The sequence below is a fragment of the Lagenorhynchus albirostris genome, chromosome 5, assembly GCF_949774975.1.
Source record: "Lagenorhynchus albirostris chromosome 5, mLagAlb1.1, whole genome shotgun sequence".
Lineage (NCBI taxonomy): Eukaryota > Metazoa > Chordata > Mammalia > Artiodactyla > Delphinidae > Lagenorhynchus > Lagenorhynchus albirostris.
Genome location: NC_083099.1, coordinates 71,400,622 through 71,471,743, shown reverse-complemented (window position 1 = coordinate 71,471,743; position 71,122 = coordinate 71,400,622). Strand labels below are relative to the sequence as shown.

At 48.0% G+C, this 71,122-nt stretch overlaps 1 protein-coding gene and 1 long non-coding RNA gene across 2 annotated transcripts; one reads left to right on the top strand and one right to left on the bottom strand.

Moving 5' to 3' along the window:
• Positions 1–33,960: 33,960 nt before the first annotated feature.
• Positions 33,961–36,556, bottom strand: HES1 (hes family bHLH transcription factor 1). The gene is made up of 4 exons (XM_060150313.1): positions 36,195–36,556; positions 35,966–36,061; positions 35,632–35,719; positions 33,961–34,973 (listed from the first exon to the last, which is right to left on the bottom strand). The coding sequence occupies exons 1-4, from the start codon at positions 36,300–36,302 to the stop codon at positions 34,423–34,425; spliced, it is 843 nt and encodes a 280-aa protein (XP_060006296.1). The 5' UTR covers positions 36,303–36,556; the 3' UTR covers positions 33,961–34,422.
• LOC132521093 (uncharacterized) lies at positions 36,022–42,877 on the top strand. The gene is made up of 3 exons (XR_009540727.1): positions 36,022–36,181; positions 41,613–41,690; positions 42,621–42,877. It is a non-coding gene; the product is annotated as an uncharacterized LOC132521093 (long non-coding RNA).
• The last annotated feature ends 28,245 nt before the right edge of the window (positions 42,878–71,122 follow it).

Genomic DNA, 71,122 nt, shown 5'->3' with positions numbered 1-71,122 from the left:
TGCTGCGGAGTTTAGGACTGTTTGTTGGGGTCTTCATTGAAATAGCTGCACGGTATTCCCTGGATGAACTACCACTTAACCAGGCTTCCGTTGTTGGCCGTTAAGATGATTTCTGTGGTGTTTTTATTTGTTGTTGGTTTGTTATTATAAATCAGACTGCAAGAAACATCTCTGCAGTGTTTTGTATATGTAAAATATGTTGCCGAAAGGTATGCATACTTTTTTTTGTTTGTTTGTTTGTTTGTTTTTAGCGGCACTTGGGCCTCTCACTGTTGGGGCCTCTCCCGTTGCGGAGCACAGGCTCCTGACGCGCAGCCTCAGCGGCCATGGCTCACGGGCCCAGCCGCTCCGCGGCATGTGGGATCTTCCTGGACCGGGGCACGAACCCGTGTCCCCTGCATCGGCAGGCGGACTCTCAACCACTGCGCCACCAGGGAAGCCCAGGTATGCATACTTTTACTTTGCTAGGAGCTGCCAAATTATATTACACTTTCAAAAGGACAGACCACCACCGACAGAGTTTGGGAGTGCTGGGTGTGGTGGGGGTGATGAGATATTAAACACATTAAATGACATCTGCCAATCAGCCCAGATGCTGGCCATCAGCGTGAAGTGTTGAAGCAGGGTCTTGGGGGTCCCAAGGGAGAGGATGGGGGGCTGGGTGGGCAGGGCACACAGGGGGTTTGGGTCATTAGCCATTTCCCAGCTGTTATGGAGATGCTTGAGTTCCTGGGTGTCTACCTGTTCCTGCACCATTACAGGAAGATGGTTGAAAATGTCCTAGCTACGTTGTGATGTTGTGGTGTTTGGTGAGATGATAAGCTTTTCGTCATTGTTCTTTTTCAAAATTCTCTTGGCTACTTTCTTACATTGTCCCTCCCAGAGTTTGTGCAAAAAGCTCTGATTTCTAGACGGCCGATTTCATCCTCTGCTGGAGAAGGAATGTCCCATCCTTTCCCGAGGCAGATATTTGACCAGGCCTACCGGCCATTCATTGGGTCATTTTCGGATTTAACTAGTTAGAATCAAAAACAAAATGACAGGGCTTCCCTGGTGGCACAGTGGTTGAGAGTCCACCTGCCGATGCAGGGGACGCGGGTTCGTGCCCCGGTCCGGGAAGATCCCACATGCTGCGGAGCGGCTAGGCCTGTGAGCCATGGCCGGGGAGCCTGTGCGTCTGGAGCCTGTGCTCCGCAATGGTAGAGGCCACAGCAGTGAGAGGCCCGCATACTGCAAAATAAATAAATAAAACGACAGAAAGTGGAATAAAAGTCTCAGAGAATGCAGTCCTAGGGGAAGATGATGAATAGAAGAGAGACCTTTCAGCCTGCTGTGTCCCATTTTATAAACGAGGACCCTTGGATCTGGGGAGGTGAAGTGAGGTAGGGAGGGCCACGCTGAGAGTGGGTGGGGGATGGCGAAATGGCTGTGACCTTCAACCTGGAGCTGCACCCCCCCGCCCACCTGCCCCAGGCTGGATGGCCTCTGGGTCCTGGCAGTTTTGTGGATGGACACAGCCCTCTAGAGCTGCCAGGGCACATCTGTGCTAATGCTGCATGCTCCCTGCCTGCTCACACACCTAGCAGAGATGAGGTCTGAGTCCTTGCTAAATGTACCCAGGCCCTTCTGGAGACATTCTCTAGAAGAAGATCCCCCCCTTACCCTGCTGTATTTTCTTCATGCCTCTATCATCGCCTGGGGTATTATTTATTTATTTCTATTCACCATCTGTCATGCCCTCCCTCCCCAAGAACAGGAGCTCCACGAGGGCAGGGACTTGGTTTTTACCATATCCACATGCCTAGAACAATGCCTGGCACATCGGCTGCTCAGTAAATGTTTGCTGAGCGACTGGACGCTACGAATGACTCTATTAGTTTGGTCTGGCCACTAAAACAGAACACCACCGACTGGGAGGCTAACAAACAAGTTTAGTTCTCACAGTTCTGGAGGCTGGAAGTTTGAGATCAAGGCACCAGCAGATCTGGTGTCTGGTGAGGGCTTGCTTCCTGGTGTCTGGTGAGGGCTTGCTTCCTGGTTGCTAGATGGTTGTTTTCTTACTGTATCCTCACATGGAGGAAGAGGCAAGGGCACACTCCCAGGTCCCTTTTATCAAGGCACTAATCCCATTCATGAGGGCTCCACCCTCATGACCTAATCACCTCCCAAAGGCCCCACCTCCTCATACCATCGCATTGGGCGTTAGGGATTCAACATGTGCATTTTGGAGGGACACAAACATTCAGAACATATCAGGGACTGAGGAAGCTCTCGTAGGTTTGCAGCCTGTTTCTCCAGGGAGACGAGGGAGCTGACACCAGTCAGTGCCACGGCCCTGTTGGAGGTGTGAATCAGGCTGGGCATGTGGAGACAGATAGAGATTGAGGACACAGTCTCAGGTGTCTTGGTACCAGGGCACAAAGACCTCAACCAAATAACCTTAGGGAGTTTAACAATTCTTTTTATCATTCGCTGGATTTCTTTTCAAAACCTTCAAATGCTGAGGAGGAACAAAAATAGGGAGATTGTTTATGATCTTTGGTCTTTTGTTTTTTTTAACCTTGAAGCTGAATGAACAAAAACAATGGAGCTCACCCCAGAAGAATGTTGAAAGCCTTGGTGTTTCACCCAAGTTCATTTGGCTGTTTTGAGGGGAAGGAGGAAATATATCATGGAGTGGTATTGACAGGTGTGGGTTTACTGAGAGTTCGGCCAAGTTCAGAGGATATTTGACATGCATGGCTTGCCACCCTCTTCTCAGGACCAGGAAAAAAAGAACCACAAATATCTCATCACTTCACTGAGCCTTGGTCTCCTCACCTGTAAAATGGGGTAACAAAGACCCACCTTGCAGTGTTTGAGGATCCAACGAGCTAGGGAGTGTGAAGTGCCCTGTAAACCGTCAGATGTTGTACAAGTGCGTTATTGTTTCCATTGCGAAAGGATTGGAATTCTGCATGATAAAGTTGGCATGCACAAATGGCAGGAAAATTTACTGAGATATCCACTTGGACTTTGTTCTTTACTGTATTTTTCCCCCTCTCATTCTAGGTAGATAATTAAGCCTTTGGGTTTCCTTGTTTCAGGACTCTTTGGGCTGTAGGATTGAAACGAGGAGTTCTTCAAGATCATTCTCTCCCCATTTCTGGCCTGACTTTAGAGAGGATTGTGCTAACGGGAGAAGGAGACAGCAGGGGAGGCTGGGAAGAAGAAGGGGAGAGAAGGGGACGGGAGGGAAGAGTGGACTGGATACGTTCTCCCAGACCTAGAAGAGAAGTGGTTTGGGGTTCTGGGCCCTTATTCTCTTCTCGCCCAGGGCCCCAGGGTAGAGGCAGAGCCTCAGTGAGCCCAGGGTCCCCCATCTTCTGCAGAGGCCACAGCCCAGGAGTAGGTGAGCTGACAGCCTGTAGGGACCTTGGACTGTGAAGACGTCAATCACCAGAGGCCCTTACAGCTGCTCCACTTCCAAACCTTGGGCCCCTTCCATGGCCCCCAGGTGGATGGTCCCAATGCCACTTCCAGGATGAGCCCCATTCACTCATGACCGAATGGGTAAATTTCTCCACCTACCTAATGAACTGGATGCTCCTAATCAGAATTCATTTGTCTTTAGAAAAATCATAAGGCATTTCTTTCATGCCCATGTTTGTGGAATAAAACCTATTACCTGCTCCACATAGAGCACAATATCTAATAAATGCCCTTGGACAAAAATGTTACATAAATAGCAACACCTGAAAGAGACATATCCTGAAAGAACCAGTAGAAATCAGGAAATCACTGTCTTATTTTTGCCTCTGGCACTAAAAATCTCTGTAAACTTAAGTCACTTTCTCCATCTGTGTCTCTATTTATTGGTTAAATGAAGGAACTGGACTGAATTCCTGGTCCATGTTACTACAAATTTAGAATGGATTTGGGAAACATGAAATAGTCATGAAACCATATTCTTTTTTTTTTGGCTGTCTTGGGTGTTCATTGCTGCACGTGGGCTTTCTCTAGTTGTGGTGAGCGGGGGCTACTCTTCGTTGCGGTGCAAAGGCTCTAGGCGCGTGGGCTTCAGTAGTGGCAGCACGCGGGCTTCAGTAGTTGTGGCTCATGGGCTCAGTGGTTGTGGGTTGCGGCCTCTAGAGCTCAGGCTCAGTAGTTGTGGCGCACGGGTTTAGTTGCTCCGCGGCATGTGGGATCTTCCTGGACCAGGGCTCGAACCCGTGTCCCCTGCATTGGCAGGCAGATTCTTAACCACTGCGCCACCAGGGAAGTCCCCCATGCAACCATATTCTTAACTAAAGATATAGTTTAGAAACTGCTCCAGTACTGTACTGTAAATTTCCACTTCAAAAATAATTGATTTTTGGAAAAAGAGAGTTTCTGCAATTGCAGAAGACATGCATAAATGTGACATTACCTGCTTAAGCAACACTTGTTCACGCACTTATGGTGTCTCTGTTAGGACTTTGGTCTTCATGGTAATGTGTACTTGGGATTTTCATTTTAAAAAGAAAAGGGCCTTTGAAAAAAACCAATCCTTCCATAACGGGCTCATCTTTCACCAGGGCTGGAACAGTGTAAACATGACCACATGAGGCTCCGTGTTTATGTTTTCTCAATGATTTCCAGATCAAATTTGCTGTGTTTACAAAATGGAGACACTTTTTCTAACCGCTGGCATTGCAAATTCAAACAGGGGCTGGGGGGTGGGGGTGGGGGGTGATGGCCCAGCTGGGCCCTCTCTGCTTCCAGTTATCCTGCGTCTCCGACAATGTGTTCACGGATGCCCCGGCAGGATGCGCCTAGCTCAGCAGCTGCCTGTGGACACTGGCTTTCATACTTAAATTGAATCAGGATGCCAGGTTATTATTACTATTACTACTATGACTATTATTATTATTATTATAAACTTTATGGCTCAGGTCCAGAAGTAGGATCCTGACTACAGAATTATTCTTTTCTCTTTTTTTCCATGCTTGACAATTGCTTTACTTTTCCCCACGCCTCCCTCAGTTCTTACCTCCTCAAGACCTGGTGAATCTCATTTTGAAGTTTCTCTTAATTCCCTTGAATCATGACCAGTGTTAACCTGATGCCCAGAAGCCCCTGGGTGATCATGAGGTTTGCCAGTCATCTGTTGAGGTACCCTTCGTGTTCTGTAAAACTTCAAGCACAAAGTCCTTGCATGCTCTACCTTGAAAAAATACCATATCCCTTTAAAACAACCGTTTCACTTAAATCCCCTTGTACTAGATGTTTAATGCTTATAAGACATGGTACTTGGACCATGGAGCTGGCGCCCTAACTGGCTATCCCAGTGTCCTAGTTGGGGCTCTGTCGGTGGGCAGTGAGGTGCCCTGGTTCCTCTGTCACTGTCTGCTGTTTGTTTTTTCACCGAGGCCACGGGGTGGAGAGCAAAGAGTGGACTTGCCTTCAAGAGCCTGATTCACAGCCCGGAGCTGATCCACCAGCAGCTTGACTTGGGTGGAATCTGACTCTTTGAGGCCCAATTTCCTCTTCTGTCCTCTCGCCTCACAGAGATCAGCTCTGGTTCCATGGAACATGCCGGGCATGAAAGAATGTTGTAACTAAAACACCATGGGAGTAAAGCGTTCCGTGACCATCAGGCTCAAGGTTCTTGGGGAGGTGGCTAGGGATCAGGGATGCATTGCTCTGCACCTGGGAATATTTGTAAAAACAAGTCTAAAAATTTTTAAAAAATCATTAACATCCCTGAAAAATCATTAACATCCCTGAAACTCAGACATAAGTTTTCTTGGACTCCACCATCACTATAGCAAACTCCCTCCCTCCCTGGGCTTCCAGTTGTCCCTCTGTCAGCTGGAGGGATGGCCTTAGTGGTGTCTAAGGAGCCTTTAGCTCCAAAGTGCTGCAGCTCTGTTCCACGGCTCTCAGGCTGCTGTGTAGGGAGATGTGATGGGATTGGAGGGGAGAAAGGGAGAATCTAGTTATACCTCTATTGAAGATTTCTCGGGAAATAAATAAACAAATGAAAACTTTATTACCAGGGAACTCAGATCTAACTCAATTTTAGTGACCATCTTATTAGATGTTTTGATTTCACTCAAAATATGTATTCCTTGACCGCCACCCAAGACCAGACACACCATACATAAGTGTGTGCATGATATAAATGTTCTTATTTCTGCTTTCTTTCTTTCCTTTCTTCCTTTTTCCTTCCTCCCTCCCTCCCTCCCTCTTTCCCCTGCCCCTTCCTTCCTTGTTTAATTGCACGTGCCTTATTGCATTTTTAAATTTTTTGAAAATTGAATAAGTAAAAATAGTACATTTTTAAAAGTGAAAAAATGACATAAAGGAAGTAGACTGTGCGCCTTTGTGTTTTCAGTTCTGGAATCTTGTTCCTGCAACTCACAGCACAGGAAGCTCTGCTGGCTATTAATCAAATAATGCCTTGACCTGGATCTGGAGGTGTTTTTGTAGTGCTGGCTCTGATGTTGATTGCTGTGTGACCTTGGGACAGTCCCTTCCCCTCTCTGGACCACAGCTGCCTCATTCAGAAAATGAAGGAGTTGGACTAGATAGTCTGTAAGGTACCTTCCATACTTAAAGCTCTCCATATAGGTGTCTCTCACTTTATAAAACCCAACATCTGAAACAATTAATAAATAAAATCTACCCTCCCCAAGCACCTTTTTACTTAATACACAGGCCAATAAAGGTAAAACGGCTGGCATTATAAAAAAGAATTTTAAAAAATAGCTGCTTCATTTTAGAAATAATTTGATTTACGTGTAGCGTTTCAAATTCTCTTATACCCGTAACTGATAAAAATTTATCTAGTTGGACATTTCAGAGATGGTTCTTTATCCCTAGCAGCTGACCCTGCCACGTCTATCAGACAAATTCCCAAGAAACATGCCTATAATGTTCAGCGGAAATCTCTAATGGGTGTGATCAAATCAGGTTTAATGTTAGCTTTGGTGAACAGTTACTTTGAAAGCCTATGTTGCTTTCTCATTACCATTTTATTTCTACCATTAGACACATTTAAATGTATAAATCACTACTAACATCTTTCAGAATGAAGGTTAACCCTCTCACCTCAGAGCTGATCCCCATTGCAAGTGAGGACATGGGGCATCATGGAAAGAGGAGGGAGCATCGTGGTGTGACCTTGGGTAAGTTGCTTCCCTCCCTGGGCCTCAGTGCACTCATAGGTAAATGCCGGCTTGGTCTAGGTCACTCTGCAGGGCCCTTTGCCACTGATGTGCAAAGATGTCATAATCTCGGTAGTTGCTGCGCTGTTGTAAGAAATGTATCCGTTAAAGCATTTCTGATGGCTGTCGCCCTCGGTTTATGCTGGGGTAGGGTGGACCAACCGACAGCATCCTTCAGCTTTAGAAGAGAAAAATGGTTCCTCAGACCCAAGAAAACCACCGTAAAGGAGAGAAGTAGGGAGTCAGCAAAGGACTTCATGAACCATCCCCCTCTCCCTCGGCTCCCTCCCCACTTCAAGTGTCTCCTGGTTGAATTGCCTGGAGACCGGGTTTTCCTGTTCAGTCCTCCAAAGCCCAGGGGCAAGTCTGTGAGTAGGTGCTCTCAGGGCCCCTGGGAGCGGGCGAAAAGGCGCAGCCTCCTTTAGATGCTATAGGGAGGGGCGCTCAAACTTTTTAAGACACAGCAGTCTTTTTAAAAAATAAAATGTGAGGTGGAACCCAATATATAAAACAAATAAAAGTGGTGTTTCGTTGGTATAAACCTATTTTCTATGTTCAAATGTATGACATTAATTATCAACTCAACAAGAGGCTGTTTGTCCTGACTCACATAAAATCTTGAAATTGGAGAATGGGGTGCCGTTTGCTGTCTTATGAGCCCCTGCATTGATCAATTTCCGTAATTTATTTTGTTACATCATGTCCGGGTTGCAAATGGGAAATCTTTGTGAGGGTGGCTTTGCCGTCAATTGATACTCCTCAAGTATGTAGAGGGAGCAACTTTTATTCTAAAGTCAGCCCTAAAATGAGTTATAGATTTCCGTTAGTGGTCTCCCATGTGTCAATATAGTATAATTCCACGTACTAATATAGTCTAATTCTTTCTTTCATTAAAAATAGTTCTAACTATATTATAAAAAGTATACATTTGACTGTAATCCTTGTAAAACTTCTGAATTACTTAAGTGGAATGTCTTCCGGCAGCAGACATGGAGAATTCTGGAGGCTTAAGGCACCCCTGCTGGGAGATGTGGGTGACATATGTTCTCTGCCACACAGAGGCAGGGAAAAGGGCCCACGGTGACCCGCAAGGTGTTGGTGTGTAAAGCCATGTTTTAAAGCCAGATTCTCAAGACTCGCTGGATCTAGTTACCTCCCTCTTGTGGATTTTCTGTTCCCTTCGTGGAGTCTTTTATAATGCTCCTGCCTCCCTCAGCAGCCTCCAGACCTCGCCTAGAAAGATGGTTGAGGCTACAGGTTAGAGGAAGTCCAGCCCTCCCCTGAGACCATCATGGAGGCGAGAGTGGTACCACTCCAAGGAGAAGGCGAGTCCTATGTGGAATGAGGCTCCCTGGAGCTGCCTTCCCCAGACCCCCATCTTGCTCCCTAGCTAGTCTCCTTCCAGTGCCAGCTCTGGAGGTTCTGGACTTTACTTTTAGTAATAAAGCCCACATTTCCTTGCCAAGTTGTATATGAGGCACTGGGGGACACGGAGATGAATAGGCTCAGGCCAGGCCCCCAGCAGCTAACAGTCAACAGAAACGTGAGCTCCTGGGCCGTTTCACCCGAAAGAGAAGCTGGGTTCGTGGTGTGCTTCAAATATTATTTTCAACATCGACTCAGCTTGTCTCAAAGATCTAATGGTACTAATTCATTTTTTAAGTCCCAGTAAGATCTATTTAAATGTTCCCATCCTCTGCCCGACCCCACTCCCACCTCTGCAGTGTGAGAAAGCAGCTTCAGGACATCTGCTAATGATTGATGGCCCGGTTCTCTCTTTGTCTTTCTTGGCCTGTAGGTTTAGGTCCCAGATTGTTTCAAAATGGCCAGCACTAGTCAGCATGTGGTATCTCTGAAATCTTAGAGACGACAAGCAGGTCACACGCTCATAACATCATACAACTGAAGGAATTATTTAAAAAAAATAACAGTAGAATTCTCCGATATTTGTTAGTCAAGGCTGAAGACTTTACTTCTTGGGCAGTGAGGAATAGCATCTGGGAAAGCAATTTTGCAGAGGAAAAAAATAATAAGGAAAATAAGGAGTCAGGTCATGCCTAAGCCTGTATACCATTTCTCCTCTTCTGGGGGTCTCCAACAGTGGAAGGGGCTGGGAGGCACACTTTCCGTGTCCTGGCAAAGATATCCACTGCACAGCCCCACTGAAAATCAAACTGTCTCTAGGTGAGGGGATGGGACTTAGCAAGTGATTCTCTCTCTCTGAGCCCACAGACTTCTGGGATGAAGGTGTTAATGGCGGGGAAGATGAGGTCTGTGAACAATTTTCAGCATCTCCAAGAGCTTGTCGGGAATGCCGCATTTGCCTGGATAGGGGTCGTACTGTCCACAGGATGCCCCCTTCCTTTGCTCTTGGCCGTGTGGGTGCACTGGGGACTGCTTCCTGCAACCGGAGGCTCTGCTGGGCCAAACAGAATTGTGATGAATCACCTGGGCTTTGACGGGAAGACAGGTCTGGGGTCACGCCGTGCTCATCCACTTCCTGAGCGGATGACTTTGATGGAGTGCCTTGATCTCTCTGAACCTCAGTGTCCTTGCCTGTGAGGCCGATAGTCGCATCCACCTCACAGCGTTGTCAGGGGTGGTCCGTAGTGTGCCCTTGATTAAAGGCAGCTGTTATTGTTAGTAGCTTTAATTAACGAAAAATGAGAAATCCAATTATGATTTAATGAAAGTAGCACATTGACAGGCAAAAATCTTTCCAAACTTGCAGCTCAGAGGGGTTTGACGCAAGTTTGAGATCCTTTACACCGGGAGACTGTAAGGTTCTTGACTTTCGGTGGGGCAGTGGCATTGACAGGTGTGTGTTTAAAATTTAATTGAGAGACTTTGATTTCTTTCCTTTGGGCTGACTATGCATATCTTCTGGTGTCATAAAACAAGACAGGACCATAGTGCAGGCCACATGCCCCGTGGTGACCTCTCTCTAAGCCACCCCTCTGTCCTCTGGAAAACCATTGATTGAAAAGGGCAGAACAATACCCTCTGTCCCGATGGCTGCAGATCACATTCAATCAGGACAGCATTCTGTTGATTCAAAAGAAACACACACACACAGACACACACAAACACACACACAAACACACGTCCCAGCTGGTGACATCAGTGACCTGAGGACAGTGGGGGAGATTTGAGGACAGTTTACCTGGGAATGAAGGTTTCAATCATACTACCACCCAGTGGTGGGTAGAAGTAACTTAGATCGATGAAGCCTGTTCTAGGATTTGGCTTAATTCTCAATAATCTTACTGCTACTCTTTGTTCTTAGAGGTCTTTCTTGGCAATATGTAGAGACCCATGGTTTTTCTTCTTTAAAAAAAAATATTCTGAACTTAAAGTGCTCTAAGAAATAAAGACTAATTAAAAAAAAGTGTGTGAATTCACTGGCAGTCCAGTGGTTAGGACTCTGCACTTTCAGTACCAAGGGCCGGGATCAGTCCCTGGTCAGGTAACTAACACCTTGCAAGCCCATGGCGCGGCCAAAAAGAAAGTGTGTGTGTGTGTGTGTGTGTGTGTGTGTGTGCGCGCGCACGCGCGTGCGCGTGCACATGCTGTGTTGAAAACAGTATCATGAAACATAAAATTTGGTTCCCAACTTTTCATGTAATGTTACACGACTTGAAGGCTAGAGCTTTCTACCTAATAGTATGATTTCCCTGTCTATTGGGCCCACGTGGAAATTTCCTGCTGAATGCCAACCCTCCTCCCCTCTCTCCCAACACACAGCCCTCCCACCCACTCACTTTGCAGTGGATTCTCTTTGGAAGATCTTTTAGGTTTTCTTTTTCATCACACAAGGACGTTGCCATATGTAACAAGGTCTTTCTTCGTACAGATGAAGACCTCAGCTTTATGACGAATGGCAGAAGTTCATTTTCTTTGCCTAAGACATTTGAAATGTAATAGTTCATTGAAGAGGGAGGGGGGAAACCCATTTAGTTTTTGTCTTGACTAAAATGAAAGGAATGGAGATTAACAATTCAAAACCAGAGCTTGCTAATTAAAATTAACTACAATTACCCAACTTGCCATGCAGCTCACTGGGAATCATTTCTCTTCTGATTGATTATGATGATGAAAACTTATCTTTTACTGGATAAAATGAAGACATCTTGTTCAGAGAGAAAAATTGTTTCTTAAGACTGGCTGTAGAAGTGTTTGTTTTTATAGAATTTTTTAAAAAACACCTAAGTAATACATTAAAAGAAGTTATTCTCCAGACCTGACTTTGTATTAACATGTGTTTAAATATGGGGAGAAATTTCTCACATAATGAATCCAAACGCATTTAGATTTCTACAGTTGGGGACCTTCAGGGTTGCAAATACCTGAATAGGTACACAATTTCCAAATAATCCTGATATTACTGAAGCCATACTCCAAATGCACTGTGCCTGAATCGCATGATTTATTGGATATGGTGATTACCGTGTTCTAGAATTCTCCTCTCCCCAGTGGAGAAGAATTTATTCTTACGCGATTACTGCTACACAGTCATGTCGGTCTGATTCTGTTACTAAGCATGACATCACCTTTTAAGAAGATCCCCCAGAGAAATAAAGTGATTCTAAAAGAAGCAGAGGAGCGAGGGGAAATACAACTATGAGCTTTAATCTCTGGAATAATTCCAACTCTGCAACAGGAGAGAGCAAGTCTACCCCAAGAAAAAAATTCCACTGGCTCAAGTGATGATGAGGACCCTCTCCAATGGGGAAGACATCTGCCCCTGTCGCACCCTGATTTGCCCACCACTGGCCTTAGGACAACCTGTGAGTAAGAGAATGAAAGGTCCTTTTATGTTTTAACCTCACCGCCTCTGAAACTGCCCTTCAGAAACCCTACCTTTCTCGTTCTCTCTTTTCTTGGCAACACTCAAAGTCCTTTGTAAACATCCTCCCGGGAAGTCTCTGTAGATCTGTCTGATAAACTTTGAAAGGGAGAGAGTTTAAACTCCTGTCTGAGAACAGATTGGATGGAGAGCTTAAAAGATTATTCCCTTCAGAGAAGTAGCCGAAATCACCAAGCTTGAAAAGGTGTCAAGGAGAAATAGAAATGACACAGCCCTGGTCTTTCTGTACCGAGCTTTTTTCTCTCCCCAGACCCAGCGTTCTTATGAGCCTTGCTGAGCAGGAGAAAGGCAAGCCCAGGCTCTTGATTCTAAATGCACAAAATTGGGAAAGGCCAAGACAATGAAACATTAAGAGATGTGCTCAAAATTCTTTGGAGCTAACTAACGTATAAACCCTCCAACCAAACGGAAATAGCCCATTGGGTCAGAAATGCAAACTCTTTTCCTTTTTAAAAGAATTTGTTGGCAACTCAAGTCTCATTTTTCAAATTCATCTATTTCCCTTTCTCCCCATCCCTCTTCCATCACAGGGCAACGGAAATGTATTTGTCTATCGAAAAGATGTTGATTTCCTCCCAAAGTTAAGATTCCTAAGGAACCACATTGAAAGAAAGGATAGGGATCCTGATGCGTTTCAGGATCAAGAGGACAGCTCTCTCACTTCCTCTTGTCCTTCTCCGGTCTCTTCCTGTTGGAATGTAGCTACTTGCATCCTATTCACGAATAGTGGAGGTTTCCATCCTGGAAGATATTGTCAGAGGGGAGATGATGGTTATTCCAAAGTGGAGGGGATTCCCACATGGGATGGAGGTGGGACCAGAAGACCCCAAAATCCCCTTTCAGTTCTAAGGCCCTGGGGACCAGTCCTTCAATCCTATCCCAGGGGTCCACTTGTGGTTCAGAAGCATTTGGTGCAAGTCTCAAGAAATCAGACTTAGATATTTACCCCTCCTCCCACCCAGATGATCCAGTAGCCGGTATGGAAGCTTTGTGGGAACAGCAGTCCATTGTAAGTTTGTTGGGCCAGATTGTGGAGGATGCTGGACTCGATGCGGTTAAAACAAAGTAGACAAACAAACGAAAACTCTTCTCTTCTTCTAGTGGTGTCTCTTCAGGGAGACCATGACTCTGAGCTCCTAGGTTTTAGAAGTATGTCTATTTTTGAAAATTAAGCTTTATTGAGGGATTCTCGACATAAAATAAACTCATATTAAAAGTGTACAATTTGGTTCATATCAGTACTATTTACAATAGTCAAGACATGGAAACAACTTAAATGTCCATCAACAGATGAATGGATAAAGAAGATGTGGTACATAAAAAAGAGTGAGATAATGCCATTTACAGCAACAGGAATGGACCTAGAGATTATCACACTAAGTGAAGTAAGTCAGACAGAGAAAGACAAATATCATATGATATCACTTATATGTGGCATCTAAAATGTGACACAAATGAACTTATCTATGAAACAGAAACAGACTCACAGACATAGAAAACAAACTTATGGTTACCAAAGGGGAATGTGGGGGAGGGATAAGTTAGGAGTTTGGGATTCACAGATACACACTACTATATATAAAATAGATAACCAACAAGGACCTACTGTATAGCACAGGGAACTACACTTAATATCTTCTAATAACCTATAATGGAAAAGATATGAAAAAGAACATATATATATGTTTCCTATCATATAATCACTTTGCTATACACTTGAAACTAACACGACGTTGTAAATTAACTATACTTCAACTTAAAAAATGTATGTAAAGAAGTGTACAATTTGGTAAGCTCTGACACATGTGTACACTCAGGAAACCATCACCACAATCAAGATAGTGAATATATCCATCACCCTCAAAAGTTTCCCCTTCTCCCTTTGTGATCCCTCTCTGTCCTCTCCAGCACCCTCTCTGTCCCTCTCCCCCAGTCTCTAGGCAGTTATTGATTTGCCTATGTCCCTATAGATTAGTTTGCATTTTGTAGATTTTATATAAGTGGAATCATAGAGGATGTACTCTTCTTTTTCTGACTTCTCTCACTCAGCATAACTATTCTGGGTCAACACGTTTTCCCATTTTCTTGCTGAGCAGTAGTCTATTGTATGGGTATACTACAATTTGTTTATCCATTCACCTATCGATAGACATTTGTATTGTTTTCAGTTTTTGGTTGTTACAAATAAAGCTGCCTTGAATATTTATGGATAAGTCTTTGTAAGGACATATGCTTTCCTATCTCTTGGTAAATACCTAGAAGTGGAACGGCTGGATCATATGTTAGGCATAGGTTTAAGTTTTTAAAAACCTGTTTTCCAAAGTGGTTGTACCATTTTACATTCTCTCCAGTGGTGTGTGCGTTCTGGTTACTCCACATCCTTTCCAACACCTAATACAGTCAGCCGTTTTAGTTTTTGACTGGTTTTAGTGGGTGTGTCATGGAGGCATATCTCACTGTGATTTTAATTAGCATTTCCCTGATGACTAAGAATGTACATCTTTTCATGTGCTTGTTTGCCATCCATATTCTTTTTGGATGAAGAATCTAACTCTTTTACCCATTTTGTAATTGGTTTGTTTGTTCTTAGTATTGAGTTTTGAAAGTTCTTTATATAATCTGGATACAGTTCTCTTATCAAATCTGTGATTTGCAAATATTTTCTCCAAATTCTTTTTTCTCTTTTTCACCAGTGTTTTTCTTTTTTAATTTCTCAAAACAATGTCTTTTGAAGAGACATTCTTAATTTTGGTGAAGTCTAATTTATTAATTTTTTGCAATGTACTATGCTTTTTTGTGTTGTATCTAAGAGATCTTTGCCTAACCCTGGGCCACAAGGATTTTCTCGTATATTTCTTGTAGAAAGTTTATAGTTTCAGGTTTTATATTTAGACTAAGATCTGTTTTGGGTTCTTTCTTCAATGTGACGTGACGTATAGATCAAAGGTCTTTTTTTTTGTTTGTTTTTTGCGTTGTTCATCCAAATGTTCCAGCACAATTTGTTGAATAGATCAACATTTCCTCATTAAATTGTTTTCGCCTGTCTGTCAAAAATCAGTTGACTATATATGTGGGGTCTACTTCTGGATTCTCTGTTCCATTGACCTATTTGCTCATTGCAACACAAATATCATATTGTCTTGATTACTGTAGCATTCAAATAAGTCTCGAAATCAGATACTATAATTCTCCAACTTTGTTCTTTTTCAAAAGTCTTTGGCTAATTCTAGTTCCTTTGCATCTTCAAACTGGACATAAATAGCCTACTGTGGGACACACAGAAGCGAATCTAAACTTCTTTAAACCGCACTTGTTGTCAGTTCCTTAGGAAAGAGGATTCAGAGATAGATACCAGCACTCATTAATTATACCTTTATTTAGAAGTATAGTATATACGTATCTTGAAAGATGAGTGTTTAAGTAACTTGAAAGAAAAGAAGAGAGGGAGGAGGAAAGACAAGCTTCATGGAAGAGACGAAATTTAATGATATAATTTTGATAAGTAGGGTGTAGATAACTTGAGTTAGCACCTGGAGAGAATAATATGAAGTGTGCCCATCACAAAGCCCAATTAGATTGTAAGAAAAGGTGCATGAAGAAAGTGGCTTGTCTTCATATTGTAGAGGACCTTGAAATGGAAGTTGAAGAGTTTGTGCTTAATTCTCTAGGCAATGAAGAGCCATGAAGATTTTTTCTCTGAGACAGGGTTTTTTAGAGGGAGGGGGTTGTTACGGCAGTTGAGCCGACTGCACGAACTGAAGCATTTCATGCTCACATCCTTATACAGATTCCCTCACATCTCACCTGCTTGCTACCAGAGTCCCAAGGGAGGAAGGGCTAGGACTTGTGGGAGAGGTTGATTGGCAGCAGGGCTTTAATTTCAATGGAATGTTTTCATGGGCGTCGCCTTTCCCTTCCTGGATCGGGGGATGAGTGGAGTTTCCTTGGGAGTGTTTTTCTTGGATACATTCATTGGGTTTCAACTAGAAACACAGGATATTGGTATGGCTCTTCACAGTTTAGGTTGAATTGCAGTCCACCCCCAAAACTTCCTTGAGGTTATGTTCTATCCAACCCTTCTCACTGTTCAAATGCCTACCAAACAGATTTATAGAATGCCAAAGCTGGAAAGGGCCTCCGAGAACATCTGAACCGTCCTTATCCTCTTACTCCCTCTGTTCTGTGAAGAAATGAAAGTGAGACGGTAACTCAATTCCAATAACATGAATCTGATCACACTGTTTACCTCTATAAAACCCTTCAACACAGCCTAAGACCTTTAGCTAGGGTGACCTGACATCCTGATTTGCCCAGAATGGTCCTAGTTCTTGCTTGTTGCCCTGGTGCAGTTATTCATAGCGACCCTTTTCACTCCCCAAAGTGAACCAGTTTGAATGATAAATTAAACGGTCCTCCTAAGTAATGCTTTCCAACATACAGACGCTGATGGGAGACAGGCAGTCTCAGAGTTACTGTGGAGGTTTTGTACACCCGTCATGTTTATACAGTCTCTCAATCAGCAGAGAGATGAGTAAGATTATTACACTTTAAGGGTCCAAGAAGAATGTTGAAGTTCAGTATAGGAATCACTTGAAAGTATTGAGACACAATGACCAGCCCTCCTATCCAGCCTCCAGCCTCCCCTGCTCATCTCCTAGTGCCCTGCCTCCCTCCTGTGGTCCAGCTCCGGAGAGGGACGATTCGTGGGTGTCATGACTCTTCCATGCTGGTTCAGGGCTCTGTGCTTTTGAACATGTTTTCCCTCTGCTGGAAGATATCTGCCACCAGCCCCTGCCCCTCTTGTCCAACTGATGAAATCCCACCTTTCCTGCAATGCTCAGAACCTCCACACCCCTGTCTCCCCAGCACAACCACCCCTCCCCAGGGCAGAGCCAAACTCTCTGTTCTGAGCCTTCCCGTGCCCTGCATTCTCTTCTGTCCTGGTGGCCCTTATCACGCTGTGTTGGCTGTATTTGTTTACATGGTTGTCTCTCTCCTCAACTGGGAACAACTTGAGGGCATGGTGACTGGCACAGGGAGGGGACACAGGCAGTATGTGCCAAGCTCATTCATTCAATACATATTTATTGAGCATTAACTTTATTCCAAGCACTACTTTGCACGGGATCCAGTAGTGCACAAACGACGTCCCCGGCCCCCGCACTCCAACCCCGTCTGGAAATGGGTGTGGTGCGAAGGGAGCACGGGAGCTGACCTGTGCACCGTGCATGTGTCTGTGCGCACATGCATCTATGTGGCTCAAGGAGGTTTCCTGGAACCTTGGGCTCTTCTCAGGAAGCCACAACACTTCAGGACAGGTCAGTCTTTTTCCATGCAGCTTCTTTATGAATTAAGCTGCGTTAAGTCTCTGATCTATTTTAAAACAGAGAAAGGGAAGTCTGTAGAGACAAAGATAACTTTCTCAAGGTCACTGAGTTGTGTGGTTGGTCCCCAGGGAGAGAAGCCTTGTGCCTTGGACCTGGCTTAGCCCTGGGTGAGGGGTGGCGGTGAGCATGGCCTGCCAGTTCCCCTGGGAGGTAGAGGCTCCCCAGGCCGGCCGGGCCAGCGTCTGTGAGGCAGGCTGTGTGGGTGCCTGTCTCCAGACAGGAGCCCATCCCAAGAGCTGGTCCAAGGCCACAGAGGCTGAGCAGAAGCCCGTGTGCTGTTTCTGGTGAGGAGGGTTCCGTTCTCAGTGGTTTACGAGTACCATTCCTGGAGTCGGGGGAAGACTTAGAGCTGGGCTGAAGTACACACCAGGTCCCAAGGAGCTTGGCAAATGATAACACAAACCACTGAAGCAAAAGAAGACAGAGAGGGAGAGGGGTGTGGGGCAGGAGAAGTGAGGAAAGTGAGAGAGACTGAGATGCAGAGATTCTCAGGCTGTGGCAAGGGACCAGAGGCTAACGTTTTGCTCTCAGAATACCGTAAATCACTCTCTTTCTCACTCCCTCTCCCTCTCTCTCGCTCCACACCCACCCTCCCACTCTCATCGCCATTCATTTCTTTCTGAAACAGCCCTCCTCACCCCAACTCAGAGATTTTATTTTCTTCTCTCATTCGGAAGTTGCAGCAACTCTGGGCAGCCCTGGGTCCCTGGTTCAACACTCCCCCTTCCGGCCTTCACCACCTCCTTACTTACATGCGGGAACACTCTTCAGGAGCAAGAAAAATGAGATGGGACTCCCACAGGACAGAAGGAAAGGTGATGGCGCCCCTCACGGAGATGTCAGTCTCCGGGTGGGGTGGGACCTAGGGCCGCCCCTTGGTCCATGGAGCGGGGAGAGGGGCTCGCCCTGGTGCCCTTGAGGTAGGTGTCCTCCAGCTCTGAGTCTCAACTAGATTCCAGAACAGCCCCTCCCAGCTCAAAGAAATAGAAGCCACAGGGAGGGGAGAGCAGGTGACTTGGAGGTGGCAGAGAAATGCCAGCTGCTGTCAGGTAACCTGAACCCCGCAACCTAGTTACTCAGCTACCGTCAGGCCTCACCAGGGGCCTCACTCCATCGGATGTCCCTCCCCCAGCACAACTTCCTCACTCAGCTTTAACCTTCTGCTGGGGGGCCAGTGCCCTCTCCTTGAGGCTTGTCACGCCCACACTCGCTCCTCCACTTCTTGGGGTCACTTGCCTCCTCTCTGGGCCCATCAACAAACCCCAAATATCCTCAAGCATAAGGAGGCCAAAGGGCCTGAAATGGTTGTAACGCGAGAGGGAGAAGCACTGGAGAGGGAGGAGTGGGGCAGGAGGAGGGAGTGGCCGTTTCACTTCGAAAGGCTGAGCCTTTCAAAGTGTAGTAGGACCCGGTTAACAGGAACTCCCCTCACCCTCCAGGGAATCTGGCGAGAATCCAGGAAACGGATGGCTGCTGCCGTGTGACCCACGCACAGCGTGGCAGGGCCCTCCCTGGAGCTCGGGAGCCCAACATCAGGTTCCTGGGACCAGCCTGACCGTGCAGGACAGCCCAGTCTCCCTGCCGTCTCTTCTTCCCTTTCCACTTGGAAGTTCACCCCAGAGTGGGGCTGGGAGAGAGAGGGGTACCTGATGTAGTGCCCACTACATGGTAAGGTGCTAAACGTAGCTGTTGAATGATTGAACGAAACGTGAACCAAACAGAGCGGGGGTAGAGGGAAACAAACGAGGCAGAAATAGGAGTGGGCAGAGATCCGGGACGAGGGTGGAGAAAAGAGCAATTGAAAGGGGCTCTGTGTCTGGGGGCAGATAATGTAGGCTTGCAACTCATGGAACACAGCCATCTAACTGCAACATCTGGCATAAATACTCCCACAGTCCACACTGTCCACATGTGTCGACCCTCATCCAGGCGGGCAGGCCTACCGGGAGGACTCCTGGGACCATATGATCCAATGTTCCCATTTTACAGATAAAGAAACTGGAGTTAAATGAGGGCAAGTGACATTGCCGAGGTCTCCAGGTCAGGCTGTGGCTCCACCTGGCCCCCTCCAGGGGATTTAAAGAGGCACCTTTCCTGGACAAGAATTGATTGATGGCTCTGACTCATTAGCACATGAAACCGGTCAGACCTGGCCTTTCTCTGCCCTCCCTCTGGAAACCACACCCAGCCCTGGGACTTCTAACCTCTTCACTTCTCCCTCTGCTCTCAACTTCCAAACTGGCTGGCATGCCAGCCTTTCAAAAAAAGAAGCTCTCATTTTGTTTGAATCACCTTAGGGGCCCCCCTTTGGAAAATATTTTATTTATACCTCAATCCTCCAGAGATGGAGAGACTAGTGTCTCATTCTTGTGTCTCTCCACAGTGACACAGTGCGCGCACAGAGTAGGTGCTGAGTAAGAGTTTAATGTTGGGAGGAAATACGAAAAGTGGAGACCAGAACTCGAGGCAGCCTGGGGAGCCACACGTTGTACGAGCTTTGCTGGTGGATTTTCTTAGAAAAGCCCTGGACCCCATGGTCTGGCAAGGAGAAGTGACATTATGTGCCTGTTAGACAAGCAAAAAGTACTATTAGACCTTCATTTATACTCAAATACATGCAAAGAACAGAAGTAGGCTCTCAAACCAAATTAGAATCAAGCCAAATCAAGTTGATAGACAAGATTTAGGGGACTCCAGCTGCAGCAGGCTTGTGAACCCCTGGCCTTTTAATATTACTTTCCAGGGATGTAAGCGCAAACTTCCTTCAATAGCAATTTATGGCTCAGTTCACATCCAGTCTATTTCTGGAGTTAATATCTCACATCCATAGTCAAGAGCAGTTGTGTGGACATGTGGGCATCATGTGAATCTTGGTTTTGATGGTTCTTTTGGGTGGGGTCTGCAAAAATTACATATTCAGCTACTTAAATGTTTCAACCAAGGGGAAAAAGAAAAACACGAGGAATGGCCTTCAACCGTACTTCAAAGATGGCAGCTCAGTTGTTCTTACAAGATCAAAACCAAAGTCAAGGAAGATTTTAGAGATTCCCAGCCTGGACTTGTTATAGCTCATAGAGTTTCTTGCAATTTCAAGTGACGTCATAGGTGGTTCAAAGCACAATTAAATTTACTTTCGCTTAAATGTTTATATACACACACATCCCATGTGATTATGTACGTTACCCTGATTATGTATATTTGCCATGTATCACGTTTGCTAGCAGTTGGCTTGTGGGATGAGAACTACCAAGAAATCAAGCAATACGTAGGCAACTCGTATCCAGGTCACGGGAATTGCCTTTAAGAGAAAAAAAAAATCTTCACAAAATAAAAACTATCAAATAAGAAAAAAATAGAGAACACTTCTGTACAGAGAGAAAAATTACTATTAAAGGGGAATAATCAATGGAAACAAAAGCCTGAAAGCTTTCAATGTTTTTACAACTGTTCATAGTGTTTAAGGCTATTCTGGGAAATAAAATTACATGAGTTTCATTCCTTGCATAAGTCACTGGTGCAAGCGAGATGAAGTGGACCAAGTAGGACCTGGGTTTTAACTGTGTTATGTGAGGGCAGTGGGAGCTATGGAAGATTTGTGGGGGAAAAGGGAGAAGAGGGAGCTGTGTCTTAGCAGAAACATCAGTAGTCCGGCAGCAAGAGATTGGTGGAGATAGAGCAAAGGCAAAAAGGCCAATTCTGAGGATGTAGCAATAACTGATGTGCAAAATATTGAAGACAGTTGAGCTGGGGTAGATGTTGGGATAGATGTGGTGGTTTGAGAGGGAACTATCTAAGCTCCTGGTGGATGATGATGGCAGGTAGGTGTGAGGGGAAGGGAGAAATGAAAGATAGCCCTGAGCCTGGCTATCTGGGAAGATGCTTATCATTAGACCCTCCAATGCTGCTCTGGCCAGGATGGCAGCCACTGGCCACAGGTGTCTACTGAGCACTTGAAATGTGGCTGGTCTGAGTGGAGAATTGCTGTCACTATCACACAGACACCTATGTCAAAGACTTAGTTCCCCGAAATAGAATGTAAAATATCCCATTCATAATTTCGCACATGGATTACATGTTGAAGTAATATTTTGGATATATTGGGTTAAATAAAATATTAAAATTAATAATGTTTCTTGTACTTTAAAAAAATGTGGCTACTAGAACATTTTAAATCGCACACGTGGCTCACATTTGATCTCTATGGGGCATTGCGGCTCCAGTGGTTTCCCATTGCTCTTAGGGTCGGACCCAAATTCCTCACTGAGACCATCAAAGCCCCATGTGACCTGCCAGGCTTTCTGAGGCTGAGTGAGGGCCCCACTCCCCTTGGTCAGCATGTTTCAGGCACACTGGCCTTGCTGTTCCCCTGGCACGCCGTTGCTCTTTCCTGCTGCTGGACTTGCCCCCACCGTGGCCCCGCCTGTCATGTTTTCTCCTGAGATCTTAACTTGCTGGATCCTCCCACCCTTCAGTTTTCTCCAGAGGACTCCTCCCTCCCCCACCAACATGCTAGCTCATGCCCTATTTTATGTTCCTCAGAAGACTTCATCAGTTTAGAAATTACCTTGTTAATTTCTTTGTTTAATGTTTTATTGTCTCTCTCCTCCTGGCTACGACTTAAGTCCTGAGAAATCCCATCTGCCTTATTCTCCTTTGTATCTCTAGGCTTGGCACATAATGGGTATACAATAAATGTTCAACAAATGAATGAATGGAGAAGTACAGAACCATGGAGAAGGGCTCCTGGCTAGACCGGGGTGGGGTGTTGGGATGACGGCTTTCAGCACTTTTCCTCCAATATGGTCATACACCATGGCTCTCTCTAGACTGTGACCTCCTGAAGGCCTTCACGTCTGTTCATCACTGCATACCCAGGGTTCCCAGTCCACCACCGTGTGCAAGGTGAAAGCCCAGAGGATTATCTATGGAATGAACACATGGATACAAAACCAAAGCTCGCGCCATACACCCCACTTCTTCCCACAGGAAACAAAGGAATTGCATCCGTTTTCTTTGAATTAGCTTCTATCTCGAATATTTCAAGTGCTTTGCAAACTGGGAGAAGTTTTTAGTAACTGTATTCATGAAACAGCAGCAAGTGACACTGGTCCTCTTTGTGGCCCCGGGCACCATGGTCAGCCATTTACAAACCTTGCCCTGGCTGGCCAGAGGTGACATTTTCGGACCTGTAAAATCAGGTTGGGCTTTTTGTTTTACTGGCCTTCCTGGCTTCAGGAGTCACCTCCTCAGTGAGGCCTTCCCTGATCATCCATCCCAAATTAGAGCCCCAGCCAAACTTCTGTCCCTTTTATCACAGCACCGGATTTTAGTTTCTTCATAGTATTTATCATGAGCTGACGGTCTCTCCTTTATTTATTTCTTTTCTTTTTCTTAACTGTCTTCTCCGCAGTGGGATACGTGCTCACTGAGAGCTGTGGCCTGCCTGTCCTGTTCACTGCAGAAACTCTGGTGCCTGGAAGAGCGCCTGGCACAAAGTAGGGGCTACACGAATCCCTGGTGAATGACTAGCCAGCTGCAATGAAGAGCTATTCTGTGGGCCGGTGACCCACTGGTGCCGTATGCCCCTGGCTTCCGGTACCGCATCCTGAGCTGCAGGTGACCTCAACAAACTGTCTCTTCTAAAGAAACCCCTCAGGTAATACATGCTCATTTTGATCTACCACAAAACCTGGATGCAAACACCAGCAGTCACAGACAGGAAAGAAAAGCCCAAACAAACTCTATCTGGAAATTCAGAAACTGCTTCGTGGCTCTGGGACATTTTGCTTACAGAGACTGTATTGATCTTGTTGCAGATAGCCGCCCTGTATTAGCAGCTGTTCTGGTGTGGCCGCCCCCAGGGCTGGTGCTTCGGAACCCCTTGTTACACCCTTAGGTGCTTTTACCCACTGGTTTCTCTGGGTCATGGTGCGATTCATTCGCCTATTAAAGAATGACTCTCAAACCAGCCACACAAATATGATCTTCAAAATTGGATACTTTTTGGGCTTCCCTGGTGGCGCAGTGGTTGAGAGTCCGCCTGCCGATGCAGGGGACACGGGTTCATGCCCCGGTCCGGGAGGATCCCACGTGCTGTGGAGCAGCTGGGCCCGTGAGCCATGGCCGCTGAGCCTGCGCGTCTGGAGCCTGTGCTCCGCAACGGGAGAGGCCACAACAGTGAGGCCCGCGTACCGCAAAAAAAAAAAAAAAAATTGGATACTTTTCTTACTTCTTAAAGTTTAGGATTTATTTTCCCATTCTCTCTCTATAATTTTTGGTTCTGAAAAGTTCCTGGCAATTCATTTGTGCTGAGAATCATTAAGCTTTTTTTTTTTGTTGTTCCACCCAGTTTGTTTATTTTCTATATTTATTTATTTTTGGCTGTGTTGGGTCTTCGCTTCTGTGCGAGAGCTTTCTCTAGTTGTGGCAGGCGGGGGCCACTCTTCATTGCGGTGCGCGGGCCTCTCACTGTCGCGGCCTCTCTTGCTGCGGAGCACAGGCTCCAGACGCACAGGCTCAGTAGTTGTGGTTCACGGGCCCAGTTGCTCCGCGGCATGTGGGATCTTCCCGGACCAGGGTTCGAACCCGTGACTGCTGCATTGGCAGGCAGGCTCTCAACCACTGGGCCACCAGGGAAGCCCAGTTTGTTTATTTTTTTATTGCAGTATAGTTGATTTACATTATTGTGTTAGTTTCAAGTGTACAGCAGTGATTCGGTTATACATATATATTTATGTATATATCTATATTCTTTTTTTTGATTCTTTTCCATTGAGAATCATTAAGCTTTCCGTGTAAAAAAGACCTTGGCTTCGATTGCATTAGTTCTTCTGCTGCTCGATAGACAGGAGGATGGAACGGACCTGCGCTTCTTGTGCCCTAAGAGATACAGTTACACATCCGAGGCAGCAAAGCAGGAGGAGAACAGGTTTCTGTCACTCTCTAGCTGCCACCTTGGCCAAACCATTTCCTCTCTTTGAGACAAATTATCCACATTTGCTACGAGAATAACATTTTCAGTCCTACTTACCTACATGGATTACTTTTGGTATCAAATGAGAGAGTGTTTGAGAAAGCATTTTGTGAGACTTCAAGTATTATTCAAATGTGTTGTTATTTTTATTAATATCCTCCTTCTTCTTCTACTAGTAATGTGTAGCTTCCTGAAGGATTTCTGTATGGCAGGCATTGTGCCACATGCTGTGAGTAGAGAAAAAATATGTTGTTTTTGCCTCCAAAACTTGCACAGTCTGGGTTGGGCAGAGAGATAAAGAGACACTATAATCCAGTATCATCAGTGATGTGTTGAATGCACGAGGAGGGGGTGAGAGGGACAGGGAGGGGTCAGGATGGGTTTCTGGAAGCAGGTGAATTGAGCAAAGTCTTGAAGGATGCATATGTAGGAGGTCTCTGGATGGAGAGGTAGAAGAGTGATGCTTCCGGCGCAGGGACGGTGTGTGTAAAGGGATGGAGGGCTCATGGCACTGGTGCAGCTTTGCGTGCAGGGGAATCATGGACGGGATGCTGACTTCTTGTAGGGTATAAGGCAGGAGGGTAGGTCAGGAGCAAATCACGCGACTTTCTCCAGAGGTGGAGGCAATAGGAAGCCTTTGGGAGTTTTCTCTCGGTGTCGTGGTTGTTTGGCTATGTGACTGGAGTGTGCTTGATGGGTTGGAGGGAGGCAAGACTGAAGGAGGTGAAAGCAAAAACCTCGAAGCTCCTGCACAAAGGCAATGACAAAGGGGGCTGAGATTCAAACAACAGGGAAGCCTGATGGTTCCTGGTGTCTTGTGGGATGCAGGGAGGAGATCGGTGATGGGGTTGAGGAAGACGTATTAAGCCTGGGAAGACAGGGGTAGGACACCTCGCAGAGTTGGGGACCTACTGACTTTCATGTGGAGATGGCCCGTGGGTGGCTAGGTCCACGGTCTGGAGCTCAGGACAGAATTTGGGATTGACGATACCAGATTTGGTGGCGGTCTTCATGCAGACGCCAGTCACTGTGGTGGGTGACGAGTGACAAAAGGAAAAGGACACAGATAGACTTTTCAGGGACAGCAACCTTAATGCGTAGGTCGTGGGGAAAAAAATCCCATGATAGATGTTGAGAAGTCACCAGAGAGGTTGGAGGAAGTCAAGAAAAAGAGGCGTCAGGGGGGCTAAGGAAGGAGAGAATGTCCAGGATGGAGTCTGCACATGGTCAGAACCTCACAAATGTCGACAGAGGAAAGAACAAAAGAGGGACCATCTGATTTGTTCAGAGAGGGAGGGGCATTCAGAAGTCTGGCTGCAGGGGTAACAGTGAGAGAGAAGTGAGGCAGGAGAGGCTGCGAGCTAGAACTAGAGTCTAGGGTCCTTGGTGAGAAGGGAGGAGGGCAGTCACGGGTGGAGAGAGGAGTGCAGGGTGGCAGAAGCTGGCTCTGAAAGACGGTGGAAAAATAAATGTATTTATATGCTGAGGAAAAAGTAAAAAATGTAAAGGAGGTTGCAAATTCAGGAATAAGAGCTGGTGTTTTGTGGGCCACGCCCCTGATAAAGGGGAAAGGCATCCAGAGTGCAGTCCCTGAGAAAGAAGGGAAGGATGGAGCCAGGTGGAGATAAGCTTAAGGGGAGGAGGCAGGACCAGTCAGAAGGAGAGCTGACCAGGACCTGACAACCAAGGAGTGGGAGAGCTGGATGACACCACACTTTTCCCAGTGGAAGGAAAAGCCCTGTCTGGGCAAGGGTGTTTGGGGGGGCGGGGATGGCACTGGGAATAGGTCCTCCCTCTGCAGCCCTGGGACCCGCACCCCTCATTCTCCTACCCTGCTTCCTACCCTACTCACACGTGGAGCGGGCAAAATGATGTGTCACCCAGCCAGTAGGCTCAAAAGAAAAGCAGAACCAGGCAGTGCAGGGGGGCGGGGGTGTTCATACCGAGGCTGCAGGTAGAGGGGCATTTATTTAAGAGAACAAGTTTCCAGAGAGAACAGTGGAAAGGCTGAGGAGGGACTCCATCAGATGAGGGGCAGCACAGAGCAAGATCTGAACCCGTGGCTGGAGGCTGTACGCTGAACATGAAAACTTGGCTTTTAAAAAGTTAAGTTGAAGAGCTTCCCTGGTGGCGAAGTGGTTAAGAACCCCCCTGCCAATGCATGGGACACGGGTTCAAGCCCTGGTCAGGGAAGATCCCACATGCCCCGGAGCAACTAAGACGGTGAGCCACAGCTACTGAGCCTGCGCTCTAGAGCCCGCGCGCCACAACTGCTGAGCCCACGTGCCACAACTACTGAAGCCTGTGCACCTAGAGCCGTGCTCCACAACAAGAGAAGCCACCGCAAAGAGAAGCCGGCGCACCGCTCGCAGCAACTAAAGCCCGCACGCAGCAATGAAGACCCAACACAGCCAAAAATAAATAAATTTATTTAAAAAATAATAATAAGTTGAATTCAACCCCACATAGGTGAGAAACCAGTTGCTATGTCTCAAGATGATCAATTGTTTGAAATCCAACTTCTATTTTTAAACTATCACATGCATGTAAATATGACTATAGCCTCAGGTCTTTGTATAGGAGCTGTGCGAATATTTGAGGCAAGAATGACATTTTAAGTTATCCTTTATGAACTGCTCCCAGCATTAAACTGTTTCAAAATGTCTCTTCTTTGGATGGATACTCCCTGGTTTGCACTTAAAATGAAATCTCAAGGAGATCACAGTGGTTTCCAAGTTCTCTAGATGATCATACATTATGCTCCTTTCCCATCGTGCCCTTCCCCCAACTCCAAAATAAGAAAACAAAAATAATCCAAACGAGTCTTTGGTTTCAGAGTTTTTTAGAGGCTTTCTCTCCTCTGTAAGGTATTAATGGGCAATTCCACAATTACTTTGTTACATAGAGTTTTAAGGGAAATATCTGTTTGATCCTTCAAGATTCTATTCGTATAAAAATAATCTTATGGGCCCTAATTACGGAACAGACACAGGAAAGAATAACTTATGTTCAAGAGTATTTGTTCTTCACAAATCTGGGGTAAAGGAAGCCTTCCTTTATGGTTTGTATCTCATCCCTGACCCCAGCTATCTATTGGGTATTCACTAAAATGAAGAAATGCCTCGAGTACTTTTACTTACTTTTACTCCTAAATGTCATATATGGTACTTGCTTCTGAAACTGATTTGACGTGGCCTTTACCCTCTCCTGGTCCCCTTAAGGAATAATATCCCTGTTTTACATTCTGATGCCTTAGGGACAAATTTATGGCTTAGGGTAAAAGCGGATAGAAGAGAAACTACGTCACAGAAAACATCAAGGTTAGGGTGGTGGTGTTTGTCAACTGAGGTAATTTTTCTCTAGGCTGGAGGTTTTCTCAACTGGATTTATAAATTTCATGTCTCATATTGATGACTAAACTAGCAGAATTAGTTTAACATGAAAACAGATCACATTTGTGAATAACAAAATAGTAAACTACAAAGAATGTTCCTTAAATAACATCGCTATCATTGATACTTGCAATTCTAAAAGAAAAGAGAAGATTCATTGATCCCTGCTTCACTAAAGGCAAATTACAATTGGAATTCTAAAAGAAAAGAGAAGATTCATTGATCCCTGCTTCACTAAAGGCAAATTACAATTGGAAACATATCCAGACATAGAAAGAATAGCTGCAGTAAAGCCTTATTTTTTTAAATTTTTTTTGCGGTACACGGGCCTCTCACTGTTGTGGCCTCTCCCATTGCGGAGCACAGGCTCTGGACGCGCAGGCTCAGCGGCCATGGCTCACGGGCCCAGCCACTCCGTGGCATGTGGGATCTTCCCGGACCGGGGCACGAACCTGTGTCCCCTTCATCGGCAGGCGGACTCTCAACCACTGCGCCACCAGGGAAGCCCAAGCCTTATTATTAATTTAGACTTCAATTATTTACTTGAGCTGCAAATCATGGCTGTTCTTATTCTTACTATAAAGATTTATAGTATAAATAATACTGAAGAGCTATGTTTAACCTGCTTAAGAGAATACAGTCTTTAAATGACTTTAGTGCATTAGTTTTATGAAAGCAAGCGCTTCTGTAAACTATGAATTCAGACTCACTACAAGTATTTGCCAAGTTTACTGTTCTTCCTCCTATTGGATATTTAAAATACAGATTTTTCACTAATTCAGACTGACTTCACTATTTCTTCTTGTTTAACCAGACTAATTCAGTAAGTTTAGTTACTTCAGTAAGTGTACTAGTGGAAAAACTCTAACCAGCTGGGGAAATATGTTTCCTAAGTGGAGAGAGTCTGGTAATCAACAGACCACATTCTCTTTTCAGAGAAGAAGTGTGCAAGTGAAGGGGGGTGGGGAGAAAGTGCTTAGGGTGAAGAGGGAAAGTGATGGCATTTTTAACTCTTGCTATTCTGTTTTCCAAGTAAGATAACAAGATATCACAGCGAAGGATAGGGTCTTCGTGGCAGATATTAGATACATCTATCCTGTTAGATGTAGTCTTCCTTTGATGGGTCACACAGTGAACACGATTCTCACTAACACAGCAGGTCTCCAAGAAAACATGTGGCCTATTTCCTTGCAACAATGGAAGTACGGGGCCCATGCTTCAGGTCTGTTTCAAAATCCTTAACTGCAGATGAAAATACTTGGATGTAAAATCATCCCAGACCTTGGTTGAAAGGTTTGAAATGTGCCAGATAGAGGTTCTTGTAGATACAGGTTCTTGTAGCCACAGCACGAGTGTCAAGATGCAGAGGCACACGGAAGCATGCTGAGGAGATAATCACAGACTGTGGCCTTGAGAAGGACTTCAGAGACTTCTGGTCTAAGCGTCTCACCTTGTCAGTGAGGAAACTGAAGACCAGAGACTTAAGAGGATTTGCTTAGCATCTCACAGGCAGTGGCCAGTTTGGAACCAGGATTCCCTGACTCCCAGTGCATTCCTTGACCATATCAAGGAGACTCTGCTCATTCGAAAGATATTAGTATTGTAAAATGATTAATCTTAAAATTAACCATTTGACACTAATTTTTCTTAGGTAGAATTTGACTAGTTATTTACTATACCAGCACTTTCTATGGTCACAAAAATTTATACAAAAATTAATCATGATTTGGAGGCCGCAAAAGTTACCTGTTACAACGTGTCACCATCTTTTTGTACCACCAGTGTACACTACTCCTCTTTTATGACACTTAACATAGAGTAATTAATTTTTGTTTTTAAACTAGTCTGTTGGGCCTACTAGACTGTGAGCTTTATAGCTACAGAGATCATGCCTTTCTTTTCCCTTTATTTCCATGGTACCTGGTTCAATAATTATTGAATGCATACATGAAATTCAGAACCTAGGGAAGAGGCAGTGGTGCTCTCACATGGGGCCCGGTGCAATTACAAGCAGCTCCTGAAATCACTGGGCAAAGGCCAGGGCTGGCTTTCCCGTTTGGTGAACATCCCTCACTGTGGCTTAGGAATCATTAATAGCTGACATGCACTGGGGGCTTACATGCCAAGCTAAATGCTTTGCCTGCATTTATGCATTTCATCTTCACAACCCTACGCCATACCACCCTGTGAGGTACAGATGACACGTACAGTACCAAGGAAGCACAGAGAAGATAAGTAATTTGCCTGCACTTACAACCTAAACAACCTGAAGCCAGATCATGTGCTTTTAACCTCTGGGCTATTCTGCAGTCCAAGGACTGAAGCAGACAACCTTGGTTGGCTCTATGTTTTTGACCTCTGAGCCAATTCACATATTTGAAAATTTCAGTACCACCATGGCAAACTTCCTGAAATTCCCCCAAACTGGACTTACATATTTACCTCTCTCTGCGTCTTCCCTCACAGTTCCATTCCCATCTCTTCCGGTGGAACGCATCTGTCACCTCTCCGCTTCAGGTGCCAACTCTCTGAAGACCTTACCTGGTTTCCTCTCAAATCAGAAATCAGTCTCTCTGTTCTTAGGTGCCCTTTGTTGAAACTTCTTTTCTGGCACGTCCCACATCAGGTCGGGGGTGAGTCACTTGGCTGTTTGTCTGTCTCCCCAGCTAAACTGAGAGCTCTGAGAGGGCAGGGGCTGGGTGGGACTTAGTGTTATCTTTTTAGCGCTTGCAGGGGGCTTACTGGGCACTTAGTAGGTAATGGGTTTTCGAAGATGAGATTCCTTTTTTACGGAGTCGCGAGTTGCCGTCTGTTGGCTCTGTCTGTTTTGGGACGACGGTGTGCGCTGAGCCGCCCTTGCCCGACCGCTCCCCGCGCCGCCTCCATCCTCCGCCCCCCCTCCATCCTCCGCCCCCCCTCCATCCTCCGCCCCCCCTCCATCCTCCGCCCCCCCGCCTCCATCCCCCCCCCCCGCCCCCGCCCAAGGCCTGGCCTGCCGCTTGGCAGGGCTCCGGCGGCCGCGAGGGCCTGTGCTGCCCTGACACTGGCCTCGGCCCAGTTTCCCGGCTTCTAAATGCGGCCCGGAGCTACCGGGGGAACTGGAAAAACACTGGCAGGCGGCCCCACCCCCGGGCCCGGCGGGCCGGGCGGCCGCGTTTCTGCGGCTAAGGGCCTGCTGCTTGGGAGGCGCTGGGGCCCCGGGCGGGGAAGCGGGGGAGGCGGCCGGGCGCGGGCGGCTGCCTGCCTGTCAGCGGGAGCGGGCGCGGGCTCGTGTGTCAGCGGCTCCCTCCTCCCTCTCCCCCCGCCGCCGCCCGCCCGCCTGCCGGGCCTCCCGGCCTCCCGCCGCCGCCGCCGCCGCCGCCCGCTCCCCCCGCGGCCTGGCAGGCTGCCGGCTGCACAGGCGGGGGTTCGCGCCGTTCTCACGACCTCTCAGGTTGCCTGAGCTCATCTGGGAGCTATTCATTTCCTGCCAGAAAGCAGCCGGGCCTGCTAAGCAAACCACCTTGGCTGCAGGGCCGCCGGGGCTGGCCCGGCGTGGCCGCCCCGACCTGCCCCCCGCCCGGGCCGCGGGCCCTGGCGGCCTCCCTGGAACCCCTGGCGGCCCCGGCGGGCGCGCGGCGGGGGCAGCTCGGCCGCCCATCTGGTTGCACTTAGGAGCCGGGGAGGAAGCTAGCAGCGGGTTGTTACCGGCCAAGGGGTGTGGGAAAAGTTAATTGACTTTAATGACAGGTTTCCCGGGACGGCGGTGACGATGAGGGGGTCCAGCTTAACCCCTGGGTCCCCACTCCAGCAACACGTGGGGTGCAATGGGGCGCGCCTCCCAGCCGCGGCAATTCACCGCTTAGAGAAGGCGCCCGTCTAGACCCAGGAGAGCCCCCTTCTAGTTCAGCGCCTTTTCCGCTCCGGATGCTGCCGGGGACGGCGGGGGGCCGGAGCCCCGAGGGTCTCCATTGAGAAGCTAATGCACGCGGCAGCGAGGCCGGCGGCCAGCATCCGGACGTGGAGCTGGGAGCCGCGCCTGATCTCCAGGAGACATCGTCACCGCCCGGGGGCGGGGGAGAGGGGCTGCTGGGTGCGACCCGAGGCTGTCATTAGTTCAGGCCCGAAGGATCGGGTGGGGGCCAGATTGAAGCTGCTCCTCTCCCCCAACTAATTACTCCAGAAAGAGCCTGGGTGCAGGAGGGCACAGGGCCTTAGACAGAAACCCTCTCATTTTACGGACTTGGAAATGTTCCAGAGAAGGGAAATGACTCATCCAAAGTGACACAGTGAGTTTGGTGGCAGAGCTGACACAAGAGCCTGAAAATCCCCATTGGGGCCTAGGGTCTCCCCTTTCTTTCTGTATTGTACAGAAATGCCTCATCTACTAGTTTAAACCCAAATTCAGTAAAAAAAAAAAAAGACCATTTTCAAACTACTAATTATTTTCAAACGAACAAATGTTTACTTCTTTTCCTTAATCACTCCCCCCATATCTGTGTGCTTTTGATGATATTAATTAAAATCCATTTTTTTCAGTTGTTCCCCTTCAGCGCAGGAAAAGACGAGATTTAGTTTTGAGTTGATTTAGTGATCTCACTGTGTGTGTGTGTCAATTTTTAAGAACATAAATGTACTTCTATAAAAATGAGACCCTGTTGTCTCCATTATTTCTGCTGGGACATTTCCAGCGGAGCCAGAGGACAGATTTACCAAGTGAAGCATTTGAGCTTGGAATGGGTGTCTTAAAAGAGCAATTGTTATTATGTTTGTGTTTAAACAAGAGAGAAACGGCAGAAAAATGATATGATAAAGAAGACTGTGTATGTATGTGTGTATTTCTCTGGGGGGAAGGTGTGTTGGACACCTTTCCCAGACACAAAATGATGCAAGTAGGAGCCAAAATTTTTAAAGTATCTTTTAAACGTCTCACTCTAGGTCTGAAACTGGGTGGAAGGTATTTGAGAAAACTGACTGCTGTCTGCTAGATCATTCCTGTGATAGAGCGGCTCTCCACACTGGCCTGTGGAAAAGGCCAGCTAGGTGGGGGAGAGGTAAAGCTTTTGAAACAAGACAGAAAATCGTTGGCTTTATCTTTGTTAGGAAGGCTTCAAAGATTGATCTCTCCCGCCTCATCCTTCTCCTCCCAGAAGCCCTTCCAAAAGAAGGGGGGTGAGAGGAGTCTGGCGGGAGGGGCCGGGCAGGGAGGACGACTGGCCGTCGGTGGGGGAGGAAGGCGCGTCCGCCAGACCCACAGCGCCGCTGATGTGTCTGGTCTCGCAGGGCTCGTGGTTTTCATTTCCCCAACACCTGGATGCAGTCAAACACCTGGCCAAATCTGACAAAATCTGACAAGCCTTTGTGATGGGATTTGGAAGAAATTCCCTGCAGATCCTGGCACAGTTTAAAGCTGTCCGCTTTGAGTTAGGACTTGTTAAGGAGGGTTATGTGAGCTGAAACCAGAGACAACCCTTTTGCTTCTATCTGGAGCCCACATCTTGCCTGGAAATGGGGCATGACCAAGCAAAGGGGTCGCTTGCTGTTTGTATTAAAAGGGGAAGATGGCCTGTGTGCTTGCCAGCAAGGCCCCCACATGCTTTCTCTATTAGAGCCAAGCGCAGAAACTTATCAAAAACATATGTCTGGTGTTAATCATCTGGACTCGGGCTCCACTTGGGAGTCTAACTAGCTGTTCCTTGGCAGAAGGAATCTGTTGACCTTCTCAGCTTGCTTGAAGAGGGTGCAGAGAGGCATTTCAAACTTTTAGATGCTGGTACAGAAAATGTCTAGCTGCACCTAAAGACTGACTAATTAAAGGAAGACTCCGACACTTGAAGGCTGGAGGCTGCAACTATGAAGACTGTTTTTGGATGTTGGTGAGCTGCCCCAGGGCCGTAAATGTGCAGTGGGCAATAGTACCGGATTGATGAACTTCATGAATTCAGCCCTGTTCCACCCTCCTCAGAAGGAGCCAGTATGAGTGCCAGGACTGAATGAACTACCCAATTGCAACTAGAAAAGTTTTTGAAATCCTTTAAGAGATTGACCACAAATTGATCAGGGAAGCCATATCAGATGGGTTCTCACAAATTAAATGGAATTTAGTTCAAGGAGTGTTGGTAGAAGGTTGGACAGATTTTTTAAAATGTTCTTTTAATAACAAAAGAGCCAATTCCTGAATTCTCAGATTACACGTAATTCAAATTCTGCTGAGGCCTTTTTTACATATTCTGAAATAATCAGTTCTAAGACATAAGAGCATTCACTTTTTTTTTCTTTTATTATATTTTCTCAAATAAACTTCCCAAAAGGAAGATATTTTAAGAGCATTTTCAAACATCTTTGGCATCACATAAAAAAGAAATCTCGTGTAAAAAACGAAATGTCATCTGAACTTTTATAATACAAAGGCGCAATCCAATATGAACATATAAAATATATACAAATATAGTGCATGGTCAGTCACTTAATACAGCTCTCTACAAAAAAGTAACTTTAGAAATTAAAAAAAAACCAAAGTAACCACTTAATCACAAAAGTCCTCCCTTCTTTCCCAGCCTCCAAGTTCCTGTTTAGTGTCCCGAGGGAAGGGAGGTGGGTTGGGGAATTTAGGGGGAGGGGTGGCCTGAGCCCCTCAGTTCCGCCACGGCCTCCACATGGAGTCCGCCGTGAGCGAGGGGCCGCTGGAAGGCGACACCGCGTTGGGGCCCACGGAGGTCCCGCTGTTGCTGGTGTAGACTGGGATGACCGGGCCGCTGTGAGCGAAGGCCCCGTTGGGGATGAGGAAGGCAAACTGGCCGTCGGGAGCCGGCACCACCTGGAAGCCGCCGAACACCTTAGCCGCCTCTCCAGCCGGGCTGCCCAGCTTGCAGGGCGCGCCGCCGGGAGGGGGCGCCGCACCCCCGGGGATGGGCACGAGCGGCGGAGGCGGCGCGAACGGCGCGTGCTGCGGGCCTCCGGGTCCCGGAGGGGGTGGCGGCGGCGCCTGTAAGGCGGGGTGCGGCTGCCCAGGGTAGGTCATGGCGTTGATCTGGGTCATGCAGTTGGCCAGGTGGCCGAGGAGCCGGGTGCGCACCTCGGTGTTAACGCCCTCACACGTGGACAGGAAGCGGGTCACCTCGTTCATGCACTCGCTGAAGCCGGCGCGGTACTTCCCCAGCACGCTCGGGTCTGTGCTTAGCGCGGCTGCGGGCCAGAAGGAGACAGACGGGTCACCGAACAGCCCTGGCCCCGAAGCCGCCGCCTCCGCCCTGGGAGGTCCCCGCCGCGCGCCTCCCTGACCACCCGCCCGCGGCACTGCCTCTTGGCTACCGGGCTGGGTTTAGAAAAACCATCCGCCTCTCCACACTAGCTTGGCGACCGAACCCGAGACGCTCCCTCTCCGTTCCCTGTCGCTCCATTTAAACTGATCTCAAGCCTCAGATTTGCCTCCTCCCCACCCTCTCGCGATGTGACCTTGGATAATGCCCTTCCCCCCTTCTCCACCATCCGAGACGTATTTCCCGTTCTGTAGTGGGGGAGGAGGGAGTGTTAAACCAGATGACCCCAGGCTCCACGCAGCTTAAAAACCGCCACGGTTCTAAGTCCTTTCGCTCCCACCCGCTTCCCCCACTGCCAAGCCGCCCGCAGCCCTTGCTGCTACAACCTCTCTCCCTCCCTTTCCGGAACAGTAACAACTTGGAGTTGTGGCTATAAATAAGCCCCAGACCGTGGGAACGCAAGAGTGAGCCAAGGCAGTAAAATGTAGCTGAATGCCTCTCACAACCACGGGCGGAAGTCTGGAAGAAATCACCGCGGGGAGAGAGGGACGCCCGCAGAGGGGGACGCGGCGAGCCGCCCTCACCCGTCATCTGCGCCCGCTGCAGGTTCCGGAGGTGCTTCACTGTCATTTCCAGAATGTCTGCCTTCTCCAGCTTAGAATGCCGTGAGCTCTGCACCGAAGAGGCAAGGGAGGAAAGTGAGAGCCCCGCCAGCGGCCTCGGAGTGCTGGGGGTCCCTCCCACCCCCGGCCGTGGTGGCGACATCCCTAAACCCCGGCTAAAGGGGCTCAGCCCTCCCGCCTCAGAGAATGCAGTGCAGGCGGAGAAGATCCCGCTGGCAAGGGGGTTTCACTCTTAGTACCTGAGAAATAGTATTTTGTTTTTTTATTTTTAAAAAAAGCAGAATTACCCACTTACATCTTTCTTAAGAGCATCCAAAATCAGTGTTTTCAGCTGGCTCAGACTTTCATTTATTCTTGCTCTTCGTCTTTTCTCCATGATAGGCTTTGATGACTGTAAAGAAAAAAAAAAGAGCGCTGAGTTCCCATGGGACCTGCCATTTCACCCCTCGATTTTAAGGGAGAAAGGAGCCCCCAACCCCGTCTTAATCTCTTGGGGCTGCAAGAGATGCAGGTACTGCCCTTACCTTTCTGTGCTCAGATGCTGTCTTTGGTTTATCCGGTGTCGTGTTGACACTGGCTGGGGTAGCAGCCACCGGGGACGAGGAATTTTTCTCCATTATATCAGCTGGCATTTTCTTTTCTTTTTTTTTTTAAATCCCTAGAGAATTTTATTTTTGGAGTTCTTCACACACACAAAAAAAATTGTTTTGTTTATGTCCCTTCTACTTGAGACTTTCGCAAAACTACTGAGCAAGTGCTGAGCGTTTATTACAGTATCTTATGGCTACTTGGTGATCGGTAGCGCAATTCCAGGACCAAGGAGAGAGGTAGACGGGGGATTCCGCTGTTATCAGCACCAGCTCCGGATCCTGTGTGATCCCCAGGCCCTGGCGGCCTCTATATATATCTGGGACTGCACGCGAACGGCTCGTGTGAAACTTCCCAAACTTTCTTTCCCACAGTAACTTTTAGCCAATGGGAGGAGGAGACACGCGGCACCGCTCGTGGACCGCGCCCCCCCATTGGCCGCCAGGCACAAGGCCTGGCGGCCAATGGCGCGCGCCTGAGCCCGGGGCACCAGAGGCTACAACGTCAATCAAAAGGATTTTAACCCTTTGCTACTCTCCCTGCTGGGCTTTGCTTTAGAGAGGATTTTTCCACATTGGGTTTGCTCTAGTCTAGTTTATTTCTTTTGGGGCTAGGGTCTTTGCTCCTTACTTCCGTTCATGTGTAACAGAGCTACTTTGACGCTAATAAGAAGTTCATTTGAAATATATTTTTAAAAAGGTTTAGAAGGGCAAGGATAAAAGGTTATAATTGCAGTGGTTAAAAGGGGGGAATTGTGTAAGGGTGTAAGTTACGGAAACATCCAAGTGATTTCCCGCTCAGACTCCGCACATTCGGGGGAGGAGAGGGGTGAAAGTCGACCATGCAGAAAACGGACCAAAAAAATTCCTTCTTGCATGCAGAAAAAGTGCCTCCATCTTACATTTGCAGGTTTTTCAGAGCAAGGTGGTTTTTGATCCCCGCCCTCCCCCCGACACACGCCCACCCCGGCCCGGCCCTCATTTCTCTTCTAGAGTTGGGGCTTTGGACCCCGCGTTTCCCCAGGAAACAATCAGAATAATTTCCAACTGAGCAGAAAGGAAATGGAATTTCAAATGAAAGATGAACAAGGGGGGCTTTGATGGCAATGCCTCAGGGACGCGCGCGCGTCCTCGCCACCCTTTCCCTTTCCACCCGCCGGCTCTCGATTCTGCCGCATGTTGAGGTGGCGAGCGGAGCGGCAGCCTCTCCCTCCTTCTCGCCCCGCGGGCGGCCGGGCCAGCCTCGGCACCCGGCGCGCGCGGGCCCTTTAAGAGCTACACCAGCCGAGCTGCAGTTTGACATCAGCCGGCCGGCAAGGGCGCGCCAGGAGCCGAAGCACGTGCCAGGATGTTTTATTGCCGCCGCGGCTGCGGCCCGGCCGGGAGGATGTGTGTGTGCGTGAGTGTGTGTGCGCGCGCCCCGGGGGCAGGGAGGCGGGGGGCGGCGGCGGGCGGCGGAGCGCGGGGGCTGGTTCCTGGTCCCCGGGAGAAGCCAAGAAGGTAAATAGCAGCTGCTGTGCTAGAGCCTGGGAAAACCCCGCCCCCTGCGCCTTGGCCGGGGCTCATTGGCGCGCGCTGCGTGTGGGGGGGGTGTGTGTGTGTGTGTCTGTGTCTGTCTCCCCGCGTGTGGTGTGTGTGTGTGTGTCCGGGCCCCCCTCCTCTGGCCCCCGCCGGGCCAGGAATCCGAGGGGGCGGCGGGAGCCGAGCCCCGGAGCTTACCACCCACCCACCCCCCCCAACTCCGCCGGGCCAAGGTCAGCCCTTCCGGGCGGGGAGCGCACGCCCTGGGGTGGAGAGTGGGGAATTATTCCAACCCCCCACTCCACCCCTGATTTCGGGCTTGAGGTTTTAACTCTGCCGAAAGCCTCACTAGCAACAGCCCGGGGGAGGGGTGGGGGCCTTCTTGTTTGCTCCCAGCCTCGGCCCTCCCTCCCACCGCGGGGCCTCCGGCGCCCGCCGCGGTCACGAGATGCCTGACCGCACTTAGGAAGCGGCCGGGTCAGCCTCCTGCCTCCGCTCGGCGGCTACGGTTAAAGCGGCTTCGCGCCGCCCGCCCTTTCCCCGGGTCCAGGGCGGCCGGGCAGCTCCCCCTCGCTGCGCCCGGGAGGCCGCCGGCGGGCGGCCGGGAGGAGGCGGGCGGCGCGGGCGGCTGCGTGCTGCCGGTTGGCCGGGCCGCGCGCCGGGAGGAGCCGCCGCTGCCGCCGCCGGGTGCCACGTGGCGGGCGCCGGGCCGGGAGCGCCAGGGCTCTGGCGGCGGCCTCCCTGGGGGATTTGCCGCGCAGGGCGGGCGACGCGCACTGCCCCGGCCGGCCGCCACCGCCGCCGCCGCCGCGTCCCTCCCTCCCGCCCGCTTGCCCGGGTCGCCGGGCCCCACGCCCCCACCCCTTCCGCCCTTCCCGCCGCCCGGGAGCTCGGGGCGCTGCTCGGGCGGTTCGGGGCGGCCCGGGAGCCGAGCGCGTCTTGTTTGATGTCGCCCCCCGCCCTCCCAGCGCTTCCCTAGGCTTAGAGGCCGCCGGAGGCCTGGCACACATTTCTCAGTCACTTCATTCCTTCCTTCCTCTGAGCTCCCCACTGAGATAATGTTGTAAATGATTTCACCAGATCTCGTCCCGAATGAGATTCAGCGGTTCCCGACTCTGGGTGACCTTGGGCAAGCCCCTGTCTTCTCATTACGGAACGCATGCTCTGTGCCAGACACTGTGTTAAAAACCCTGGGATCACCACGACGCGAGATAGAATGGCAGCCTGTAAGGAGTTGCAACTCTGGAGGCAGACAGACTCTGATTTTCTGATTGATGACCGAGCATTCCTCTATTTATTATTCCTTTCTTTTAGGGCTTGGATGATGGCCCAAGCCATCAGATCAGGAGAACCTAAAAGAAACACTGAACCACACCTGTATGGGCAACACTGTTTCTGGTCTATATGGGGGGGTACAGGGATAAATACAATAGTTATTGCCCTCAGGGAGCCTAGGGCAGAGAGACACTGAACTCTTAAGTGCAGCTGATATCTGCCTATTTCCACGTATATTCCTTTGGTAGGTCCTAGGTTCAAGAGAGACAGTTATATGTCTAGATAGAAGTAAAATGAAGTTTTAGGATAATTGAATTACTCATAAATTGCGGTATCCTGGAAAAATTCCTGGAGGAGGTGTCCTGTGCTTTGTATCTTGAAAAATAGGTAGGATTGGAGCTTTGGAAATGTGGTGAGTCATGGGGCTGGGGAGGATGGCCGTACCCATGGCCCTGAAAGCCTAGACTTTGGAACTTGAGGTCTTTATTCAGGGAACATGGTCTGGAGCCTAGGGTATGTGACAGCCAGGAGTGTAAGAAGGCACTGGAGGAGGAGGAGACTTAAGGCCCTTAAACATCTTGCTAAATGACTTTGGATTTATCTTTAGACAGTGGAGAGCTATGAAATGCTCTCGAGCAGAGAAGGGACATCAAAATTCTCCTTTAGAAAGATGGCTCTGGGAAAACGTGGAGAGTGGTTTGCAAGGTTCAGAGGCAGAGGGCCAAGTTAGGAGGTTCAAACCAGTAAAGGAGGTTCCTACCAGTAAAGGAGGTTCCTAGGTGACAGGTGTAGACTGACACTCACCCGGAAGCACCTGCCTAGAACTAGCTCACCTGGGCGTTAACTGCACGTTGTCCAATGATCCAAGTTCTGCAGAAACCTGCCTACCCTTTACTGCAATGTTCCTCCACAACCTGGAGTCCAACCAAGGAATCCTTGTGACTGGGACCAAATTTACCTTCCAAGCCTCATTTCCGTCTTCCAGGACAGCCCTCAAGTCTGCAGCCAAACCTGTACCTCATTGCAGGCTGAGTTTACTCGCTCTTGCCCCTCAGGCTACTCTCTGGGATTTTTTTGCTGTTTTCTTTACACACTGCAGAGTGGGCTGTGTCCTATCATGTTCTGAAGAAATGATGAACAATGCCTCCTTTGTTGACCTGCAACCTGGGCCAGTGGGGAAGGACTTTTCCTTCTTATTTTAAACAGATGGAAAAGTGGTGATGACAGAAAATTGTCTGTTGCTTTTGAAAAAAGTGGAGTTTCCCTGTGTGTTTGACATCCTCTTGGTGAAAGGTGATGAGACTATGAAGTTACCCTGCTTTCTGCTGTGCAGACTTTGCAAGCTTCTTAAAAGGCTTCTGCTCAGCATCTGACTTTTTAAAAACTGCATAAATACTCTGACCCAGATTCTTCCAAGGAATGAAAATCTTCCCAGGGAAGATTGTTAGTTAACCCTTTCCAGGTTACCCCCAAATCTATGAGAACCAGTGACTTCCTCTATTAAACTCTGCTATGACATTGACTGCTGCCTGCTCTTGGGCCCTAATTAACTAGCAGGGCATGCCACCCCCTGTCCCTTCTAGCCTAAGGGCCTGTGTTTTTTTTTGTTTTTTCTCCCCTGATTCTGTCATCTCCTGAGGATTTGGCACCCTGAAGGTGCGTGGAGAATGTTGAACATAGTCAAGTTATGGTCTCACTGCAGTGCCTAAAACAGCCTCATTGGCCAAATAGTTAATCAACAACTCGTTTACTGCCACTTTAGGAGTGCTTAGACTGGTAGAATGAGCAAATAATTTAAACACACACACACACACACACACACACACACATTTTCAGATAGAGCCGGTCAAAATTTTGCCATGAATTTGTTTCTGGACCAAATAAACAAACAAACAAAAAAACAAGCCATGAAATTGTCAGCCCTCCATCCCAACCACTCAAGTAGAAACTTTCTTTGCAAATGTGCTCAGATGCTGTTTTTCAGCATCCTTATCCTGGGCAGTGAAAATAGTACCAACCAACGGGACACTCTCCGCACCTTCTCAAATGGGTAACTAAGCTCCTAAACTCAAGAAAAGCCTTTTGGATTTGGAAAGCCCTCCTTAGAGAGAAACAGCCTTTATTTTTCCGTCTTCCTCATCCCCTCCACCCCTCCCCCCAAAGCACAGAGAAAACTGAACCCTGTTCATCAGTGGAGGTCATTTCTTTGATCCCCATGTGAGACCAGCAAAACACCAGGAATCTTTCCCACTGTATCATGCCCAATAAATACAATCAGGGGCTGCTGTGTTTGTCTCCTTCCCCCTTTCTGCCCCATGAAGGGTGATTTTTCTCCATCTTATTGCATCACCTGTTTGCTTTAAACCATAAAACAAATAACCGCATCTCTAGTGAGACTCTCCTTTGTCCCTGGGTATCGGAATGGTTTGTGGGTTTGGTTTAAAGCTAAAGAAAGGAGAAAGAGTGAGAGAAGAAGAAAAAAGGTATTTTGCCTGAGGACTTGAAGCTTTTTTTTTTTTCCCCTCTTTTCCTCCGCTTGACTGACTTTCTCACACTCAGATTCCCTGCAGCCTGCCAGGGACGTGGTAGCTGCCCTGCCAAAGAGCTATCCTGGGAGGGCTATTGAAAGAGCTTTGAGTAAGTACACACTGGGCGGATTTTCCCCTCCCCTCCATACCTGCTCCACACCTGTACAGGGAGCAGTCCCACACCTATCACCTGATCGCAGCCCTTTCAGAGACCGTGAGAAAAATAAAGCCCAGGATAGAAGAGATGTTTGTCTCTGTAGGGCTGCAGCCAGCTCCCCACAGTACAAGTGCCCAGAAACAGCACATTCCTGCCCCGGTGTGCACGCGTGTTTGCCCTCGCGCGTGCTGGCTGGGGGCACCGAGAAGGCGAGGGAAGCCGGGCATCACCTGCATGATGTAATGACTGCCTTGCTGCCTTCGTCTTCTGGTATCTGCCTGACCGGTAGTTTTGTGATCCTTTACTAAAATCATTGTTGTGGTCCTTCTAGATGAGTCCATATATGCTCATCACAGCAGAATTCACGACAGGGATTTCTGACCTTAGGGTTCACGGATGAACCCCCAGGGAACCCCCTGAAATGGAATTCAAAATTAAGTCTCTCCATGCATATTGAGCAGGAGCTTAATAAATACTTTTTGAATGAATGAACAAATGCATCATTTCCCGCCCCCCCGCCCCAGCAAGGAGAGGGTCCACAGCTTTTAGTAGAATCTCAAAGCTTTTTTGACCCAGAAAGGTTGAGGAAGCTGGTCCAGGCAATCTCCAATTACAAGTGGGTACTCTAAGGCCCAGAGAGGGCCAGGGACTGGCTCAAGCAACATAGGGCCAGAGTGGGGGCCAGAGGCCAGCTCGAAGCCCTTTCCGTCACGCCAGAGTGCTGTGGGCTTTGGGAAACTGAGGATGGGTTTATCGAGTTGTGATCACTGCCAGAACTTGGATTTAAAATAGACACTTTAAATAAATTAATTAATTAAATAAAATAGATACTTTAATAAAGATACTTTGAATTTCCAGAACTTTTTTTTTCTTAATTTTGAGGCACTCGAGCGGCTCTGCACCCAGCATTTGGATGGAGAAAGGGATAGGCAAGAAAGCCAAGTGTCTACCCACAGAAGAGGATTCAGGAATGCTTGCAGCAAGAGTCCTGGTTGCCATGCAGTGGCATTCGAAACGACCGCAACTCTGCATTCCATCTTTGATAAAAATAAGTTGCTACTTCTAAACAAAACTGCCTAGTTGGTTTCTGGCCAAGCTGGGACCTCGAACTGCATATCGCGGGTGACGGTGGAAAAACAGAAACTTCAGCATCGGCTCCTAGCAGGCTGTAATGCTTTCTGCTTCCCCCCAGCCCTTTGGAAAACTTGACCACAGCCAGTGGGACCAAGGGAATGTGCACTTTTCTAATGGGCCCAAAAAGAGGATGGTTGCCAGGAAAGCCTTTCCCATGGGGCGGGGGCAGGGCACCGGGGACAGCTTAACTCCCACATTTGGCCACAGCAGCCATGGCGGGCAGGCTCTAAATGTGCTCTCAACTAACCTTTTACTCTCTGAGCAGGGCTGCAGTGAGGCAAGCCTGCAAGCCCAGGGATGAAGGCGGGCATTTCTGAGGGATTGCACGGTTGCTGACTTGCACGCTTGTGTGTAAAAGGCTCAGAACTGCACGGGGGCTGGTGCCTGTAGGGGCCTCTGGAAGACTCAGGAAGGTGGGGGGAAGTCTTAGCCCCTTTAAACCCAGGACATGGGTTTGCTGGGCTTGCTGATAGCTGCTCAAATTGTGACATCAGATCAAGCTTCTCAAAAAATCAAAAACAAAAACAATGCAGCTAACCAAGAGAATCATTTGGATAAAACCTAGGGCCAGAAAGTGATATGGGATGAGTGTATAAGGCATATTTTAAATCAAAGTCGCTGTCATTGTTACCCTTGCTTATTTTCCTCGGCTTATAGGAAAGGGGTAGGGGAGGCAAAGTAAGAGACCTAACAGGTGGCTTAATGGGTCCGTTCATTGAATGCATAGGAAAATTGAACCTAGGAAGAAATGACTGGACTAAGGTTTAACAGCCTCCCCAGAGAGGGAGGAGAAGGCCAGAATTAGGCTCGAGTTTCCTACCCACCAGTCCAGAAACCCGCCCCTCTGTATCTGTATGAGAAGAACGTTTTGAAATATCATCTACAGCAAGTGACTAACATTACCACCAAAGATGGATTTTCCGGTTGAGAATCAGAGCTACCTGCTGGTGGGCGAGTGTGGTGGTGTGACAGCACACAGCGTGGTTAAATGCCAGGCTTGCTGCACCGTGATTCCCTCTAGAATTTGCTCACCACCCTGTGACCTCTGGAAAAGAAGAGATCTTGATTTCTGAGTTCCAGGAGACAGGAAGCTGCTCGCCGGGGCCACACAGAAAAGCAGAGGGAGAGGTGAGAAAAAGAATGAATTTTTCCAAGTGGTAGAGAGATGGTATTTGCATGTGAGATATACATTTTCCTTTTATGTATCAGGTTTAGGGAACAAGAAAAGACAGTCCGGGCAACTGCCACAACTGCCACTTAAGACTCTGGTGGGTTCTAGCATTTCGGGAGCTTCTGGTCTCTTCCACAGAGTTGGAGGGCACCTGGCTTCTTGCCTTGTAGTATTTGACAGTGGACAAAGCACTTTATAGTTCATTACAGCATTCTGTCCTCATATATAGCCTTATAACCTAGCCTAGAAAGACATGGTGGAAGGCCCAGGGATGGGGAGAGAGAGGATTCAGGTGATTAGTTCAGGAGACCGTGGGCTGTTGAGGGCACAGGATATAGGATAGACAAGCTTCCTGGAAAGTTGTACCTCTAGAGAAACAGGGCAGGGAGCTTAGAGGCCGGGAGAGAACAAACTTCCCTTTCTCAGCCACCGGCAAGAATAAGATGTCAAGAAACTGGAACAGAGGGAAGAAGGGAGATGGCTGTCAATTTGTTAGAGTATCAGTAATCCGCAGGACGCATCTTGGGCGGGGAGCAAGGAGGAAGGGTACTTTCTTGTGGCAGGAAGCCAGGGTGGAGAAGGTGAAGGGAAGGAATCCCACTTAGCAGGAAGATGACTGAGCAGGTTCTGGAAAGGACATGGAAAGGTGATGAGCATAGTTTTCACTGGGCTGAGCTGCTTAGTTCAGCATCTGGTACCTTCTGAGAGGCTTCCTGGAAAATCTCAGGAAGGGAGACCGGGTCTGTGCCTGAGGGCGCTTGTAGAACTCTGGAACTGGTATCACTCTTCCTCACTGGTTATTTGTTCTATGCTTTTGTATTGCTATAGGCATAACACAAGAGCCCACAGACTGGAAAAAGCGGTGGGATTGTTTGGGGGTGATGGCAGGGAATGGGGGCAGTATGGAGACTGCATCCTGCTCTGTAGCCAGTCTGAGGGTGGTCGTCCTGGAGAGGAGGTGGCAGGGTGACTCAGCGGAGGGGGAGGCAAGCACATCAAATTCTTCTAGTGCCAGGGGAAGGACCGAGGACCCAGGGTTCATCTCCAGCTCCCTGACCGTGTGGGCAACTGCCCACATATTGCAGTGCATTCTGGGTCCCCTCAGCCCAACTCTGCCTCTACTCTGGAAAGTAGGGGAGAGGAAGCTCCTTTTGCAGGGCTGGGCTTCTACAGGCCCCTTGACTGAAATCGGAGAGGAGCCTGGAGGCTGTGAGTGGTGACACCTCCTGCCTGACCGATGGAGCTGTCTTGATAAAGTCCCTGAGCGTCGGCTGTCTCCTGGAGCAGGTTGCCAAGCTATGCGGGTCTCATCCCCACAGATCCAGCTGTGGCCTTTATCTCACCAGGCTCCCACAGTCACAGAGGGACCTGGTACTCAAGTTCAAGTATTTGAGCTCCCTGTCCTGGGGGCTATTCAACCCTCTACACCCTCCTCACTTACCCTCAAAGTCCCGGCCCCTGGGACAGACCTGGACTTGGTCTAGAACTCCAAGTCATCTGGACAGAGGATGGAGTCACAGCTTGTCTTCTGTGTATGGAGTGAACCTGTGTGGATGGTAGCCAGACAATCTTGTCAGGGGTGAAAGCCGCCCAATCTCCAATTGCCTGTTCAACTTAATTCAGGTCAATGACTATTTGCAAGCACCTACTATGTGGAGGGCAAAACTACATGTCTATTTTGACAGTTACTTCCATCCTTTCCTGCTATTCAAATGCTATCCATCTGTGCAGAGGGGCAACATCCCAGGTTTATATTATAAAAATTGCCCCTTTACTCTCCACATTCTTCATCTCTATTGCTTCTCTGATAAAGAAGCAAAGAAACTCCTTACGGTGTCAGTTATAATATCTTTCACAGAGTCAGCACCCCCAAATATTGGACAATAAATGCACGAGTGAACTTTAACTTAAAAGAATGTTTTACTGGCGATTCAATGGCCCCCTGAGAGGGTCAGGGTACATTTCTAAATTTTCCTCGGTTGCTAAGTCCAAGGAGTGGGTTTACTTTGACACCTCTGGGTAAGCACCTCTGGGCAGCAGGGACACCCCTGCGGACAGCTCTCCTATGTTGCAATCAGGAGAATTGAGAGGAATCTACGGCTGGCTGTGTTTTCCCAGGCCTATCTTTATTGATGGTTATTAAAGACACACCAGCACACGGCAATACGAAAGTACAAAGCAATTTCCAGGGTAAGGTACGTGGGAAGGAGCGAGATACTGAGCTCCCAAACAATTCTACTGTAATCGCAGTCTGCCATATCTACGTATAGTTAATAAGTAAGATGTAAGCAGGCAGGTTCCACCACTGGGCAGCAGATGGAAGGGAAAAAGGCCACGGGAGAGATCACTGGTCCTGCTGGAAAATTGGGAAAGAAAACAAGGAGGATACCTGGGAAAGGTGAGTCTGGCGGGCAGTCGCTGGGAGGTGCGGAAGCCTACACCTGGTCCCCAGGAAGGACCACTGCTCACCTCTTCTCCTGCCCTCACTCTCCCTCTGCATGCCAGCCCCTTGTGGAAGATTGCGTGTAACCAAGAATAGGTAGGAATCACGCCCAGACACACTGGGTTAAAAAAGTGTCAATACAGCACACAAAAACACCTGTTTTTATATAGTACCCCCAACACACCTGTTGTTTTACGATGCCGAGTATTATTGATAAAGGGGGCTGTAAAGTCGAGGTGAAATGGCCTCTTATATTTAAATAGCACCTTCCTCAATGTTTTACAGCTGAGATTTGACTGACCCGTTGATTATTTGTTAGGAATGTTGAGCGCATATCTCTATATATGTTCAGGGTGGCTAAAAAGCAAAGGCTCTGGAGCCTGACTGCCTGGGTTCACGTTCCAGCTTATTCACTTTCTAGCTATGTGACATGACTATTCTGTACCTCACTTTACTTGCCTGTTAAATGGGCAGAAATTCATAGTACTTACCTTATAGGATTGTTAGGAGGACTAATATATGGAATATGTTTAGAACAGTGCCAGGCATATTGTACATACAATATAAGTTCTCAGATGCTTTTATCATATTGCTATATATATGCCATATATATGTTTATATTTATATCTGGCATACAAGATAGACACTCATTCATTTAAAAAATATTCATATGTTAATATTCTCAAAGAAATGGATGGACAACCACTGTGATAATTGGTCCACAGGTATTTGACAAATCAAAAGCTTCAGCAGTCTTTTATGAATAAAAGGCTGTGGGACCAGGAGGAACCTAAAAAATTAGCTGGCTTCTTCTTTTCCAGGGAGGAGGGTCTCTACCATCTAAGCACTCTGGTGGCTTTGTTTGTGGGCAGGTGCAGACCTTGGTGTAGCCCTGCCTGGAATAATTAAAATGAGCCTCAGGCCCATGGAAAGTAGAGCTCTAGATGGAGGCAAGGGCATCGGCAGGGGCCAGGCACACAGGATGTGGACTGGAGGTGGATTTATTCCCGCTCGCCGACAACACGAGGGACCGGAAGGGCTGTAGAGGGACACTTCATCCAAAAGAGTAAACATGGGCAGGCCCTCCCTGGATGCCAGTCACACTTCCATGAGGTAAGATGAATGGGAAAGATGAACGTCTGAGACCTTTCCTGCTTGTAGGTGCCCATATAATTTATGGTCTAAACTGGAACACTTTTGAGAGTGAAAACTAATGCTATTAACAATTATGTCAGGACAATTGGCATAAAAACTGGGACACATGACCATCGTAGTTCTGTGGGCCTACAATGGCAGGTCCTAGATTGTTCATCTGTCTATTTAGGTATCTTTTATCAGAGATGCTTCCTAAGAAGAAAAAAAAAAATTTTTGGCCGTGGCACGTGGCTTGCGGGATCTTAGTTCCCCAACCAGGGATTGAATCCAGGCCCCCTGCAGTGGAAGCCTGGAGTCCTAACCAATAAACCACCAGGGAATTCCTAACAAATATTATTATTATTATATATTTTTTTGGTACGCGGGCCTCTCACTGCTGCGGCCTCTCCCGTTGTAGAGCACAGGCTCCGGATGCGCAGGCTCAGTGGCCATGGCTCACGGGCCCAGCCGCTCTGCGGCATGTGGGATCTTCCCGGACCGGGGCACGAACCCGTGTCCCCTGCGTCGGCAGGCGGACCCTCAACCACTGCGCCACCAGGGAAACCCGAAATATTATTTTTAAGTCGCTAATGTTTTAGCATTTCTTCATCTTTGGAAGGTGATGCCATTGATTTACCTTCCATACAGGGAGGAGCCCCAGTTTTGAACCTAGGGGACCTTAGTGTGTATAGGAGAAGGGACGGTCAGAGGGAGGCCCTGTGACGGTTGGATGGTTGTGCTTAAGGCATGTTTGACATGACTCGGTTTCTTCTTCGATAGAGCAGGTGTGGTCCAAGCTTCCCCACCTGCGAGTTTGCACCCGGGTTATGGCTACAGCATAGCAATGCTGCCAGGGACTCTTGCACTGACCAACCATGGCTGAGTACATCCATTTTTCTTGGGCATGTGAATGTGGAAAAAGCGATTGCTGCAATCTGACACTCAGGCCATTGTTTAATGGCTGAAGGAAGACTCCAAAGGAAAGAACATTTTCCCACCTGAAATATTTGCTCTTTTTGCTTTGAATTTGACTAAGTCTTTAGTGGTAAAGAAAAACCAAAACCCACCCCAAAACCAAAAGCGGAACAAACAAACAAAAATCACATTTTTTTTTTCTAAACAGTTCAAACTCAAGGTTTGGGCTTTGTTAATTTCCTTAAAAAAAAAAAAAGACAAGAAAGAAAAGAAAAATGGCTCCTTCACCTGAGTGTTCTTATATGTGCCTATTTAATGATTAATAATACCTTGTGGGCTACTGTTGGATATGGCCTCTGCTGGTTTGAACAGGAGAATTCTGATTCACACTTCAGGCATTTATGAATCACAAGTGTTTACCCTGAGACAATAAGTGAAAGGGGGGAGATTAAAAAAAGAAAAACACCCAAATGTGCTGGGTTCTTTGAGGAAAAACTGGAGATAATGTGGGCTCTCAGTCTTTGATACCCTGTGCGGGGCCCACCGCTTTCTCTCACTGAATAAAGATTGTGTGGCGTGACCGCGACTGGGCCTTTTGAGTTTTATAGATTTTCCCTTTCATTTGCTGAGAGGTCAGGCAACTATTCCCCCTTGGTTTCCATGTCACGTGCTTTCGTTTTCTTCCCACCTCTCTGGTCAGTCTGTGTCAGTGGTTTGCAAGGGAGTCTCTTCATGGGCTTTTAGGCGCACGCTTTCTCCAGAGTCCCACTCGTTACCCTCTTCATTAAAGGGGGACTGGAAGGCTGGGGGGAATGAATTAAAGAGGTTCAGGTCTCGGCGACTGACTGGGTCACGGTGGGGAAAGAGGATTCTAAAGATGCCACGCAGGGCTGTCGCTCGAACAACTAATTGTGGAGACCCTTCTTCCACAATTCCGCTTTTCTAAAAATTATTATTCTTTAAGTTAATTCATTAATTAGGCCGCGTTGGGTCTTCATGGCTGAGCACGGGCTTTCTCTAGTTGCGGCGAGCGGGGCTTCCCTTGTTGCGGAGCACGGGCTCTAGGCGCACGGGCTTCAGTAGTTGTGGCGCGTGGACTCAGTGGTTGTGGCTCACGGGCTGTAGAGCAAAGGCTCAGTAGTTGTGGTGCACGGTGGGCTTAGTTGCTCCGCGGCATGTGGGATCTTCCCGGACCAGGGCTCGAACCCGTGTCCCCTGCATTGGCAGGGGGGTTCTTAACCACTGTGCCACCAGGGAAGCCCCACAATTCCACTTTTAATAGTAACTCCTAGACTTAGTTTCCCTACTTGCAGCCCCAAAGCCTAGAGTTCAGTGAAAAATAACTGCCAACTTTGACTCCAACGACCCTTAAAATTTTTTTGAGACAATTTTAGACTTACAGAAAAGTTGCAAAAATAGTACAGCTCTCTTATACCCTTTAACCAGCTTCACCTCTGTTACACACCCCACCCTGGTGACATGGTTATCTTATATAACCACGGACTGATCACTGAAAAATAATCTTGGTACAAACTATAGATTTGTTTTGGATTTCATCATTTTTTCTACTGTATTTCATCCTGTTCCAGGATCCCATCCAGGGTCCACAGTGCATTTAGTTATCTTGTCGCTTGAGTCCCCCTTCAACCTGTGACAATTCCACAGTCTTTTCTTGTCTGTCATGATACAACAAGAGTACTAGTCCGTTGCTTCGGGGAGTGTCCTTCACTGGGGTCTGTCTGATGTTTTCTCACAACTATGCAGAGGAGCTTTGCCACTAAGGAGAACAGCACAGGGCTGGTGAGCCCTTTCCAGGGCAGCATGTCGGGGGCTGTACAATGCTGCTATATTTCACTGCTGTTGTTGACCATGATCACGAGGTGAAGGTGGTTTCCACCAGAACTGGCCACTGTACAGTTAGGATTTTCCCCTTTGTATTTCCTAAATGTTTGGGGGGTATTACTTCAAGACTATTCAAATATTCTGTTTCTGCTTACACTTCCGCTCACTAATTTTAGAGTCCATCAGAGGATCTTGCCTATGGCAATCATTCCTGGGGTAGTCTAATCATTTCCCTCATTCCTTCTATACTTATTAATGGAACTTTTCTTAAGGAGGAGTTGCATGACTTTACATGGTAGAAAAGCAGAAATTTAAAAAAATAAATAAATAAATAATATAAATAAATAACACTCTAAAAAATCCTTACTCTTTTGGAGCTTACATTCTAGATGGAGAGGTAGACAAGCAAAATAAATAAATGGGTAAGATAGTATATTAAAAGATGACAGGTACTAGAGAGAGAAATCAAGCAGGGATGGGGAGAAGGAAGTACCAGGAGGTGCAGGTTTAAATGGCACAGTCAGCAAAGGCCTCAGAGAAAAGACTTGAAACAGAGGAGGGAGCCAGCACGTGAACGTCTGGGGGGGTAGCTTCCTAAAGAGAGGAGACAGCAAGTGCAAAGGCTCTGAGGCAGGACCACGTCTGGCCGATGTGCTCTCGGAAAACAAGGAGGCCAGAGTGATTGGCTCCAAGTAACCAAGGGGGAATGGGAGGGAGAGGGAGGGGACGCAGAGGGTGGCAGGGCTGGATGGGGCAGGCTCTGGGCCATTCTAACGGCCTGCCTGTGCTCTGAGGGAGGCAGGAGCCACTGCAAGGGTTTGTGCAAAGAGGTCACATGATCTCCTTCATATTATTAAAGGATGGCTTTGGTTGCTCTGGGGTAGGCAAGCATGGAGGCAAGGAGATCATGCTTAGGAAGCTATGACATTCATTCAGGTAAGAGATGAAGGTGTCTTGGCCCAGATGGTAGCAAAGAGTTGATTGGAGTTTGGGTGTATTTTTGAACGTCAAACTAACACTGCTAGGAAAGATCTCCCGTGTGATGGGCAGCTTCTGGCCACCTCCTGAACCCCCCAGGGAGTGTATGCTCCTCCCTCCACCTTGAAGTGGGGCTTCAGGAACAAGTTTGAGAAGAACTGGCTGGCTGCATTGAGTCTAAGCTCCACAGCCCCTCAGCAGAGTCTTCTACTATCCGGGTCCACCTTCCTTCTCCCTGCAGCGCATCACACATTTCCCTCTGCCACATTCTGCTCAGGCCACCAACACATGCCCATAAACTCCCCTGCTCCGTGCTCTCTGCCAGTCAAGATCCTCCCTATCCTCCAAAGCTCAGCCCCACCGCTGCCCCCAGCCCCGACTTTCTGACATCCTCCCCTCTTGGTCCCTGGATACTAACTAGACTCAGCTTCACAGAGCAGCCCCTGGATATAGACACACCTCAAGCACCCTGCAGCCTCAGGGCCCCTGAAGCACAAGAACTGGCACCTAGTACTTCATTAGCCTGTTGGCTGGCTTGTTGGTATGTGGCATATCGTACAAACGAAAATATTATGTTTCCTCTTAATCATCCAAGTACATTTTGCATTATACTCTGCATATATTCCTATTTCTTTTAATATAAAAATAATATATCTGCTCCCTCTTCCCAACTTTTCAAGGAAAATTGAAGTTCCAGATTTCCTCTTGTTGGGCCACTCTGGGGGTCCTGTGTACCCCAGTTTGAGAAGTCAGGAGAGGCAGGCATCACTGAGGGTTCATTTGCTGCTAATGGATTTCTCTTTATCTGTTCATTGATTTAACTAAAATGTGCGTATGGTTAAGATTTTCAAGCAGTACAAAGGGTAGATACTGAAAAGTAACCCTTCCATCTGTGGCCCTCATCTCCCAAACCTTGCCCCAGAGGCAGTCACTCTTACCGGTCCCATGCATACACATCCGGGGATTGCTAATGAACAGCCAATGGCTGGTAGCAGCCAGCAACTACCAGTCGAAGGTAAACTGAGTTGCTGTGAGAACCAGCTCCCAGCACTGCCCTCCCCAGGGCTGACGCGGCTCCTGTGCAGAAGGGCCAGTGGTAGCTATCGCCACTGCAGCTAACCTGCCATTTTTATTGTTGTATTAGGCTCAGATCACATAAGGCTGAGTTTGCAAAGGCTCCACACTGGGGTGGAATTGGGGCATTTGGTACCACCCTCTTTGGCTCTAGGTCTGGGCCATCGAGATGTCCCAGGCTGGCTGTTGTCTCTCCCTCCAAGTCAGCCAGCCAGAGGGAGGTACACAGCCGAGAGCTACATAGAGAGGGAAGGCAGGTGGGAAAAGGGACAGGGACGGAGGAAGCCAGGCCCTGAGCCGTGATAACAGCAATGCCGAGAGTGAAGGGAGATTACGGGGGGGGGGGCTATGTCATCCTCCTACTCTTCCTGGGGCCTCCAAGGCTCACCTGAAAGGCAGTACTCTGCCTCTACCTTTCCCGTGGGAATTCAGCTCAGCCAACAGAACCCCTGAACTCTGCTGGGCCGCTGCCAGTAACTTTCAAGCCTTTTCCCCCCCTGCCGGTTACAGTGACATGATGTCGTTTTTATTGAGGCAAGATTAGTTTTTTTTTTAAGTTTTTAGAAGTGTGGTTCACATGATCTCTAGTACTTTGCCTGTCGCTGGAAGACCACAGAGCTGCCAATTTCAATTTGCTTCAGCTTTTATCACTAGAAGAAGCTTAAGAGAAAAAAGAAAGGGGGGAAAGGCCGGATGAAAATATTCCACTTGGCCCTGGCAGTTAGCTTGAGGGTGGCAGGGGACACACGCATCGTCCCCTCCCGCGTGTGTAACCGGTGTGATCAGGGAACTGAAGTCGGGCCTGGCAGCTGGACAGCACACTGTGTCCCAAGGGTTTTCATGCCATAGCCAGAGAGAAAGCACATAACTGGAGTCATTCATGGAGTCAGGAATACATTAGAAAAGATGCTAAGCTATTGGGAGATGGGTAAAATAAACCCATAGAAAAGTGGTCCTTCCTCTTAATTCTAATTTGACTAATTCCCTTCTTTGGAGGCAACATTTCCCATTCACTCATTCATTCAACACATTTATTGAGCATCTTCCGTATGTCTGGCTCTGCTGAGGATACAGGGTGATAAGGCTAAGTTCGTGTCATTCACCATTTTTATAGGAAAATGGAAGCATGCCAATTTGCATGGCTGATGGTTTTTCAGGTGCCAGCTTAGCCCTCAAAACGGGTGACGTGATGGAAAATCGTGAAAAACGTGAGATCCAATCACATTGTTTTGGCATCAGGTCAGAGAATGAGGTCTGGAGGGATAAAAGACGTGCTGAGGAAATACGTCTCCCACTCCATGGGAATGTTAGATAGATGCAGCATCCCTGTATCCCCACCACTGACAGCCATTCAGATCCCTGCTGGTCTGGTCCTCACAATAGCCTGGGAAGTAGGGAGGGGAAAAATTTACCACAGCTCTACCTGGCACTGGTAGGTGCTCAGTGTGTGTTGAATGAATGTTGAATAAACCCCCAATGTACATGGGCGGTAGGGTAGGTTCAAGAGAAATCAAGAGATTGGTCCCAAGTCACCAGTACTAAGTGGCAAACCCTGGACTTGAACCCAGAGGTCTTGAATATACACGTCAAGGCCCATCATTACTCCTAGAGGCAACACTCCCTGGAGATTTCTCCAAATGACTGCCCTTCCTTTGACTGGCAGGAAAGTGACTCTGGACTCACCTTCCTCAGAGGTTGCAGTGAGTCTTTGGGGAGTCATTTCAATGGATGGAGGCCAAACTGACCTCAGAGGCGGACAGGACACCTCATGAGGAGAGCCTGCATCCCAGGAAGCTTCTCTCAGTGTTGAATTGGTTGGGCTAAGAAAACTGAGTATTGGGTGTTGTTCCTTGAGTATGGACTTCTAAACTGTCCCAAATGAAGTTGGACGTACTTGGGGGGCACGTTTCCTTTTAGAAATCTAGGTATCTCCCCAACTTACACTCTCTCTGTCAATTATGTGGATGAGAAAAAGCTGGATTCAGAGCAAACCTGTGAAGAAGCAACTCCCCATTTGTGTCTCATGAGCCTTGATTTTCCTCTTCCATAAAGGAATGGAGTGGAGTAAGTCCCGGGTAGCTTAGCAGGTGACATCGGGGTTACAGGGAAAGGCAGCCTAATTGGAACCGCAGTATCACTGGACTGGAAGAGACCCAGAACGTCACTGAGTCCCTTCCCCTGCCTCCTGGAGAAGAAGATTAGAGCACACGTCCAGGGGCTGGTGCTGGATATGTCCCTGCCAGGAGATGCAGTGTGGGGACCAGGCAGAGGCCATAGGAAAGTAGAAAGATCAGAGGGTGTGAAAATCCCTCTTCTTGTCCCCTTCACCCTGAGAGCATGAGGTAGTGCAGGCAGCTTCACCTTGGAAGTCAGAGAAAGATCTGAGTTCTGATCCTGCTTCTGCCATGGATGCATGTCGCTGAACATGGTATTCGTTACCACCTCTCTGGGCCTCAGTTTGCCCATTGGTAGTCTAATGGTTTTCAGAAAATGCCTAGGGAGGAGTTTCCTCCCAGGAAGCTCAGGGACAGAACTTGGAGCTACGCTGAGTGGGAGGGGCTCTCCCTAGCCCTGTTTTCCTTCCACCAGAAGGATCTGGCTTTTGCCTGTTCACACATTGTACGTCCTAACACGATTTTTTGCAAAGAAAATGTTCTATTGGTTTTTTGTGTTCAAGTTTGAAGCCATCAACTAAGATGGTCTCAAAAATCCTCTGCAGCTGGAAAAATCTTATGAGTCTTCCCTTGTGCCTCCCGGGATTTTGGACTTTCCCTCCTCTGACCTGTAGCACGCTGTCCTTTAACCACTTGTATGCTGGTTTTTCTCTGCCCAAAAGCTCCTTGCTACCTGATTCCACAAAGGATTTTGGGTATGGGGGAGCTGCTGCACAGGCAGGGAAAGTACCTGCCCCTTAAACTGCTCACAGTTCAGTGGGGTAGGCTGGAGGCAGTGGAACGAAGAATTAAAATACTACCCAGTATCTTCTACTATTCACCACCAATAACTGGGAACTTGTCTTATCTCTCTCACCCACTGACAGCATATGTAGGACACTTAGTAGTTGCTTAGTGAATATTTGCTAAAAGGATTGATCAAAGAATGGCTTGTTCCCCTCTTTGCGAGGAATCACAGATGTATCTGTAGCTAAGGGCCTTCCCAAGACTGACTGGAGCTGTATCAATTCTGTGGCCTCTGTGTTTTCCTTTTATGAGCTGGGCTTATAGCTGTTGGTAGTCATCACCTGTTATGGGTTGAATTGTGTCCCCTAAAAAAAATGTGTTGCAGTCCTAACCCCCAGTACCTCAGAATGTGACCTTATTTGAAAATTAGCATTGTTAGAGCTTTGTTGCTGATGTCATTAAGCTAAAGTGAAGTCATACTGGAGTAGGGTAGGCCTTTAATCCAAAATGACTGGCAGAGCTTCCCTGGTGGTGCAGTGGTTAAGACTCCATGCTCCCAACGCAGGGGACCCGGCTTTGATCCCTGGTCAGGGAACTAGATCCCACATGCGTGCTGCAACTAAGAGTTCACATGCCACAACTAAGGAGCTGCCAAGCCGCAACTGTGGAGCCCATGAGCTGCAACTAAGGAGCCCACCTGTCACAACTAAGACTGGTGCAACCAAATAAATAAATAAATATTTTTTTAAAAAACAACAAAAAACCAAAATGACTGGCGTCCTCGTAAAAAGAGAAGAAGAGACACAGAGAGAGAAGATGGCCATGTGATGATGGAGGTAGAGACTGCTGAGATGCCTCTACAGGCCTAGAACACTAAGGACTACTAGCAAACACCAGAATCTTGGACAGGCAAGCGAAGATTCTCCTCTGTAGGTTTCAGAGGGAACATGGCCCTGCTGACACCTTGATGGCAGACTTCCAGCCTCCGAAACTCTCACAAGACAATACATTTCTGTTGTTTCAAGTCAACCAAAGTTTGTGGTACTTTGTTTTGGCAGCCCTGGGATACTAATACATCACCCCACCTGTAATATTATGCCTGGAAAAAAACCTACAACCTCTTTTTCCTTTAACCTCTAGGAAATGGTCACAGGAAAATATGTTTGGTTGAACTTATTTTTTGAAGCATTAATTACAGTATCTCATAAAAATATTTCATGTATTTAAAGCTCTCGAACCTTTGTATGTTGGGTCATATGTATGGAATATATTGCGTAGTAACATACAAATACAGAAGCAAAAAACCTCTCCACAAACAAATAATATAGTAACTTCCCCCCCTCATTTTTTCAAAAACAAATTTGCTGAGGAGTGGCTACTTCTTCTTCTTTTTTTTTTTTTTTTGCGGTACACGGGCTTCCCACTGCTGTGGCCTCTCCCGTTGCGGAGCACAGGCTCCGGACGCGCAGGCTCAGAGGCCATGGCTCACGGGCCCAGCCGGTCCGCGGCATGTCGGATTCTCCCGGACTGGGGCACGCACCGTGTCCCCTGCATCGGCAGGCGGACTCTCAACCACTGCACCACCAGGGAAGCCCTAGCTACTTCTTTTGACCTGAGAGTTTGCACATTTGCTCAGTCTGGGGGGTGAGTTTCACTTTCCCGTCTAGGAGCAGGGCATGACTGTCTGGGTTAAATGTGATGTAGCCACAGAAATGATGCCACTTGCTTCTGAGTATCCTTCTTGCATTTTGTTTCATCCACCCATCCTCCTGGGGGCAGGTTTCCAGCTCTGGCTTCTCCTCGGGTGCCCTTGATCAAGAAAGCACAGCTCCTCCCCCTCCATCCCCAAGGAGATGCAGGAATTTGTGGGACCCACCTCATTTCTGGTTATTGAATAACTGGTGGGGCATCGAATGTCAGGGCTGAGAAAACAGAACAGCCTACCTGTTGGACTAAATGACCTCATAGCTCCGGCTGTTCTCATGGTGTCACCTTGCACTCTCTGTCAGCGACTTTTTCATCGCAAGCGGCGCTTACATCAGACTATTCTAATCACGGTCACTGTGCTTCCAACATGGGTGAAGGAAAGAGGTTTAAGGTTCTGATTAAGCCTGGGCAGTCTTGCCAAGGAGGAAGGGGTCTTCTTTTTTATCGAAGTATAGTTGATTTACAGTGTTGTGTTAGTTTCAGGTGTACAGCAAAGTGATTCAGTTATACACACACACACACACACACACATATATATATACACACACACACATATGTTTTTTGTCAGATTCTTTTCCATTATAGGTTATTACAAGATATTGGATATATTTCCCTGTGCTATGCAGTAGGACCTTGTTGTTTATTTTATATACAGTAGTATGTATCTGTTAACTCCAAACTCCTAATTTATCTCCCCTCCCTCCTCTTTTCTTCAGCCTCAAGAAAGGAAGGTGTGAATGGGGAATGAATGAGGAGCTTATTGTGTTTTAATTCAAAATTCACCATTAACCTGCCACTGGGATTTCCAGTCCAAGGTTTCTCTCAGCAGTAGATCGGAGAAGAGCAAACCATCGGCCTCCCATCCTCTCCCAAATCTGACCTGGCTGACTAGGGCTTCCCTGCAAGGAAGAGAAGCTTCTGGCACCACTTCTCCAGCATGGGTACCACAGCAGCAATACCGTGGATGTCTTTGATCCACAAATCTTTGATGTGGAAAACGATATTTTCTGGGCTTTAGCAGATGACCAGAGGGTCTCTTTGAGGTTGTATTTGTGGACCTGCTTTTCTCCACTGGTGCTGGCTTCCCAGTCAGTGCCTCTGAGAGACACTGCCGAGACAAGGAGAATGGAAAACGATCTTTTTATTTTTTTTTTAAATTTAAAATTAACTTGTAAATAAGTGTGGCCTTAATTTTTTTTTAAATTTTCTTCTATTGTTCTTTATTTTTTAAATTGACATATAGTTGATGTATAACATTATTGATATATAAGTTACAGGTGTACAATATGGTGATTCACAATTTTTAAAGATTATACTCCATTTATAGTTATTATAAAATATTGGCTGCATTCCCTGTGTTGTGCAATCTATCCTTATAGCTTGTTTTATACCTAATAGTTTGTACCTCTAACAGCTCTACTCCTATTGCCCCTCCCCCACCCCTTTCCCTGCTGGCAACCACTAGTTTGTTCTCTATGTCTGTGAGCAAAAAATGATCTTGAATAGCAAGTCATGTTTTCCTCAAGTTAGAGCTGGAAAAACTGGGGAGAAACTGAAAGGGGGGGAATTATTCTGTGGTGATGTTAAATTTATTCATTTGCTCACTCATTCATTCACTTATTCATTCCTTAATTCAACAGACATTTTCTGAATATCTGCTCTAGACCACGTACTGTGTGATGTGCTGGGGAAATAAAGACGGTGTCACAGTTCAGTGGTACTAGTGTGACTCGTGCCTAAGGAGAAGTCCGCTGCCGGGGTTTGAGAGAGTCACGGGGAAGAAGAGAGCTCAACCAGTGGCCTGGAGAAGCAAGGAGGAGAGTTTTATCCTGGGACTAGAAGAGCCACTTTCAAAGCAGAGACCTTAGGCACTCGACCTCAGCATTACCTGGGGGAATTAAAATGCAGATTCCAGGCTCTCATCCCCAGCCTGCTGATCCAGAGTCTCAGGACTGGGTCCCGGGGATCTGCCTGTGGATTCTGAGGTACTAAGTTGGAGAATGCCTGCTTTAGGCTGCTGCATCACTGAGAGCTGGAGCCAGTGAATGCACAAGCGAGTTAGGAGGTCTGGCCTGGCCCAGAGTTCCGTGTATTTATAACCGAGACCAGGGCTGACATAGAGCGGAGCAAGGGACAGCCTAGGACATCTTTTGGCGAGATGCAAGGAGAGAGCCCTTTGTCCCCTAACCGATTTTGTCTCAAAGCTTCAGGGAATCTCCTTTCTTTTGCTATTTCCCCGTCTTTTCTAAGGAGGTCGTTTGTATTAGGAAGTTTGAAGACGTAGGTACAATTCCAAGGACATCGGGGGTGGGGGGGAGGGGCGAATTGTTTCTGTTGCGCATACCTGCTTGGGGAAGACCCACATTCTCCTCCGAGGCTCCTTTGGTGGAGGGCCTGCTATGGCTCTTGCTCAAGTGGCCGGGTAATCTTCAGCTGAGGCGAGAAAGCCCCGCCAGCTCCGCACAGTTCTCCTTAGGTCTTAGTAACAACCAAGAGAAAGGGCGGGGAATGGCAGGCTGCGCAGCACTATTTGTGATCTGCCCTTGTGTTCAGTGAGTAATCACAGTTGGAGGAAATCAAAACCGAAAACTGGAGTCCCTTGTCATCCATTCATTCCTTCAACAGAAATCTATCGAGTTGGCGGTGTTGTGTGATTGCTGGAGTTTGAGGTGAATAAGGCAGACACAGCTCCTGCCCTCGTGGCATTTGTGACCTAGAAGGGAAGAGAAACAAGTAAAGGATGCATCGCAGTGAAGTGTGGTGAGAGTTGAGCCAATTCTTCCGTGGTTCCTTTGAGCCCTCAGAGAGCACACCTGGCCCGGGGCTGGATGGCTCGTTGGTATTTGAGATATCCTGTCCTGTGTTCATTTGTTCCTTCGATCGCAAGCATTTGCTGAACCCCTATGATGTGCCATGTGGAATGAATTATGTCCCATCCTCTGCTAATAACCTTAGAGGCAGATTTAATAAAAAATGAGCAAAATGTAAAACCTTGTCTCAAGAAGCTCAGAGTCAAGTGAAGGGGGTCAGAAAAGTAAACCAATTGCATTGAGGCTGGGGTCATGGTCACTGGTATACAGTCATGGTCTGTGCAAGGTCACAGGGGGATGTGGGGCTGGGGTGGGGGGCAGCGAGGGCAGAGTGGTCTGCGGGGACCACTGAGCTGGACCTGGAAACATACGTAAGAGTTTCGTCTTCTTTTAGTACTTCCCAGAAAGGTTCACTGATGTCTATTTCATCATTCAGTCCCTCAGTAACGATGGACTGAGTACCTAAGATGATCTTAGAGAACCAGCAAGACAAATCATTAGATTAACCGATCAAACCAACAACTTGTTGGTCCCCTGGCAGGTGACAAGCTACAGTCAAGCCCTGGGGACTAAATCAAAGAAGTGGAAGACTCTGTCTCTTGCTCAGGGAGTCCACAGCTGAAGTGAGATGGCCAAATGTGCCCAGTCACCTCCAAAACTCCTAGTTTAGGAAAAGCTATGTCCTGCCCACCAGCAACGGCGAGTTTCCTTCTGGGTGGAAGTGAGATGCCCCATCACCTGGGTAAGGCAGTAAGTATAGCTCTTAATTTCTGCAGCAGAATGCCAGCTCTGTTGTCTACCAGGCTGGTATCAAAAAGTAGTAGGATCTGTAGACAGCTAATTATATACATTAATAATAAAGTTTATTTCCAGTTATAATATAAGCGCTTTAAAAAATAGAAAAATACAGAAAAGGTGAGAGAAAATCACTCTTCTTATTTGATATTTTTCTTCCTTTTCTTTCATGATTTTACATGATTATGTTCATTGTAATAATACACTTTGTTTTCCAACGTGATGGCAACATAAATTTCATTGCAAACGACTGCACAATCTTTCACCATTGATGTACCATGATCTACTTAATACATTTAAGCATATAACTTTTAAAACATTTGTTTTTCTTAAGACAAATTCCCAGAAGTGGAATTGCTAAAAGAGGAGCATTATTAAGCATTATGAATATCTCAATACATATTGCCAAATTGTTTTCCAAAGGGTCATATTGATTTTTTTTTTGTTTTTTACTTAATTTATTTTAAATTTAATTTTTATTTTATATTGGAGTGTAGTTGATTTACAATGTTGTGTTAGTTTCAGGTCTCCAGGGTCATATCAATTTTTATTTCTGCATTATGTGGGAATGCATGAGTTTAATTCTAAATCGTGTGCTCTTCATCTCTCGTCAAAAACATGATTGAAATAATGAATTAAGCCCTGGCCTTCTGATTGGGTCAACACAAAGAAATAGGTTTGAATTGCATTAGTGTAGTTCCTTTACACTGAATTATAAGTTAATACATTCCCTTAACGTTGATTATGGGCTATTACCAAACAACAGAAAAGATACTTTTGGCATCTTCTGCTAAACCATCAGTGACAACCCATCCATTGTGTTACTCAATGTCCCTTGTATCAGGACACATCCCTCTTTAACTTCAGCTATATTTCCATTTTTTATCAAATAATGATACCCAGGCTATCAGGAAGCTCATAGCCCACATTTGTGTTCGCTGGCAGAAAGGGCTGTAAAACCGTCTCTCCTCCTCTTTTGGAGTGATTGGGAACATGTTCCAGGACCAGCAGCCGAATGCACATCAGTGTATCGGTTTCACTGATTGCAAAGAAGTTTCCAAAACTAAAGGTTCTCTTTTAACCTCCGTATTGGGGAACGGGATGGGACTCCCTGCTCCCTCCCTGAGCCTGACTTTGGGACCTCCATGTTCCGCCAAGTAGATGCTAAGTCTAATTACTCAAGCTACTGCAAGAGAAGATTATGGCCTGCTTCTAGGAGGCCGGTGGAGTAGAAGCAACAGAAGGTGGTAGAGGGGGAGAGGGGGTGGGCAGTGAGGAGTGATTCCCTGTGCAGATGGCTTTTTACAGAAATCCAGCGGGGGCAGAGAGCAGGAACCTGTTCTGCTCTGAAGAGACCAAGGAGCACAAGGCAGTGACTGCATCACAGTGCCCCGACCCCGTGACCCTCTCCTGGTAGCCCTCACGCATCTCACTAGCTACTCCTCCTCCCAAGAAGGAGAGAGATGGGAACGTTCCAGCCTTCCCCTTTTGTGGGCTGAGGAATACAAGTCTCTCCTCTACAAAAATGTGAAGAAGGGAAAATGATGATTATCCCCAAGGGGACGTAACTGCGGTAGCCAGCTTAACCTAGGTATCTAACATAATTGTCCTTTGCTTCCCTCGGTGGTGTTTCTGATTTTCCCCTCCATTTGTATCTCGAGCTTTGCTGTTATAAATGTCTTTATTTTGAAATTGTAAGTAACTTGATTTTTTGTATTATATTGTATACAAGTAAATAACTATAGGCTTGGAGTTCTAAGGCTAACATGTGCAAGACACAGTGAACAAAACAACACATTTTATGGGTGAGGCCTTAAGAGCTAGTCAGTGAGAACTCGAGTTATCAGGCATGAGTTTTCTATGGGCGGCAGGGCTTGAGTTGAGTTTGACCACGTGTAAGAATCATGAGGTCAAAGGCAGTGCTGGAGGTGAGAGGAATCATGACTAGATATGAATAATTGTCATTCCTTTAGCTCTTTACAATTTATAAAGTACTTTAACCCTTATTATACACTTAATCCTCATGCCAACCCTATGGAGTGGATTTTATTATCATCCCCATTTTACCCACGCGGAACTGGGTTCAGAGAGGTCAAATGGTGGAGCTGGGACTCATATCTGGGTCTTCTGGCTCCAAATTTCATCTTCACCTCCATGCCCTGTCCTACACTGTCTGAGCTGGGTGAGGAGAACAACTTGATTAAAGGGGTAGAAGTGGTCTAAAGCACAGTAGGAAACTACGGTGTTGAGGCCGAGCCAGACCAAGGAGGTCCCTGAGAGCCAGGCAGAAGAGATTTCATGCAGAGGAAATAGGGAGCCATTGAAGGCTGTTGAGCGGGAGTGTCACACAATACAAGCAGTGGGATCCATCAGTCTGATAGCTAGTGTGCACAGAGGACTGGGAGGTGGAAAGAGGGAGTATGGGAGTAGAGACGCTAGTGAGGGGGCCTCTGGAAGAACCCCGGGTCTCCAGATTATATTGTTAGTACCCAGGATCTTACTGGCTTCTTTCTGGGAATTTATCACTGTGCCATGGAACAACTGAAATGTTTTGTCATTCACTATCTTTATAAATGAGCCCGTATCTCTGAGTTTTGGTCCATGTTATTGGACCAAGCCTTTCGGCTTCACCTCACCTCAGGGTCCTCTCTGTACGCAAGGCTGTGATCAGAACAATGCACTGAGCGTGAGCTGGAGCAAACGTGGACTTGACTTTTACCATATTTCATGAACATTTACTGAGAACCAGCTATGAGCTTGGCACCCTGCAACATTCCTCTGTTGGAGAGACAGAAAGAATGGGTGGCAGGGCAGCTGGTTCGGGTGCTCTGGGCTGAGGCAGAGAGGAAGCTGGGCGGGAGGGGGTGGGGAGGGGAGGGGGGAGGCTGTTAGACAGGGACACAAAGAATGCAGGAGAGGGTGACGACGGCTGGTTCCTGTTCATGCCAGGAGGCCAAGGATTAGGTGTGAATCCATCTGCAGCAGTGAATGTCCCACTCAGAGGATGGCTCTGTCCTGTGATCAAAGGGGTGTCTCGGAGATGCCAGCAGCCCCGGCCCCGGGGGGATCTGCTCCCTTCTGCTCTGTGGTGACCATGATGGCCCTCTGAAACTGGCTGCTCCAGAAGGAGCAGTTGGGAGCCGGTCCCCTCCCCTCCTCCACCCCACATCTTCTCCCTCGGGACGTCAGCGGGGAGCCCCACCCTCCAGGGGAAGTCTGTGCTGTGAGGTGCGACAGGACACCTGAGGCCAGCCCCACTGACTCACTGTGTGCCCCTGGGCAAGCTATTTCTTCTCTCTGGTTCCTTCCTCTTTCAGAATTGGAGCAGCTTCTTGTAGCTCTGAAGACGTGAGGGTGGTTATAGCCGAACTGCACCGTGGGCATGTGTGTGTGTGTGACTTGCTGTTTAATAGGGTGCTAAGACAGCGGGTGGGCCGTCCTTCCCACCCCCCAGCCCCACAAGTGTGGTTCTCATTACTGTCAGGAGGCCTTAAGTCGGCCCCATGGAGATGAGAACAGACCCCTTAATTAGGCACCGTTCCCAGAGCCAGAGAGGGACCATCCTGGGCCTGGCTGCCCTGGCATCGCGGGGAGCCAGCCTGCAGGGCTGGAGGGGGGGAGGGGAGGCTGTGGCCGGGGCATCTGAAGGACTCAGCAGGTTTACACTTCACTGACCTGATGGCTGAATGGGGCCCTGTCTACCCCCACGGGGGCCTGGAATCTTCAATTATGGCAATTACATCAATGGGTCGGAAGGGCAGCACTTTCCACTGAAGAGCTTCAGGGCTTAAAAGAGAAATCCTAAAGCCACCGTTTTTTTGTTTGTTTTTTTTTCTTCTTTCTTTTAAAGGGATTGGGTTGATGGAAGAAGACCCCCATCTGCAGTCTAATTGGGCTGTGGCTAGGAAACAAGGAAGTCGCACTTTTGGGGGGTAAAATCTGGCCCACACGTGCTCCCCCACCTCTGGACCTCTGGCTCTTCTCTCAGACCACTTTGTGTTACAGGTCCTGGTGCAGTGCATCTCCCTTCTCATCTTCCTGAGTTTGAATGTTATGACTTCATCTCCGAATCCTCCCGGCACAGAGTGTAGTGGGTGGCAGTCGAGGCAGCTCTGAACTGGTGGCAGAAGGACTGGATTCGTCCTTGGAGGAGGCACTTAGTCTCTCTGATCATCAGTTTCCATATCTGTAGCATGGGCACAATGCTGTCTCTCCTTCACCAGGTTTCACTTAGTCTCTCTGATCATCAGCTTCCATATCTGTAGAATGGGCACAATGCTGTCTCTCCTTCACCAGGTTACACTTAGTCTCTCTGATCATCAGTTTCCATATCTGTAGAATGGGCACAATGCTGTCTCTCTTTCACGAGGTTTCAAGGAAGACTCTACTTCCTGCTACATACTCAAGCTAATCAGGCATATTCTCTCTCTCAGTGACCCTGTTAGGTCGGTAGCACTCCAGTGTGGCCCTTGTACCAGCAGTGTGGGTGACACCTGGGAGCTTGTTAGACATGTAGAATCTCAGGCCCCACCCCAGCCTTGCTAAATCAGAACCTGCATCTTACCAATCTCTCCGGGAAATCCTTGTGCACATTCAAGTCTGAGAAGTGCTCCTCTAAACTGAAACTTGTACACAATAGACATGTGTTAAGTGAGTGAGTGAGAGTGAGCCTGTGGCCTTGTTCTCATCTGTAAAATGGGGATAATCAAATCTTTGTTCTTCTCATATGAGGGACGCTGTGAGGACCAGATAAAGAAGTCATTTATAATTGTAAAGGCGTGTTATCCAGTCACTCATGAATCCATTCAATAAACATTCGCTGAGCATCTTCAAGGCAGGTTTGGGGTTTAGAAAATACGTTCTCTGCTTAAGAATAATTTGAAGTTCTCTAAAAGCCTGATTTTTAAAAAGAGATAAGTACAATAAAATGTGCTAAGTGTTGTCAAATAGCTGTGCTCAAAATAGGGGATGACAAGGGGGGAGCGATCAATTCTGATTGAAGTTCAGGGCTGGGCAGGTCAGGAGAGTCCTCATCAAGGCGGTGGCATTGAGCTTATGTCACATGGTGTGAGCCAAGTGGAGGAGGGAGAGAAGATCTTTCTAGACGGAAGCTTGGAGGTATGAAAGAGGGTAGGGATCAGGGTGGCTGTTAGTTCCCAGGTCTAATAAGAGCAACTAGAGTGACAGTGTATTTGCAGATGGCCCCATGACTTGATTGGTAAGGGTGGACAGGAGAGGTCTTGCTGCCTGTTTCGTTTCTTTGGGGGCCCATCGTCTGGTTTATTTCAGTTTCCAGTTCCAGGTGGGCCATCAGCCTGATTTATTGTCCTGTCTACACTGTCAGTTGCCTAAGAGGAAGACACTGGTTTGGGGGCTTTTTTTGTTTGTTTGTTTTATTTTTATTTTTATTCCTCATCTGCTCTAATGAGTGAGATTTACTGCCAACACCAACTTCCTAAGATTTTAACATAACACTGAGTGGCAGGGTTTAGTTAAGGAAGGAAAGTAGGTCTCTAGATTTGTCATTTATTTTTATGACAGTTGGGAAGGAAGTTGGCACCTATGATAACCGAGAATGGAGATGTCAGCATGTTTAGGAAACGGTCAAAGCCCTCCTCCAGCACCACTGACATCCGTCACTGCCCTGCTCTCCCACTGCCACCCCGCTGTGTCCACAGCAACAGAGGACACAGGCTCAGGGCGACATGGCTCTTGGCCAGCGGGCACACAGAGGTACAGACATCGCCGAGGCCCATTGAGCAGAAACCCTGACACATCTGGAAGAGGCAGCTCCCACGTGATGCAGCCGAGGGCATGGGGGCCGAGTCTCTGGGCTCTGCCTGGTCACAGCCCGTGAGACCAGGGGTAATCGTGGAGGACACCGGGTGGCGTGTACAGAAGCAGGCTTGGGGTGGAGTCTGAGTTCTCCCACAGGCCAGGAGACTTCCAGTTTGACATGAGGGTGGGGTTCTCACTACTTGTCCAGGCTGTCAGTGTACGGACACGGGGCCTGACTGCCACCAGGCAATGGGGAGGAGGGCCCCTGGGCTGGGCCCCTCAGTGTGGGAGGAACGCGGCCTGCGGGATGCTCAGGCTCCTTTGCTGATCTCTGAAGCTACAGGGAAGGACTTTGTCTCGCTTGTATGGGGCAGCGCCCTTGGGTCCTGAGTTACTATTTAACGAAACTTGCAAATAAGGGTTATCTGTCTCTGGCAAGGACATTAGGGCAAATGGCTTTCTGTACCACTGCCCTCGGTGTTACTGTTTATTCTCTTCGGCAAAGGAAAGAGATAGAATCTTCCCTTTTCACTGGTCCCTTTTAGTTCTCTGCTGATGTAGGTGGCCAACGTTTTAAAAATACGACCCCGGCGGGTGTGCTGCTCTGGGGGGATCTTGGGAGAGCACAGTGCAGCAGTAGCCTGAGATCAGCAGCCAGGTATAGGGCTGGATTCAGATCTGGGCCCCTCCGCTGAGGAACTTCATGCCTCAGTTTCTCCACCAGTACCGCACGAGCGACCTGCCCTCCTTGCTGGGTCGTGAGGGCACAGCACAGTGACAGCTGCTGTGCCGGCTGATTTGCTTGGAATCTAGGCTCAGTCCCCAGTAGTCTAGAGATGGAAACTCAGGAGGCTTTCAGTTCAAAACCATTTCATGTCAGAGCCGGGGCAAGCAAAGGAACTCATGTCAACCCTTCATCAGCCAGAAAAGGAAAGTGCAGCCAGGGACACTGCACCCTGTAGGGGCCCTGTGGCAGTAGCGCCTGTCCTCAGACCCACACAAACCCCGCAGAAGAGGGAGCCCCAGTGCCCTCAGGTTTCCTATTCTCCACACCCATCCTCCCTTCACCTGACCTGGCGTTTGCCCTCCCAGCTCTAGTCGCCTTGCCTTTTGCACTTGATCTTGCCAGTTCCTTGCTATGGCCTTGAATCCACTCAAAAGTGACTCTGATCTCACAGCCAGTATGTGAGTTCTGCTGCCTCTGGGGCACACGCCTCCCTTTTCTGTGGGTCCAGGAGTGTAGCGCTTCAGAAGAACGGTCTCCTCTTCTCCCGGGTGCTGTGTTGGTTTCTGGGTTTGCATTCTTTCCCTCTCTCTCCCTCCCTCTCTCTCTCTCTCTCTCTCTCTCCCTTTTATTTTTTATAGCTATGGGGAGCAGTCCTTAAGGATTTTTTTGGTGAACAGGTCATATGCCTGCTTCATCAAGCAGTAAGAATCAGCAGGAGGAAAACGGATGCTCTTAACATGACATGAAAAAATCAAAAGTGCTCTCAGCCTCCCCTTCAGAGGGCAGAGGGAAGATCCTGAGTGAGCCCCTGACGTCGATGACCGAATCCACCTCTTCTAGACACTATGGGGTGTCTTGAAATGTTCACCTCCTTGCTCTGAGCCTTAGTTTCCTTTTCTGTGAAATGAGGACAATAGTGACTCCATTCTCAGCAACTTCACCAGGTTGCTCTCTGGACCAGATGTGAGAATACTTGGTAAGCTTGGTAAGCCCTGTGCGCTTGACAGGGGGCGGCCACGTTAGTTCTCAGCCCCATTCTAGGTTGAGGTCTGTATGTCCTCCACTGGGTCAGTCAGTCCTGGCTGTGCTTAGCAGCCTCCTGCAGAGGCGCCTCCATTTCCAGGCTGGCAGAGCGGCCGCCATGATGCCACCTGCTCTCTCTCCTCGGGCTCTTCTCCCAGATGAGTGTGCCTTGTGGGTGGTGAGGAAGCTCAAGGGATCCTTAAGGGTCCCTTTACTGGGAGTCTCCAGATGGGATCTCCCATGGCAACGATGCCTCAACCGAGGACCCCGCAGAGGTAGCAGAGTAGTGTCCAGGGACACGTGTGGGGCTGCATGGGTGATATTACATCCCCAGGTGGGCAGGAAAAATCATCGTAAAGGGCAGCCTTTTGCCTATGGCCTAGGCAGTAACCCAGCCACCAGTGGCATCTGCATAAGGTGTTTACATTCACCATAAAGGAGCCAGAAGAATTGTCACAAACTTCCCTTAGAGATAGCAGCATCAGTCTGGAAATGTTTACTAGTTCATCCATTTGGTCATTTGTTCAGACATTTGTCTGTGTATTTATTCAACCATACATATTTATCAAGCACTTACTGTGTGCAGAGTCCTACGTATGTTATGTCTTGTATTAGTCAGGATAAGTTAGGTCATGCTGTGGTAGCAAACAATCGCAAAATCTCAGCGGTTGGAAGCAACACCAGTTTATTTCTTACTCGTGTTACATTCTCAGTACAACTCTTTGGGAAAGGGGCTGCTCATGGGTGCCAACCTGAGGGGTGCCGTACCATCTTCTATTGCCACGATGTCAGCCTGAGCCCTCAGGGTTCACTGCGGCAGGGGAAGAGAGCGTGGAGAACTGTGTGTCAGCTTCTAAAGCGATTCTGTCTGGAAGCGACAGGCACCACTTCTGCGCATGTTTCATGAGCCAGAAGATGTCACGTTGCCACACCTAATTTCAAGCACTGGGGAGAGAAGTGTAATCCGCCTTAAAGAATGGAAATATGGAAATAATATGACCGCTGTTTATTTCTACCGCATTGCTAACCCCACCACAACCCTGGATGTAGTTATTATTCTGATTTTACATATGATAAAACTGAGGATAAGAAGGGCTAAGGACCTCCTCCACATTTGCATATCAAGTAAAAAGGAGATGTGGGATTTTTGAACTTGGGACTGTCTGGCTTGCAAAGCCTTGGCTGGTTCCCTTCTATCACCCAGACACGTACACGAATTAGCTGTATCACCAGGTGGGAAACCAGATGGTCGGCCAAAGAAGGATGGATCACGTGCTGTGTAGTTTTAGAGGAGGGAGAGGTCACTGTCAGTTGGGGAAATCCAGGAAACCTTCATTGAGGAGGTGGCTCTTGCCTCCAGGTCTGAAGGAATAGGCCACATTTGGACCTTCAGAGATGTTTGTTCTTTCAATTGGTTATTCATTCTGTGTGTTATGCTCACATCTGGAAAATCTTTATAAAATCCATTTAGTTCACACTCTTAGTTTAGTTCACACTCTTCTCTCACAAGAGAAGTCCTAGAGTGATGGGGATGGGAGGGGAAGTCATTCTGAACTGGGTTTGACTGAGGAATTTTCCTGGAACAGGCCTTGGGGAGAGATCTGATGCAGTGGGTCAGGTAAGACTGAATTTTATTGCAGATTTATGGCAGCTTTCCTTGCTCCTTCCCTCCCTCCTTCCCGCCCTTCCTCCCTCTCTTCCTCTCTCTTAGTCCTTACTGCCTGCTCTCTGCCTCGGGCAGGGCTCAGGGCTGGGTCAGGGGAGGAGGGAGCCGACTCTGACACAGTTTTTGGCCCCCTGGGAGTCTCCGTGTTTAATGATGGGAGGGATAAGGTTGCAGGGCCCCAGGGTCCCAGTGTTTGCCTAGAAACTCGAGAAGAAGCCCCCAGTGTGGAGCAGAGTGACTGCCTTGAGGGGTGTGGGTAACTGGAGTAAAAGAAAATAAGACAGACTTACAGAGCAGGGGGAGAAGCTGCAGGGCAGCCGGAGGGGGAGGCCCCGGCCTGCTGCTCAGAGGCGCTGAATGAGTCAGGACCCAGCGCTGCTCCCTGACTGGGGCGGGCAGCTGGGCCCTCGGTCTCACCCGGAGGCTGCCGCCGCACCTGGCCTTGCCCACAGCTGTGCTCCAGCCAGTGGCCCAGGGCGGCAGCCAGCTTTTGTCAGCGCAGCCAGAGAAGAACTCAACCGCTTCGCTGAGTTCTTTCTGCCTGTCACACACCCACTCAGGGAGAGCTGGTTTCGAGGACAAAACTCTGCCTACAGCAGGGCTGTCCTGGGTCAACCACGGAGGAGAGATACTGGAGGACATCTCTGCACACACACTGAGGCTTGGCTGTACTGGGTTCCCTTCCAAGATTCACGGGCCGTCAGCAAATCCCCTGAGTTTTCTACTTGAGAAACTTAAGTTCACTCCTGGGTGCCCTTTACCTGCGACTGCATTGCTTCTACCTCTAGGTCTCTTCTCCCACCATCGAAAGACCTCAGGCCTGGAAGAATGTCAGAGGGTAGCCAGGCCAGCGGTTACTCAACTGCTCATCTTCACCTGGGAAGCTTTGAAAAATACACTTTGCCAGGCTCTGAGCCCTGATGTTCTGACTCAGTAGTCTGGGTCTGGTCCCTGCCCAGCTGTTGATTCTGTGTGTCCCACACTCAGGGTCCCGGAGAGCACTTCCCTTGCCTGTGCTTGGCAACCAGCCTCTCCTCGTGAATTTATCGTTCTCATTAAGGGAATGGCTCTCTAAACCTGCTGAGAGCACCAACACTGTTGTGCTTCTGAACGCTGGGCTGCCCGGCCAGGAGAGGGCTGGCTTCTGCCCTGGCCCAGCTCCCTGTCATCAAGAAGGAGCCCTTCAACACTCTTGCACTGCTGGTGGGAATGTGAATTGGTTCAGCCACTATGGAGAACAGTATGGAGGTTCCTTAAAAAACTACAAATAGAACTACCATATGACCC

Bases quoted from the DNA above. Each gene is read 5' to 3' on its own strand.
- HES1 (XM_060150313.1), bottom strand. From the start codon at position 36,302: ATGCCAGCTGATATAATGGAGAAAAATTCCTCGTCCCCGGTGGCTGCT. The intron at 35,720-35,965 runs GTAAGTGGGTAA...TCTTCGGTGCAG, and splicing joins TGGATGCTCTTAAGAAAGAT to AGCTCACGGCATTCTAAGCT. The intron at 34,974-35,631 runs GTGAGGGCGGCT...TCTGGCCCGCAG, and splicing joins GCAGCGGGCGCAGATGACGG to CCGCGCTAAGCACAGACCCG.